This window comes from Vulpes vulpes, chromosome 2, assembly GCF_048418805.1.
Source record: "Vulpes vulpes isolate BD-2025 chromosome 2, VulVul3, whole genome shotgun sequence".
In the NCBI taxonomy this organism is placed as follows: Eukaryota; Metazoa; Chordata; class Mammalia; order Carnivora; family Canidae; genus Vulpes; species Vulpes vulpes.
Window position 1 is genome coordinate 163,324,735 of NC_132781.1, and position 70,166 is coordinate 163,394,900.

A 70,166-nucleotide genomic window follows, 5' to 3' on the forward strand; every position below is an offset into this window, starting at 1 on the left:
TCGGCCGTATTGTGTTCATTAGAATAGGTCACAGGCCTTGCCCCCAGTCAAAAAGTACCAAGGGCGGGGTAACTGGCAGGGAGATCATCTTCGAAATCCGTTCACCACACACAGAAAGCCATTGGAGCTGTCTAAGCAGGGAGGTGAGGTGATTTGACGTATATTTTCCAAGATCACTTTAGCTTTCTTGAGTATTGGGAGTGTGGGCAGGGGCTGGGAAGGCCAGTGGGGATTGCTGTACTAGACGATGCTGGTTTGGATTAAGGAGGTAACAGTGGGGAGCAGAGAAGGACAGCCGGGGATGCCTTGCCAATGGATAGGAGGGGGTGCACACAAGCCAAGAGGAACCGGGGATGACTCCTGAGCTTGCTACGACATCATGGAATGGGGCCCCTTTGACTCTTGGGACATGTGCCCCGCATTTTTCTCCTCCTGGGAAAGATAGAATGGCCCTACCCCAACCTCTGGCCCAACCCAAGGTCACACACTTGCTGGATGGCCAGCGGGTCGGGGCGCCGGCCGAGGCAGAGAACAGATGTCTCCTTGTGCTGGGATGAAGGACTGACCCCATGCCCTTCATCTTACTAGTCTGCCCACGCTCAGACCAATCCAGCCGGTGAACTGGGGTGTGGCTGGGGAGCCACTCACCTATAACGGTGCTCAGAAAGTCAGCCAGAGCTGGAGAGAGCTAAGGTATGTGCACACGTGTCTGTCTCTCAGATAGTCTAGAGTCGGAGTGGGGAGCGTGGCTCAGCAGAGGGAGACTTCTGACAGCTGACCCTGGAATTTTAGGGCATTCAGAACAAGGGACCTCCAGCCAGGCGAAGGCGCTCATACTGTACCTGAAAAACACCCGCCTCCGTGGGTGAACACATAGAGAGCTGGGGGATTAGGTGGCTGCCATTTGTTGGGACAGTCTCACTGCTAAGCACTTGCTCATTCGATCCTCATAACAACCCAGGAAAGTAGGCCCTAGGATGATCCCATTTCACAGACAGGAACCCTGAGGCTTCGAGAAGGTAAGCAACTTGCCCAAGGTGATGGGGACCATGAACGGGAGAGCCAAGATCTGACCCAGGTCTGAGTCCAAACCTATGTTCCCAACCCCTTCCGCCTCCCTGCCTCTCGTTTAGGCGGGTTGAGGGTTAGCTTCCCGGTTCCAGGGATGACCCCAGTGGCTGGAGCTCTTCCTCTCCGTGGGCCCGGGCTCACGGGCTCTCCTCACCCCAGACCTAGTGGTTGGAAGAGATGGAGCCGGTGCAGGCGGCCGGCGGTGCCCCCCGTGGGGCGGTGAGAAGGGGCAGCGGGCGGGACGCGGAGGCAGGTGAGGGAGGTGAAGGTGCAGCTGGCGGCTAACGAGGGAACAGAGCCACGGCCGCGTGCACGGAGCAGAGAGCGGGTTCCGGGGCCTCCGGCTGTCCCGGGCAAAGGCCCAGAGTGGGTCTCGGGTCCTGGGGCCCTTGGGGGTCCTCGTGCCTCCCACCCAGGTCAGCCGGGCGCTCGCCAGAGGCAATACGACCAGTAGCAGATGACATGGCCACGAATGCCAGCCTCTCGTCGCTCAGGCCCAGCACCTGCTCCCAGCTGCAGGCTCTGCACACACCATGCTGGCATCGCCGCGTTCATAGTGTCGGGCCGAGGATCTGGGCTGATTTAGAGGCCAGTCCGCCCACCCAAGGGAGAAAACCTCACGACTGAGGATTGTTTCTGTTTACAGGGCGCAGGCCCCACAGAGGGGATTCTTGGGGGCCACCGTCCACACAGATCCGGAGACCCGACCCCACAGGGCGACAGACGGCGGCCACTCATGAAACAGGACAGGAGGTGCTGCGTGGCTGTGGCTCGGGGACACCGGAGGAGAACTGTTGGGAAACGCGTGACGCGAGGTTTTGAAACCTTAGAATACCTTGGGTATTGGCACGCCAGGTTCTGAGCCTCTTGAACAGGCACCACAAAGGAGGAGCTGACCAAGTCTCTGAAGGTCGGTCCCTGTCACCTGCAACATTTTCCATCCGGCTGTGAGGGGCCCCCTTCCTGGGCTGGGGGGGTAGGGGTGGGAGAAGCAGGGTGAGTGGAGCAGCTGGGGAGTCAGGACGCCTGTGTTCTATTTCCAGCAGCTACCACTGACTCATGGCGTGACCTTGCCGAGGTCACAGCTATGTTTTCCTTGCCTGGGGAAAATCAGAGGTGGCAAAGTTTGCATTTTCCCAAGGGATAGGAGCTCTGGAACATCGGGGCCCCCTGCCTGCTCCCCATGAAGGCCAGCCGAGTCTTCTCCTGCTAATATTAATGAAAAACACTTAAATTTAGATTTGAGGGACTTCGGGGGACACTCATAGTAAGACTTACGGCCACCTCTATGGGCCGTGTTTCTCTAAATACTCTTCAGCTCACATCCCGTACCAGTGTTTCCCCTGTGGGCCTTACATAGTCTGTGGAACAGGAGAGAGAAGGTATTTTCTCCCGATTTTCAAGATGAGGAAATTCAGGCCAGGAGTGGTATTTCTCTACATTTTCATCAGCAGGAGCCCCTTATGCTATTTTACCACCAAGCATCCCCGTTTGGAAAGCCCTTGCCAAACAGTCCGCATTTCTTACGCAGAAACGCAGCTCTGTGTCCATTAGTCAAAGTCATCCGCGGGTGCCAGTGTCTGCTCCGCGCACAAGAACTAGGGCTGCCGTCAGGTCCGTCACCACGGACTGCAGCAGTACTCTGGGAGGCCTCCTTCCCAGTTTTCACCAGATTGTTCGTTTTTTTTTTAATTCTGAAAAGTGTTCATCATGAAGGGCCCACGGACCCCAGGCTGAGAAGTGCGTCCCCAGAGAGATCAAGTGGCCTGTGGAAGTTTCGGTGACTAGCAGTGGGACTCCCAGGCCAGGGCTGCAGCCAACCAGACTAGCTGGCAGGAAGGATACTGGAGACGCAGGCTCAGCGGTGCGCACGTGTGAGATGGGAGCCCAACCAGACCCAGATGTCCTGAGACAGTGACGCCGAGGGCTTCGACCACTGACAGGCGGGCTCTCTCAGCCCTGGAGTAAGCACCCAGAGCCCGGCCTCGGCCTCGACCCCGGAAAGGCGGAGGTTGTAAGGGATGGAGCAGGGCGCTCCCCCAGAGTCGCAATAGGGGGACCTTTTGAACCTGCACCTGCCTGTGCTTTGTGTGACACTGCAGCAGTGCATCATTTATGCACTCCCGGGTACTCACCCACTCTGGGAGGGTAGATTATGCCTCCCCCTCCCCCTTGCAGGTGCCTCTTCAAGGGGATGATGCCAGGGTGGGGCAGGGTGGGGGCTCCACCCTGCGCCTGGGGGCCATACAGGCAAGTGGGGGTTCCTGGGAAAGTAGGGACACAGGATTCCTGGGGTCTGGCAGGGTGGCCCGGAGGATAAGCAGAGAAAGAGCTGCAGGACCCCAAGAGCTGTTCCCTGGAACTCTGTACCCAACCCCCTTCCACCCCCGTCTTCTGCAAGCACTTGTCATCTGTTGAGCTGTTGGCTCCGTCCCAGAGGCTCAGGTTTTTGATCCATCGGAGGCATCGAGACTGCATGTACCTTTGGAAAAAGGCTGGGGCTTAGCTCTTATGGTTTAGAATCTGAGCCTCCACCAGTCTGTGTAGGGGCGGGGGACCGGGGCAGGGTCTCTGGGGGCCTGTTGCCCAACAGCTGTTGCCAAGGTTATTTTGGTTCAGTGGGAGCTTATCAATTCCAGGATATTTGGACCAAAATAGCCAGCAGCAGGACAATGTCTTGGCGGCTCTTCGGGGAATCTATCTACCATTTCTGAAATGGGTGGAGGGGTGGGGGATGGAGCTTGGCTTGGGGGTAGTTTCCCCCGGAGGGAAATCTCCCACCAGGATCATTCATATCCCCTTGTCCAACGCTACAGATGGGGCACTGGGGTCCAGAGAGGTGCAGGCCCTGGAGGGTCCAGAGAGGTGCAGGCCCTGGAACTCAGGCCGCATCACTGAGGAGCCAGGCCTCTGCCCCATATCCCTGGCCCCAGGCCTCTGCCCCAGGTCCCTGCCCCCAGCTCCTGCCCCAGGTCCCTGACCCCAGGCCTCTGGCCCAGACCCCTGCCCCAGCCCCTGCCCCTGCCCCCAGGTCTCTGCCCCAGGTCCCTGCCCCCAGCCCCTGCCCCTGACCCCAGGTCCCTGCCCCTGGGCCCTTGCCCCCAGCCCCTACCCCGTCCCTGTTCCAGCCCCTGCCCCCAGGCCCTGCCTCCAGCCCCTGCCCCCAGGCCCCTGCTCCAGCCCCTACCCCCACCCCTGCCCCAGCCCCTGCCCCCAGGTCTCTGCCCCAGGTCCCTGCCCCCAGCCCCTGCCCCAGCCCCCAGGTCCCTGCCCCCAGGGCTCTGCCCCAAGCCCCTGCCCCCAGGCCTCTGCCCCAGGTCCCTGCCCCTGGGCCCTTGCCCCCAGCCCCTACCCCGTCCCTGTTCCAGCCCCTGCCCCCAGGCCCTGCCTCCAGCCCCTGCCCCCAGGCCCCTGCTCCAGCCCCTACCCCAGCCCCTACCCCCACCCCTGCCCCCACCCCTGCCCCTCCCTGCCCCCTCCCTGGTAGACCAGCAGCCCGGGCTAGTCCTGCCAGGGGGGATTCCGGGGCCTGACAAGCTCCAGCCGGGTGGAAAGTGCTGACCGGCCCTGGCGGGGACCCAGGCGGCTCCGCCTCACTTGACCCCGCGCCTCCCTGGCCGGGTGGAGCGCGCGGGCCGGGCGAGCGCGGAGGGAGAGCGACCGCCCTGGAGCCCCGCCCGCCAGAGCCCGGGGGACGCAGGTGGCCTTCCCTGTGGCGGCGGCCGGCGCCGGGGAGCGCGCGTGGGCGGCGGGCGGGCGGGTGGGCGCCCCCGGCGCGGCCTCGGGGTCCCGGGGTGGGGGGCGCGCGTGGGGCGCAGGGCGCGCGCCAGGCCCCGTGGCCCCCGCCTCTCCCGGGGATGTTCCGGCGGCTCGATTTGCTGTCCCGGTAAGTCCTTCGCGGGCCCTCGGCCCTCCCTGCCCGACTGTCCCCGCCCGGCCCCGGCCCGTTCCGACTCCCCAGGTCCGCCGCCGCGCGCCCTGGGCGCACGCCCGCCCCGCGCCCTCCGCGCCCTCCGCGCCCTCCCCGCGCGCCCTCGCCCCGGTCCCGGCCATGCGCCCCCGCGCCCCCGCCGCGCCCCGCGCCCCCGCCGCCCCCGCCGGCGCCGCGCTCGGGCTCTGCAGCCTCCTCCTCCTCCTGCTGCTGCTGCCGCTCCGGCCCGGACTCGCGTGCCCCGCGGGCTGCGCCTGCACCGCCCCGCACACCGTGGACTGCCGCGACCGCGGGCTGCCCAGCGTGCCCGACCCCTTCCCCCTGGACGTGCGCAAGCTGCTGGTGGCCGGCAACCGCATCCAGCGCATCCCCGAGGACTTCTTCATCTTCTACGGCGACCTGGTGTACCTGGACTTCAGGAACAACTCGCTGCGCTCCCTGGAGGAGGGCACGTTCAGCGGCTCGGCCAAGCTGGCCTTCCTGGACCTCAGCTACAACAACCTGACCCAGCTGGGCGCCGGCGCCTTCCGCTCGGCCGGCAGGCTGGTCAAGCTGAGCCTGGCCAACAACAACCTGGCGGGCGTGCACGAGGCCGCCTTCGAGACCCTCGAGTCGCTGCAGGTGCTGGAGCTCAACGACAACAACCTGCGCAGCCTCAACGTGGCCACCCTGGCGGCGCTGCCCGCGCTGCGCACCCTGCGCCTGGACGGGAACCCCTGGCTGTGCGACTGCGACTTTGCCCACCTCTTCTCCTGGATCCAGGAGAACGCGTCCAAGCTGCCCAAAGGTGAGCTGCCGGCAGGCTGGGCTGCGGACTGGGCAGGGGGTGACAGGGAGGGAGCAGGGGGGTGACAGGGAGGGAGCGGGAGCGGCCGGGGCAGGGCCTTGGGTTCCCCCTGCACGCTCGGGCTTGGGTGCACCGAGCAGCTGCCCCGGGCGAGTGGCTCCCGGATAATAACCGTGGCAGGTTCCCAGCCCCGGAGTCTGCTGGGGAAAGTGGGTGGGGAGGGTCACATCTGGAGTCTCGGGGCTGATGCCATGCTTCTCCTCCACCTGTTTCTCCAGCAACTCACTTTCCGAAGTTAGGGACCTCCCATTTCTTTGCTACCCAAGTCTGAGATCAACTCACCCACCTTTGCGTCAGAGTACAGCAGGGTGCAGGTTACTGATGGGCCCCTTGTAAGTGGAAGACGCCCCCCCCCCCCCCCCCCCCCCCCCCCCCCCCCCGGCGCACTGTGTGGGAAAGAGCTGAGTGCCATGCATGCTACACTGAACACGGAAAGATCCAGCCACTTCTACGGGCTCCCGGGCAGCTTCCAGAGCCCGGGCAGGTCTGTTTCTCAGCTCCCAGGTTTGCTCTTCTGTCCAGGAGGGGAGAGAAATAGTCCTGGCGCGGTGTACTGGCAGCCCGCTAGCCAGGGATGCAGTAAAGACGTGCAGTTCTGTGCTCTTTCAGCCCAGATGTGAAAAGCTGAACACAAAAGCCTTAGCAGGCTGCTGCGCCCTTGCTTCACTGGTGCACTTTTCCAGGGGGGATGCGGATGTACAGGTCCCTTTGGCAGATGGGAACACAGAGGGCACAGAAGTTAAGGGGCCCTGCAAAGGCCAGTGGAGGGAGGCAGAGGCAGAGCTGGGAAGAGGGGACCCCAGCATCCATAGGGATGAGCCCCCAGGATGGGGAGCCCCAGGGACATCCTGGCAGGGATGTCCCTGCCCTCGGTGGGTTCCAGCCTTCCACCGGTGGGCATGTGAGCACCAGTCCCAGCAGTGACCTTGCGGAGCCAGAGGGTTCAGCAGAATAGGACCCAGAACTGGGAGGCACACGTTATAAAAGGTGACAGAGCCGTGGATTTAGCTTTGGTAGATCTTTTTTTCCATTTCCTGAGGTTTCAGGGATGTTGCTCCTTTATGCCCTGAATTCCTCTGATCTTCACCCCTCGCTCTGCGAAGCAGGAACCCCAGGCATCGGGGCAGTCACTGCCCAGACGCAAGGCCCTGAGCTGGTGTTTTCAGCCCCGGGAGCAAGTCCTAAAAAGATCTGGCCCGCCTGCGTTCGCCTGACCCTCCCCCGCCAGAAGACGGTCCTGGACACTGGGATGTCGGGCCAGAAACCTCGTTGTGGAACGGGGGAGGGGGGGCATGCCTCGGTTCCCCTGCTCCTGCCTCTGCCTTTTGGCGGCGTTGGCATCATTGGCCTCTGCAGTCATGGAGCCGATATCATTGGTTCCGTGTGTTACCACAGGAAGGCGAGGGGTTAGGGGCCTGGAGGCTGCAGCCTTCCGTCTGGGTTCTGTGGCCTTGAGCAGGCCTGGCCTTGTCCTGTCTGGGTCTCAGACTCCTCCTCTCTAAAGTGCTTTGACTGACCTCCGAGGTCCCCACACAGCCTCGGTTGTGGAGTCAGAGAACGTAGGTTTGAGTCCTGGCGGAGAACCTGGGTGAGTCTGGCCGGGTCCCTTGACTTTTTTGAGCCCTGTCTCCCTCCAGCGTGAAATTAGGACACGGTAATGCCGGGTGGTCCACCTGAGCGGGTGGTTGCCAGGATCCAAACCAGATAATGTGGGTCGTGGACGGAAAGAGCAGTGAGATTGTAAGATGCGATTTCTGCTCCGTCTGTGATAGAGGGAAGAAAAGGGCCACCAGGTGGGGGTGTGCGGCTGGGGAGAAGGGACAGACAGGCTCGGAGCAAGGAACAGCGTCCAGGCCGTCCAGGCCCCGGTTGAGGGTTGGTCTGCTTCCCTGGAGAGGTGGAGGCAGCGGGGAGAGAGCCTGAGGGCTTCGGCACCTCTTGGCAGCTGGGAGTGGGGTGTGGGGCTGGGGTTCTGATTTCCACTCTCGTTTCCCTCTGAGCCTCAGTTTCCCTGCCCCTGACTTCAGACTTCAGTAACGGCCTCCCACACCTTGTTTGCCCTGAGGTTTGAATGAGACCAGCTCTGTCAGGGGTCAGCGATGCTTAGCACAGCCTAGGTGCTTGCTGGATGCCAGCCCCCCCTGCTCCCCCCACCCCCGCCCCGGCCCCGCACTCCTTGTGTCTTCACAGAGGCGCCGTGCAAAGGTGCAAAGTAGCTGAGGACCCAGGCTTGGTTCCAATCCTGCCTCGACTTACTGCTCCGTGTGTGACCCCTCTGCACCCCCCGTTTCCTCATCTGTGAAATGGAGATGATATTAGTGCTCACCTCCGGGGGCTATTGGGAGGATTAAAAAGGTGTTATTTATGATGTTCTTAGAACAGCGCCTGACCCACAGCAATACCCTCTAAGTGTTAGTGCTGTTGGCACTGTCCCATTTGAACCAGAAGGCCCAGAGACGAATGGCCCAGAGCGTTAACGACAGCTGGGGGACACACGGGACCTCAGGGTGTCCAGCCCCCTGCCACGATGTGGCCGCCCACATCCTGCAGAGGAAAATCGGGCTCTAGGGGGCCCAAGCTCCAGGGTTTTGTAGGCAAGCACCCTGCCTCTCCCGGGGGAGGAGATTCAAAGGCGGGAGCAAAGGGATCCTGCCCTCCCTGCCTTGCGGTCGCCTCCCCCAGAGAAGCAGAATGGAGCAGAGCAAGTGACCTTGACTGGCTCTGACAGTTACAAAAATGTGCTCGTCTGCCAGGCGGCCACCCCACCGTGCCGATGGGAGCGCCCGGTCACAGAGCACACCACAGCGAGGAGGGAGGAAGCCGGAGGCCACAGATCCCCTCCATCCGGGATCCTTGGGGATTAGCAGGGCTGGGCCCGCAGGCTCAGGAGCAGCTGCCCCGCTGGCTGGTGCTGGGTCTGAAGGGAGCGGGCAGGGGATGCCTGCTGGGAGCTGGGATGACCATCAGCCAACGTAGCAACAAAACAAAGCAGACAAACCTAAAATGGGAAAACAAACAAGGAACCCGGCCCCCCCAGCCCCCCCAGGATGCCTTATCAACTCTGAATTTCAGATCTACGTATTTTAGTATGAGTATATCCCATGCAATAGTGTGGGATGTACTTACCCACGAAATTATTTGTTGTTTTCTGAGATTCACCATTAACACGTGCCACCCCGTATTTTCCCGGGCGGCCTCGCCTTGTGGTGTGGGTCACTCTGTAGCTTACAAGCGTGCCTGGAGGTCTGTCCCACACAGGTGCGCAGAAGCGCAGTGGTTTGCACAAGGTCGGCTTGTGCACGCCGTGTAGTTGGTGGCTGAGATGAGCTGGCCCTCAGCAGTGTCCGACCCTGCACCTCATTCTTCTTGATGGGCATAGATCAGGAGGGAGGGCGAGGCTGTCCCCAACACGGCCCGGCCCAGCCTCCGATTGCCCTGGGTCACAGCTGGCTGACCTCCTCGCCACCCCCGGCCCTGCGCCTAGAGGTCTGCTGGTTCTCCCGCAAGACAGTGGGTCCCAAGCAGTTTGGGACGGTGCGTTGCCATGGGGACAGTGACCATCCCTTTTTAAGTAGAAAGGACTCCGGACCTGGAAGTGGGTGGGAGTCCTTGGAAATCACTCAGGTGAGCTGTGGAGTGGAGAGGGAGAGGGCGATGAGTGTCTGGGGACATGGAGCACCAGGGTGACCCCCTCAGGCTTTGAGGGCCGAGGTGGGTCTCCTTCCGGCCGCCGAGGCAGATGGGCAATGAAGGCCCGTGGGAGCTTGGCTGAAATGCAGAAGCTTGCGCTCCCCACTCCCTCCGGGGCCTACTGAAGGGGTGCGGGGGAGGGGGGATGGGGCCCAGGGCCTGCATTCCTCACCCCCAGCCCAGGAGCTTGCAGTACACCCTGAAGCCTGAGAACTGCCCTGGAGGCCTTTTGCTGCATCTCCAGAAACCCGAGGTCCTGTCTGGGTCAGTAGCTCATTAGCTGTGACTCTGCAGGACTTGCCTGCTCTCTCTGCACCTCGGATTTTTCTTTCACAAGCAAAGGAGTGTGGGCAGGAAGATTTTAAGGCTCCTTCTAACTCTAAAATTCCACGGTTTCAAGGGAAGGGAATATTGTCCTCGTGTTAAGGATTGGAAGATCGAGGCCCCGGGGAGGCTTGGTCCCTCTAGAGACCCGTCCACTGGAATCTAGGGGGTCGTGTCTCTGCACAGCAGGGTGGGGAGCAGAGCACCCAGACCACTCGGGACTCTGGGCTCACAGGACACCTCACCTGTCCCCAGCATCCCTCCGGGAGCCACAGGGAGGAAAAGCTACTGGGTTTGAGAAACCACGGTGGCAGGCAGGCAGGGGGGTGTCTCTGGGCTCGGCTTCAGAGGTGCACGGACACCTGCCCCAGGGACGCGGCCCACACCGTGCGGAGGGTATGTCACAGGAAGGGCACATGCAGGTCCCAGAGTGGGAGGCACCTTCGTTCCCTTCCCTCTCTAACCACCGTGTATGTGGCCTGCAGGTCCCTGCCCTCAGCACCAGCGAAGAGATCCGAGCTCATCTTGCACCCCGAGACCTTGACATGCGTAGTTCTGGGGAGGGAAGGGCTGGGGGCATGGGGAGGGCGATTGGGGGCCACAGATCATGCTTTGTGTCGGTGACCCTGGCTCCCTGGGGGGGCTCAGGCCCTAGAGAAGGTCCACTATGGGGCCTGGAGCATGCAGGCATTTGGGGGCTCAGCCCCTGCAGGTTCCCGAGCCCCTCTCTAGGAAGGGGTGTCCTGGCAGCAAGGCCCCGGACGAGTTCCACCCTCCACCCTCCACCCAGGCCCGACTGACCGCTCCCTGGGGAGAGCTGCCCCCCACTTGCGGGAACCCCATTTCCTTTCCTCGTATCAGACGCGATGAGGGCCTGGCTTGTGCAGATGAATGGGAAGTCTCGTCAGGCCGACAAGGTGAACGGTGTCCCAGCCAAAGGGAGCCGGGTCCTTTCTCCCAGCTGACTCCAAGGTGACTCTTACTTCTTTCCCTTTAGAAATAAAAGCAGTTTTATTTCCCCAGCTGTAAAATAACAGGCTCCTTGGAAATGTGGGAAATGTAGATAAGTACCGTGAAGGAGGCAGAAACCACCCAGAATCCCGCCGCCGTCAAAGTTTTGCCGTATTTTATTTCTGTTCTGTGCCTATGCGCATTTACATTTTTAAACACGTTGCTGTGTTGCTGTGCGTTTATTACTGATTTGTTCTTTCTCCGATTAAGCCATGAGAATTCCCTGTCGTGACAGTTCCTTGAAGGCGTAACTTAAGGGCCATGTAGTACGTCATTTTATGGATCTATTCGTTGAAACCACTTCCTATTGTTAGAAATGTGGCTTGTTTCCCTTTAGTTTTTTGGTGCATAAACAATGCTGAACCAAACACCCCATATACGGAAAACGTGGGGGTGCCTCTTGGTATTTTATTTCCTTGGGGTGGATTCTTTGAAGTGGAAATGTGGAGCGAGAGCCTATGGTGATTTTTAAACCTCTGGAATTTTTTTTTTTTTGCCTAGTTGCACCCCGGGCAGCTGCCACCATTGGCAAATGGGGAACACCTGTCTTGCCGCATCTTTCCCACTTTGATGTATTATTATTTTTTAAAACGTGTCTTCTATTTGATAGGCAAAACCCTGCCATCTGGTTGCTTTAATCTGACCGGTGGAGGGGATGTTTGGGGTGTGTTTATACACCCCAGAGTCATGTTCCCGGCAGGCGGCCTCCCTCGTGTCTGCGACAGGTCCGTACAGGTCCTGTGTGCACCGGCTAATGCGTCTTTAACTGGTCCCTGCATCAGAGTGGTGTCGCGGGGTGTCCCCTCTCCCGTCATTACCTGTGTCCGGGGCCCAGCATCGGCCGTTAGAGCACCCGGGCCTGGAGTCCTGGCGGCGAGTGGAACCCAAGGCGAGCTCGCCCTGTCTTCTGGCTCCCGGGGAGCCCGGCCACGTCCCGCTCCGCTGTCCTACACACTGGATCTCTCTGAAGTGTCACATGGGTTGTGCCACTCTCTCGGTTAACTCAAACGGAGGGCAGTGCACCTGCGTCCCTGGTGCAGGGCGGCCCGGGGATGCCGTCGGGGCTCCGTCCTGGAGAGGCCCCTCATGTCGTGAAGCCACTGGCCGCCTCACAGCCGAGCGCCAGCTCTGGGCCAGTGGCCGCCCTCCGGGCCAGCAGCACCAGTGATGGCACCGCGGGAGCCCCGTGCATGCCCGTGCGTTGCCCTGAGGACCCGCGTCGGGCGCATTCGCAGCTTCCCGTGTCTGTCCTGGGTGCGGGACTGCAGGCCCGGAGCTGGCCTGGGCTCCTGCCCTCGGGCCTCTGCCCGGCCCCTCCCAGGCCCCGGATCCCGCCCACCCCACCCCCGCCTCTACTTCTCTGCCCCCCTGGTGCCCACGTAGCCTTCCAGCCTCCAGCCCTGTGGGCCCCCGATGCTGGCTGGGAGCTCTCCCGTAGGGCCTCCCCGGACGCTCCTACCTCTGCGACGCGGCTTGACATCAGCAGTTCCCGGTCTGGCCAGTTTGGAGGACGCGGGATGCGTCTTTTCCGTCCCGTCTTCCCCAGAGGCTGGAACAGTAAATGGCGCGTCTGGAAGCCTTCTGATGGGTCCACTGCATTCAGAACAAGCCAGCTCCCTCTCGTGGCCCACAAGCCTTCCCCCACCGCCTCGTCTATCCCAGCCCAGCCGCGCCGACCCCCCGTGTCCCTGGGACATGCCAGCTGCTAGGACGTTTCCTCCTCAAGGGGCTGTGTCTTCCTCAGCATCAGGTCCCCAGTCGGATGTCCCTACCTCCCGGAAGCCTTCCCTGACTGCCCTGCCTGGGCAGTCCCGCGCCGCCCCCCACCGAGGTCCATGTTACCTGGTCCACGAGACGAGACGTCCGCGTCCCTGTGGGAGCAGAGGCCCCCGGGCCCATGCACCGCATAGAAGGAGCTCCGTGGGGCCGCGGGCACGTGTAGCTGACAAACGCACAGCCCGAGGCCTTTGCTGCTCAGATCACCGGCCTTGGCTTTTGTCCCCAGCCGCAGTCAGCAAAGGCTAGGCACCCAGACACCCCTGAGCAGAGGCGGAGGTCCGGAAATTTGGGTGCGTCCTGGTCGAACCCCACAGGCCCCGAGCCTCCCCACCGTGGAGGGAGGGAGCCAGCTGTGCCCGCCCCTCTGCTGGGGCACCGCTGGCAAGATGCAGGGCCGGCCGTCGGGGGGTCCTGGGGTGGCCGGTGCCCTAGCGCCCTGTGCTCTGCGAGGTGCAGCATGAGCGGCTGGCGGACAGCGTTGGGGTCTCCATGACCGCAGAGCTCCGTGAACCCCGCTGGACGAGAACCAGCTTCCCCTGGCGTGAGCAAGCGGAAGGCTTCCGGGAAGGCTGTGGGGTGTCTCCAGGAGGCGCAGGTCCCAAGCCGGGCCGGGCAGTACCGCGGGTGAGCCCTGCTGGGCGCCCCCCTGGCTCGAGCCTCTCTCGCGCTCTCGCCTCTGCCGCTCGCCGTCTTTCCCCTCCTCTCCAAGCGCCGACGGCCGTTCTCCACCCTCTCACCCGGTGGCAGAGGCTGTGCTCTGTTGGTCCCAATTGCCAGGTCCCAGGAGGAGGCTCGGTTTGGGAGCGGCCCCTCTGGGTCCGGTCAGGGCAGGGGATGGCCGCGGTGACACCGTCCGCAGGGACCGCCAGGGCGCGGGGTGGAGTTTTGGGAGGGTCTGGGCAGGCCGCCGCTAGGCATCCGTGACCGTGACCGTGGCTGTGCTTCCGGTTGACTGTCTGATGGCAGATGCATCCCCTAACGTTCCTGGGCCCTGGGTGTCCTCAGATACAGGTGATGGCACCCGCCCTCTGACCTCAAGTGACGTCATGGGAAGAAACTCGAGGTGCAGTCTCCTCCGCTGCCACACACAGAAGCTGTTTTTTCTCTTTATGCGAATCACAGAAATGCCGATGAACAGCCCAGCTCCGCACACGACCTTGCAAATCCCACTGGATGTCACACTGGCGGCCAGTCCCAAGTGTCCGACGACCCACGTAGATGGGGACCGTGCTCTCACAGCACATCCTCCCGCTGGCTCGCAGCCCAGCCCTGTGCTTCCGAGGCTGCTGATCGGGGAGCCTCTGGTGTCCTGTGCCCCCCACCCATCCTCTGGGTGCGTTATGGGCCAAGGGCCGGGGCAAGGGTCAGGACCCGGAGGGAGCTGCGGGCCCCTCAGGATTAAAGGGAAGATTCTCGGAGCTGAATGCAAACCAAAGAGGCAGGAATCCGGGTCCGGGTCCCGGCTCCATCCAAAGCTAGCAGTGGGACCTGCGAGGCTCGTCCCTCCTTCGGTTGCCCTGAATCACCTCGGGTGCCCTTTGGGGCAACAGGTGGGAGTCCTCGGAGAGGGTAGGGCAGGAGCCGAAGCGAGCACACGTGCACGTGAAGAGCAGTTTCGAGCACCGTGCTGGCCGAGCTCCCAGAAACATGTTGGGGCCTCGTTCCTCCTCCTGGCTTCCGGTTTCAGGCCCTGTGCTAGCTGGCGGGGAAGACTCCCTCTAGCCCTGACTTTGGCTGGTCCTGCACCGTCCTGAGCCAGCCTCCTCCAGGTCATGGGATGGATGAGGGGCTCCGAAGCCGCCAGCTCCTACCACGAGTGTCTGGGGTGGGCTCCTTGGCACCGGTCCTGCCCCCCAGCAATCGCCTTTTAAATGAGGTGTGAGAGTATGTTCCCCTCTGCTGCCGCCTCATATCGAGAAGAGATCCCTCCAACAGTTACCAGAAGAGCCTTGCTTATTCACAAGACACCAGTGAGACGGTATCTGTCCTTGAACAGAACCATCATACGTGATTATGATTATCCGCATCAGAAAAGAAAGTTACCCACGGGGCTGCCTGGGTGGCTCAGTCGGTGAAGCATCTGCCTTGGGCTCAGGTCCTGGGATCGAGCCCCACGTCGGGTTCCTTGCTGGGTGGGGAGCCTGCTTCTCCCTCTCCCTCTGCCCCTTCTCCTCTGCTTGTGCTTTCTCTCAAATAAATGCAATTTTAAAAAAGAAAGAAGAAAAATAGAAAGGAGAAAGAAAGAAAGAAAGAGAGAAAGAAAGAGAAAGAAAGAAAGAAAGAAAGAAAAGAAAAGAAAAGAAAAGAAAAGAGAAAAGAAAGAAAAGAAAAGAAAAGAAAAGAAAAGAAAAGAAAAGAGAAAAGAAAAGAAAGAGAAAAGGAAGTTGCCCGTGGCCACATGGGAGCTTAGAGCCAAGGGTCAGGACATCCTGCCCCCGCTTCTTGACCTGGGCAAGTCACCAACTTTTCTGGGCTTTGGTTTTCTCGCCTGTCACCCCCCGGTGATCAAGGAAATGCTGACGTAAAGGAGCTTTGGAAGAAAATGGGGAGCGCTTGCAAGAGAAGCGCCATTGTCAACCCATAAAATTCCAGGATGGGGGTTTATAGGTCTTCAGTCCCCCCGGACAGTCATGTGGCCAGAACCTCAGAACAGCGACGGGCAGCCCTCGATGGGCCTCGGGAGGGAGGGTGGGCGTCCAGGTCACAGGAGTCGCTAAACGACGGGCACACCTGGGCTTTAGGGTGCACTGCTGGGGACCGGAGCGGGGAGCACGGGGCGGAGGTGCTGAGCAGGGGAAGGAAGCTCCCAGCCAGTGCAGGGGCAGCAAGGTTGGGGAAGCTTGCGGCGGGCCCCGTGCCCCCCGGGAGTCCAGGAGAAAGAACTGAGTCCCGTAGAAAAATGACTGGCAAGGGTAGGCAGCCAGGCGCCACTGGTGATTTTCTCTGGGTGAAAGAGTGGTTTTATTTTATTTTTTTTTTAAAAATTAATAAGGGATTCCCGGGTGGCTCAGTGGTTTAGCACCTGCCTTTGGCCCAGGGTGTGATCCTGGGATCGAGTCCCACATCAGGCTCCCTGCATGGAGCCTCTCTCTCTCTCTCTCTCTCATGAATAAATAAAATCTTTTTAAAAAATTAATTAATAGGCTATTTCTTAGGGGCGGTTTTAGGTTTCTGGAGAATTCAGCAGACCCTGCAGAGAGTTCCCATGTGCCCCCGCCCCCTCAGTTCCCCTCTTACTGACACCTCCTTGCGTTATCTGTTACAATTGAGGAACCATCGTGGAGAGTATTAACGTTATTAATTAGAGTCCACAGTGTACGCCAGGGTTTACGCTTTGTCGCGTGCATCCTTTGGGTTTGGGCAGACGGGTGACGTGTACCCACCGTCACGGTATCTTACGGGTGGTCTTGCCGTCCTAAAGGAGGCCTGTGCTCCACCTGTGTATTCCTCTCCTGAACCCCTCTCCAGGAAGCCTCAGCCCTTTTGCCATCCCTGTGGTCTGGCCTTTAGCAGCATGGCACAGAGCTTTTCACTTCTTCCTTTTCTTCGCACTTTTCCACGTTGGCACGGTGGATAGGTACCATGTCCCCCCACCTTACCTTTAGCCCGCGACAGCCAGGTGTGCACATCTGCCTTAGCCACAGCTGTCTCCCTCCTTCTCCAGACTCCCCTAGGCTCTCGGGGAAGGCCGCCCCTCCCCACTGCTGGACTCAGGGTACTGCACCGACCCCTCGCTGACTTCTGGAGGCCAGTCCACATCTTCATCAACAGCCCCTTTGTTGGACTCCCTTCAAATAACCCGGTTTGGGGGGGGCCGTGTTTGCCCGCTGGGACCCTGACTTGAGCTCTCACAGATCCTTGAGCAGGCAATGATTGGAGGCGGATGCTGTGGGTTAGACTCTGTTTCCCCAAATCATATGTGAAGTCCCAACCCCTAGTTCTTCAGTTGATGACCTTATTTGGGGATAGGACTATTTTAAATATGACTAGGATTTCTTTTTTTTTTTAAGATTCTATTTATTTGGGAGAGAGAGAGCAAACGGGGTGGGGAGGCTGGCAGAAGGCCAAGGGAGAAGCCGACTCTCCACTTAGCAGAGAGCCTGGGGCAGGGCTCGACCCCAGGGCCCAGGGATCATGACTGAGCCCAAGGCCCAGACGCCTCGCCGACTGAGCCACCTGGGCACCCCTGGCTGGGGTTTGTTTGAATCCGGTTGGTTAAGACGTGCAGACACAGAAAAGACTGTTCGAAGGAAGAAATTGAACACTCCTAGGTCCTAGAGACAAGAAGCGTGGATGCCCCGCAGGGCCGTGCAGGGAGGCACCAGGGATGCTCAGGGCGCAGAGGGAATGACGGGAAAGTGCAGACAAGAATCTTCACTGTGGTTTTTGCAGGAGGAAGGGGCAGCGTAGGCGGGCTGGGCAGGTTTGCGGTTGGCTAGTTTGAGTAATTCGGGCAGGCTAGGGGCTGGGGGGTGGGGTGTCCCCTGTTATCCAGGCCCTGGCGTCATTCAGGGCAAGAGACAGTGTTCCAGATTGCAAGAGTCCCACCAAAGAAGGTGGGTGGGGGTGTGGCCTGGGACTGCTCGGTTTGCCTAGCGAAGGTGGCCTTCAGGTTGTTTACCGTCCCTAGGAAGTGGCGAACCCGGGGGGCCGGGGGGGGGGCGTTCCCTCCCCAGGTGGCAAGGCCCCAAGATGCCGAAGCTAAATGAAACCCGGAAGGTCAAAGACGTGATGAATACCGGGTCACTGCGGATGTGATTAGTTAGCGTAAGGGCACCAGGGCAGGCCCACGCACCCCGGGAGCTGGGCTTCAGTAGCCTCCCAAAACCATTTTTGGGGTCCAGCCATCAGATTTTATGACGTCCAAGCAAGTTGCTCTGATTGATTAAGGGAAAATAAGCACTAAAGGTCCAAATCAGGCTCTTGCGTATTTGATCGAGGTTGTCCCTGCCACCTGCCGCCAGCAGGCTGCCCCGCGGCTCATTCATCCGGGGTCTTCCTGTGTTCCCGGCACTGAGCTCAGCACCCCAGGGCGGCCCCACCCAGTGAAAGAGCGAGCCGCAGAGGAACAGCTGAAACCCACGGTAATATTCCACTGAATCCAGCATATCCAGAATGTCAGTTCTTCCCCTTGTCGTCCAGAGGAAAGTCACCCGCGAGATCTTGGCTCCGTTGTCTTCTTCGTTCCAAGTCTTCGAGGTCCGGGGCGTATTTACAGCTGCGGCGCATCTCAGTGCGGACCGGACCTGTGGCAGCGGACGGCAGGGCCCGGGTCTGTCGTGTGGCCCGGAGGGGACGGTTCCAGCCAACCTGGGTGGGTGTGACCCCGGGAGACTGGCTCCAGGATCTTCGTCACTCGCCGCCGTACAGCTTCTCGCATCTCATACCGGAAACCCGGGTGCCTCAGCGGCAAGCCCAGGCCTCTCGGATCCGGAGCCTCTGCTTTGGGCTCAGAACCAAACCCCGTCAGCGGGCTTTCCGGATCCGGAGCTTGGCCTGAACCCAAGGATGCACCTGAACGTCTTAGCAGGAGCCAGAGTGGACGAAACACGCATGAAAACAGGTTCAGCATCAAGCGTGGAGGACATGGCAGCGACCTGGACCACAGCTCTGCTCTCTGGCAGGGAACATTCCAGAAAACTCAAGCTTAGCTTATAGGATTACCCAGTCTATCTTTCTTCATTTTACAGGTGGGAAACCACGGCTCGGAGAGCTCGGGTGACTTGTCCTAAACCACACGGTGAAGTAGTGAAAAGCCAAGGCCTAACCCCCCAACACCAGCAGCTGCTGGTCGGTCATGGTGCTCGTCGTCAGGCTCTGCACCTAGAGCCCCCGCCATTTGAACCCCGTTCCTCTACCTGCCAGCTTCGTGAGCCTGGGCAGATCCCTTAACCTCTCTGTGCTTCGGTAGTCACGTGTATGAAGCCTGGACGACAATATTCATAGCTCGGCACGGGGCCTGGCACACAGGAAGCCCGAAACGCGCGCCAGTGCTATTATTATCAGCTGTGAATCGGCGCCTGTGTTGCTTCCAGAGGCTCAGGGGCTGCGGGTGCTCAGGACTGAGGGTCCCCCCCGGGCGGGGCTCCGCCTCCGCCTCCCCGTGTGATCCCGGGCGCTCTCTTGGTTTCCTACGACAGATCATCGCACAATCAGGGCCTGGAGATCCCACAGATCTGGAATCTCACAGTTCCATAGGTCCGGGTTCCAAAACGGGTCTTGTGGGCTGAAACTGGGGTGTCTGTGTTCCTCGGGCCTTCCCGCGGCTCGCGGTCCCCGTCACTGAGGCCTCTCCGTGTCCAGCATTGGCATCTCCTCCCCAGGGTCGGCACTTCTCCTCTGGCTCAGGAGCCCGGGGACGACGTGGGGCCCACCTGGAGAGTCAGGAGCAGCAGCCGACTCAAGCCCCTACATCCCTCAGCTGCACAGTCCCTTTTGCGATGATCACAGACGCCGTGGGTTAGGACGTGAGCCTCCTGGGGGCATTATTGTCTTCCACAGGGAAGCAGCTGCGGCTCTCTGGGCCTGTTCCCCCACCTGTGGAAGTAGAGGCTCACGTAAAGGTGAAGGCCTCTCTGCCCGCACAGGTTGTTTCTAATAAGGGATCCCCCTCCCTGGGTGGCTCAGCGGTTTAGCACCTGCCTTTGGCCCAGGACGCGATCCTGGAGTCCGGGGATCGAGTCCAATGTCGGTTCCTGGCATGGAGCCTGCTTCTCCCTCCTCCTATGTCTCTGCCTCTCTCTCTCTCTCTCTCTCTCTCTGTGTCTATCATAAATAATAAATAAATAAATAAATAAATAAATAAATAAATAAATAAATAAATCTTTAAAAAAATAAGGGATCCCCCTCCTGAACCCCAGGGCCCTGGCCCTGTGACAGCAGTTGCCCCAGTGCTGGCATCTCCTGAATACCACATGGGGAGGCATCTGCTCCGGGGACCCCGGGCCTCCCCTTGGCCCCCCAGCTGCCGAAAGAACCATACATGTAACTAAAACCAACCTGATTGCTGACTTCCCAGGCAAGTCAGAACTGCTCTGCTGGTTTCAGAGCCATTTGAGGCACAGAGAGAACTTTCCAGGCTGAGCGGGACAGCCGGCACCTGGGGGCTGAGGTCCTGGGTGATAAGCAGCACAGGCTGGGAACACGAGCAGCCACCCGGGGACACCGGCGGGAGGCAGGCCTCACATGCTGAGGGGGAAGGACGGACGGGGTCCAGAGGGGACAGGGAGGCGGCACCACCGAGCACAGATGGGCACAGAGGCTGGATTCACAGCTGGGGTGAGGCTGTGCACGGGAGAGCGGCCGGTGAAGTGCCACAGATGACCGCAGTGGGAGCCGTGGTGTGGAGAGAGGATGGGCTCGGGTGACAGGCAGGGCTGCCTTTCGATCCACACCCTGGCAGACGAGCTGTGTGACTTTGGGCAAGTGACACAGCTTCTCTGAGCCCGGGTCTCTGCATCTAAAAAGTGCCTCACGGCCAAGTCCGTAGCAGTGTTATTCACGATTGCACCAAATACCCACGGTGAACGGACGCGCAAAATGTGGTCTCTCCAGACAGTGGGATATGAGTCAGCTTTAAAAGGAAGGACATTCGGGGGCGCCTCGGTGGCTCCGTCGGTTAAGCGTCCAACTCTTGATTTTGGCTCAGGTCATGATCTCCGGGCCGTGAGATCGACCCCACTTTGGGCTCCATGCTCAGTGGGGAGTCTGCTTGAGATTCTTTCCCTCTCTCCCACTGTCCCCGACCAAATAAATAAATAAATAAATAAATAAATAAATAAATAAATAAAATCTTTAAAGGGCCATTAAGAAAGAGGATCGAGTGAGTTGATAATGGTGGAGATGGAGGACATGGGACAGGTGGGGGACATCGTGGTGGAGATGGAGGACGTGGGACAGGTGGGGGACATCATGATGGAGATGGTGGAACCAGGACAGGTGGGGGACATCATGGTGGAGATGGAGGACATGGGACAGGTGGGGACATCATAGTGGAGATGGTGGAAGGAAGACAGGTGGGAGACATCGTGGTGGAGATGGTGGAACCAGGACAGGTGGGGGACATCATGGTGGGGGTGATGCATATGGGACAGGTGGTGGAAGTAATAAGGGTGGTGATGGTCAAGATAATGACAGTGGTGGTGATGCTGGGGTTGGCAGTGGAAATGCGTGTGCACCTCCCCAAGGAATAGGATTTTCAGCCCTCAGTGATCATCTCTGCTCATTTCCTCCCCGGAGGAGGGCAGGCTGGGAAAACTGCGGTGAGTGTCGATTTTCTATCTACGTGCGGCGACCGATGTGGGCGTCCTGAGGTCCCGGGCTGCAAGTCGGGCTGGAGTGTGGGCTAGCGGACTCGAGTCACAGCGCTGGCCTCTGCTGCCCATTCTGCACGACATGCTCTATGGAACCAGGACCAGCAGGAGCCCGAGGCCCGGCGCTGCGGGTGCACCTTCCTCCGTGGAAATCAGCTAATGACCTAATCAGACTAAGTGTCCGCGGCCGAGACACGGAGGACAACTGGGAATTTCCCTGATGCCGCAGCCCGCAGTTAATGAAACTTACGGTGGAGAACAAAAGCCAGCACTATAGGAAATTAGGGCCGGTGTTCCCAGCACCCCGCCCCCCAGGCCCTGCAGGGTGCCGCCCCTACACCAGGCCTCCTCTGTGACACCAGAGGCTGCAGCCGGGGCCATGGTACCCACACCTTCAGGTACGATAAGGGGGCGGCAGTCCCCGATGCCTTCAGGTCTAACCTCTATGCTGCTGTGAAATCAGGACGCCGGGGCCGGAAGTCTGGCTGTGTGCGCGAACGAACACAGTGCTGCTTCTGTGTCCTGGCCCTTCGGGTTTGGAGTTGTGGGAGGCCGGCAGGGAGGACGGCCACCTGGCACGGTTCCCCAGCCCACGCTGAGCCCTCTTCCTCCAGCGTGCAGGAGAGGAGAGCGATGAGAGGGGGAGCTCTGGTCAAGAGCAGTGGAACCAAAGCCCGGTGGTCGAAGCCCGTGCCCTGGGAGCTGCAGCTCCAGCAGTGGGTTGGCTGGAGAGCATCGGCCACACTCTCTCCCCAACCCTCCCTGACACCAGGCCCTTCTCACACTTTGAGAAGTCATGCGAAGCTTTTAGTCCGCGTCTTAGGCAGGCAGTTCACGGGAGAACCACTCCAAGTGGCCGATGAACCCTTGTTACAACATTCAGCTCTACCAGTCACCAGAAATGCAAATTCAATCAGCAGTTATGCCCTTTTGGGGCTGATGAGATTGGCAAAGATGAAAGAGTGACCACATCCATCGCTGGCGCAAGTCCATGGAGCCTTCAGCTTGTGGGGATGCATCGTGGGGAGATAATTAAGAACGTGTGTATAGATGCCCGTAGCGGCGTTGCTTCTAGTAAGAAAAAACCTGGAAGCCCCGTGGGATCTGCAGAAGTAAATCATGGCTCATCCACGCAACACTGTGCCCGCAGCCATTACAAATCATGTTTGGGGGACGCCTGCCCCCCAAACCGTTGGGCGTCTGACTCTTGGTCTCAGCTCAGGTCTCCATCTCAGGCTCGTGAGTTCAAGCCCCGCCTCGGACTCAGTGTTGGGCGTGGGGCCGACTTCAAAATAAATGAGGAAAGAAGCCAGTGACACTTGGTAATTGTGTTGGTCGGAGGGAAGGACGTTCCCAGCGTGGTTTTGCAGCCGAGCGGCAGGGCCTGGTCTACGTGGGCGAGCTCTGTGCATGTGCACACGAGAGACCCAGGGGAGGATAAGCCAGCGTGTTAGATACGCATTTATGGGCCCTTTGGTCCTCCTTTCTGTTTATTTCTGTTCTTTCAGTGTGCACACGGGCGTTGCCTAAGTGGGGTCGGGAAAAGAAAAATATATTTTTAATGACGAAAGTGCTTAAAGGAGCTTGGCGTTGATGGCTTGGGGGGGAGGGCCCCAGGGATCCTCTGGCTGCAGGCCTGTTTGTTGGCAAGGGGCACGAGATTAATCTCAATCTACCATCCGCTGTGTCACCGTCTATTTCGGGAGAGTGGCAGCTCTTCACCCTCTCCAGCTCAGGTGTCAGCTGCTGGGGAGAAGTCATCAGTCAAGGGGACAGAGCAGCAGCAGGCGGGGTGCCAAGCCGCCGTGCACGAGGAAGGAGGCATGTCTCCAGGGCCCTACTCCCGCGGGGCAGGGCCGCCGCTGGGCCAAGTGGGCTCCGGCCCCCTTCGCGGTCACTGAAGGCTCAGTTTACCAGGACAGAGAGGCTGTGGCCCAGTGTCGGTCACGTGCTGACCCCCGGCCAGGGAAGGACCATGCATTTTGTAAGACGGACCCGAGGGGTGAACGGCGATGGCCCAAAATGCAATGTGGGAGCAGCTTCCAGATAAGGAGACGGGGAGGATGAGAGGCCAAGGGCAGCAGCTAACGATCGCACATGAGACACCTGGAGCGGGTTGGACTGTGTCCCCCCGAGAGATCTGCTGAGCCCTGAAGCCTGGCACCCGTGAGTGCGACCTTCTTTGGATAAGGAGTCTTTGCCGATGTAATTAAGGGTCTCAAGCTGAGCTCATCCCGGATTTAGGATGGGCCCTAAATCCAACGGCGGGTGTTTTTATCAGAGGGAGATTTGACAGAGGCAGAGGGTGGAGCGATGCTGCCATAAGCCAAGGAGCTGCTGGAGCCTCCAGAGCCGGGGGCGCCCCGAAAGTATCCCCCCTCGAGTCTTCCGGGGGGAGCCCGGCCCTCCTGGCACTTTAATTGCAGACCCCCTGGCCACCCGGTTGTCGGTCACCGGTGAGGGCGGCCCTAGGAAACGAATGCAACGCCCAGACCCTTGAGCGTGACCTTGTGCGGTCCTTCCCCTGAGCCCCCTGCGCTTGGGCCGTCGCTGGAGGGAGCGCGGGTTCCAATTCGGGTTTGCACCTTGGCTGTGCAGCCTCCGCATAATTATATGCCCCCCGGGAGCTTAGAATGCCCTGCGGGGATTTGCACAAGCATTTTGAAGGCGACAGGGGAGTGTAACGGCCACACGCCCAGGCTCTGGAGTCACCCTGCCCGACGCAGAGCCCCTGCCTTCCCGTTTCTTCGCCGCATGACCTTGAGCACGTGACACAACAGTTCGGGTTCTTTACCTGCGAACCAGAGTCGACATAGTACTCGCCCCAGAGATGGTTTTGTGGATTAAGGCAGTGTAGACAGTGCAGAGTGCTTAGAGGGACACCTGGCAGGTGGTAGGACTCCGGGGGGTGGGGGTGGGGGCACAGGAGAAACACGTACAGCTTCTGTTTCTTCGCAGGGAGTAGAGAGTTCTCTGCGGATGAATTTGGGGAAAGCGACGTTTGTCCTGCCCGGGAGGGGCCTGCGCTTGTCCAGCACCAGGCGCCGTCGGGAGGGATGGTCCGTGTGTCCGAGCAGGCGGGTTAGGAAGCTCTGTGGCTGCACGGCCGCTCCCGTCCTATCCTGCATCCCTATGTTCATTCAACTGCCTGCGTAGGTAACAGGGCAGGTGGGGGGATGGGGAAGGATCGGGGAGGCGGGGACAGCATCTCTGGAGGGGGCCTGAGAAAGCAAGTGAAGGAGTGAGGCAGGTGGTGGGAGCAGGTGCAAGGGCCCTGCGCCGGCCTGTGCTTGGGGTGTGGGAGGAATGGGAGCAAGGTGGAGTGGGAGGCTGGGAGGGAGGCGGGAAGGGGGGTGGGTGGTGAGATGAGAGAGAGGAGGAGGCTGGGGGGTGGGGGGTGAGCCGGAGGGCGGTAACAGCCTGGCCGTGGGGCGGAGGGCCTGGGGCTGCCCACAGAGCAGGAGCAGGGGCGAGTGTCCAGCCGTCAGGAGGTGACTTTCCGGTCTCCTCCTGGCGATTTCAGGTCTCCTGTCCCCTTGGTTCTGGATTCGGGGGGGTTGGGGTCTGCTGGACCCGCGGCTGCAGCGACCAAAGGGGTGCACGTCCGGGGTGCGCTTGGCTGATGGGGCCAGCGTTCCTGCCCCGAGAACCTGCCGGGGGTGCCGTCCCCCATCGCGCACAGGGGAGTGGCCTCCTGACCTACCCCCTCGGGTAGCCCCCTCGGCCCGCCCGGCAGCCTCCCCACCCGGACACCTCTGCGTGCCAGGCTCCCAGCTGGGGGCCGGTGGTGTAGACATGGTAGGCACAGCCCCTCACCCTGTGGAGGATGCACAGGGGCTCCGGGGAGAGGTGGCAATCAGGGCGGGCTTCCCGTAGGAGGTGTGTCCTGACTTCTGAACAGGAGACGGCCCACCTCCTTCAGAGGGCGAACCTTTTAGGCCTCATGAGACATCTGGCCTCTTGGAACTACTCAAGCCTGCGGTTACAGTGCGGGAGCTGCCGAGAGGAGGGGGAGGCCCGCGGGCCTGGCTGTTCCAGGGTGATGTGACCTGCACGGGGTGGTGGGGGGACGTGGCTGTGGGGCCGTAGGCTGGGGCATCTGCTCTCAGAGAAAGTCCCCGGGTGCTCGCTGCAGGGGGACGGGAAGGATGGAGACAGCAGGTGCTTCCCCGCGGCGGCCTGGATCTGGGGTCGTTTTCCCAGGTGACCACAGGCCCCTTGCACAAGGAGAATAGGGAGCGCCGAGTCGTTCCTAAGGCCCCGCATGTGCATCGCTTTCCTCTTGTCCTACCCTAACTTCAGCGGCGCCCGGGAGTTCCTCTTACAAAAGGTTGACGGTGACGGTGTATGTTTCCCGTGTCCTTAGGGGGCAACATTATAAGCTGTGGCCCTATAGCAGGCTGTTTCCCTCCTCCTCTTCCCCCTTTTCCCTCTCCTCCTCCTCCTCTTCTACTTCCTCTCCTCCTCCTCTTCTCCTCCTCTTCCTCCTCCCCCTCCTTCTCCTCTTCCTCCTCCCTCTCTCTCTTCTACTTCTCCATCTTCCTCTTCCTCTTCCTCCTCCCCCTCTTCCTTCTCCTTCTTGTTCTTTTTCCCCTTCTTCTTCTTCCTCTTCCTCCTCCTCTTTCTTCTTCTTTTCCTTCTTCCTCTTCCTCCTCCTCCTCTTTCTTCTTTTCCTCCTCCTTCTTCTTCCTCTTACTCCTCCTCCTTCTCTCTCTTCCTCCTCCTCTTTCTTCTTCCTCCTTCTCCTTCCTCTTCCTCTTTATCCTCCTCCTTCTCTTTTTCCTTCTCCTTCTCCTCCTCCTCCTTTTCCTTCTTCTCCTTTTTCCTCTTCCTCCTCCTTCCCTTCTTCTTCTTCCTCCTCCCCCTCCTCCTCCCCCTCCTCTTCCTCTTCCTCTCCTTCTCCTCCTCCTCCTTCCTCTTCCTCTTCGTTCTCCTCCTCCTCCTTCTTCTTCCTCCTCTTCCTCTCCTTCTCCCCCTCCTCCTTCCTCTTCCTCTTCATCCTCCTTCTCTTTCTCCTTCTCCTTCTCCTCCTCCTCCTTCTTCTTTTTTTTTTTTTTTTTTTTTTTTTTTTTTTTTTTACCAGTTTTGTAAAATCCCAAAGCCTGAGGACCACAGCTCTAGACTGTAGGCTCTCAAGAGATCTTTGTCGTGGGCAGACAGTCTTCTCCTCAACCTCTGGCCATGCCCTTCACCCCCAGGCTGCGTCTGGGACACAGACTGGCTGAAGCCGCTGCCCCGGGGGCTGCACACTCAGGCTCGCACAGGGACCAGGCAGGGATGACGAGTGAAGAGGCTCGCGGCATGTGTCCTGTCTCATTAGGGCAGCGTGACGGGTGCGTCCGCGTGACGGTGCTGCCTTATTGCCTGACTTCCACGGGCTTTTTTCAGACTCTTGAAAGACTACCACCATCACACTGACAAAAAGCAAATTTTTTTAAATGTCTTAATCCAAATTCTCAATTCCTGGCTGTGACTGTCTGGTGACTCCACACTCAGCCCACCGGAAACCCAGCAGGGACCATCCTCTGGGAAGATGCCGTGTCTAGGGGGCCCCATCCTGTCTTGGAGGCACATCCAACACCCACCCACGCTTTCAGATTTCACCTGTGCCTCTTGCCTGCGAGGCCTTTCTCATTCCACCCAAATAATCCTTCACGCTCAAACGTACTCACTTATTCCATAAATATCCATGAGAACATACTAGACCTTCTAGGCACCCTGCCTCTTCATTCTCTAAATCTGTGAAGCCCTGCAGATCCCCAGCCGTGTATTATCTTCCTTTCCAGTAGCTTCGTGTATTTTAGGTGCGGTTCCTGTGTTGGATTATAAACGTCCTGGGGCCGGGGACAACATAGGCAGATGGAAGAAACAGGGGCTTTGGAGTAAAACAGACCAAGCTGAGTGTAGCTTGAATTCTGGCTCCACCAGTTAATCGTGTACAAATTGCCAAAGATATCGGAGGCCCATTTCCTCAGCTACGAGTTGAGCATAGCGCTGCTCACCTCCCAGAGGAAGGAAGTGATAAATGACATGTGCTAAGGGGCGTGCACTGCATCAGAGCACTGCAGGTGTCAGCACCCGGTACCCACACGACCACGCACCCCCTTCCCGGTCTAGGGCGTGCGTCAGGCCTCAGGACGTTGTAGGTGAATTATACTGAAGTGGGAGACGTGCATATTCTTTCTTCTCAGAAATCTGCCCAGTGTGTCTCCCCTGGGCCCTGTCCCAGCCCTGCTCTTCTCCCCGTGTTGATTCACTGGGGACTAGCTCTTTGCAACGTGGCTGCTAATCCTTGATGATGTATCACGTGCCCGGCTTTTTAGGGGCCCATGTTCTTCATTTAAAAAGAGAATGTAGGCCAATGAGCACGTGAAAAGATGCTCAACGTCACTAGTATTAGAGAAATGCAAATCAAAATCACATCCACAAAAAATGAGATACTACTTTACACCCATTAGGATGAGCATTATTATTATTATTATTATTATTATTTAATGTGACATAAGTCTGGGTAAGGATGTGGAGAAATGGGAGCCCTCGTGCGCCGCTGGCAGGGACGTGAAGTGGAGCAGCCACAGTGGAACCTCAGTTGGTTGAGGAGCTGACTCTGGGTTTCGGCTCCAGTCGTGATCGCAGGGTCCAGAGATCCAGCCCCCGCATCGGGCTCCTCGCTCGGTGGCGAGTCTGCTTGAGGACTCTCTCTCTCCGTCTCCCTCTGCCCCTCCCTCAACACACTCTCTCTCTCTCTCAAATAAATAAAATTGGAAAAATATAGAGAGGAAGAAGGAGAAGGAGCGGAGGAGGAGATTGGAGGGTAGATGGAGGAGAAGCCACACTCCCTCTGTGGTCAGAGAATGACTCTCGCCGCGCAGATGGGCCATTTTCCGCGCCGCTAAATCCTTGCTTTCGCTCCGAGCTCCTCCCGCCTCCCGTCAGGTGTTCCAGGCAGGTGGAGGAAAGGAGACAGTTTCATTCGACTTTTCGCCTCCGATCAATATAATGAAAAAAACACCCCTCTTGCTACCGCAGAAAAACACGAAGAGCGCTGTGGTGGTGGCTTCTGGATGCTCCGGCAGACGTTATTCCAGGGGTGCCTACGAGGGCGCCTTTGGGTGACATGAACTTCCAATCAGCAGACTGGGTGAAGCAGAGTGCCCTCCGCCGGGCTGGTGGGCCTCACCCAATCAGTTGATTAGAACAAAACAAAACGGATCCTCCTGTGAGTAGGTTTGGGGGGGGGGTGGGGAGGATGCCTCCTGCCTGACGACCTCGAGCTAGGACATCACTTCCCTCTCGCCTTCTGACTTGGGCTGAGACGCTGGCTCCTCCCGGGTGCTGAGCCTGCCAGTATTCAGACGGGAACTCCACCATCAGCTCTCGGGGTCGCCGGCCTTACCAGCCTCTCGAGAGCCCGGACTCATGAGGACTCACCCTCCTCAGGTGTCTCGAGTCAGGTGTAGGCACAATTTGAAACCTTGAGAAACTGAATAAAACAAACGCTGTTTTTCCAAGCACGAATGGTGGCCAGGCGCCATGGCGAGAACTTTCCAGATGGGCCTTATTTCATGCTCAGGCCGCTGTCAGCAGGCCAGCTGGGGCGCTGCTCCAGCTCACCGGGGGTGTCCCTTGGCGTCCACATTCGGAGCCCTGCTCCTGACAAGGGCGGCCTCTCTGGTCCCTCCTCGGTTAGGGTCTGGGGGCAGGAGGGTTGCTGGAGTGTTCTAGGGCATCTCTTTAAAAGCCAGTCTGCCTGAAAGGAGCTTGTTCTGAGGGGCTGGGCGGGTCTGGGCAGCCCCGGGGGAGCGCGTGGGACAGGGTGGCCATCAGCGTGGGGCCTGGGGTCAGTCCCAGCTCCGTTGTTCCCTGGCTGCGAGGCCTTGGGCAAGTCACCTGATGCTCTGTGCCTCGGTTTGACCATCTGTAAAAGGGGGATAGTCATGGGGCCCCTTGCTGGGTTGGCGTGAGGATCAAATAAGCTAAAGTGCGTGAAGCCCTGAGAGCAGTGCCCAGAGCACCCCAAGTGCTGCATTGGCATTGGCTTTGGTTTGCTGTTCTACACTCAGACAGCGGAAGACATGGGGGTCCGGAAGGTAGAGAGAACATTCCAGATCAAGTAGGGACATCCCAGGGCCCCCTGTCCCCGCGAGTGCCCTCCCCTGCCCCACCTTTCCCCTGGCCCTGCCCTGCTGCCCACCCTGTTGGACCTGGGGTCCTGAGGCCAGGACTGGGTCTTTCTCTTCTTCCTTGCATCCTGCGTCCTCCGTCTTCTCCCTCCTTGCACCCTTCACGGCCTGCAGCGTGAAACCTCCCTCGCCTAACGCCTGAAGCAAAGCAGCCCACTTGGTAACGCAGCTCAGGGTGCTGACGTAGCCCTGCCGTCGGAGGGAGCTCACTTAGCCGGGCTCACCCCCCTCCAAGGTTCTTGACCAGGAGGACCCGAGGCCCCCTCCGAGGGGCCCTGTGGCACTGCTGGGGCGCATTTGCGATGGTCATGCTGGGGGGCGCGGCTCTGGCATTGAGCAGCCAACAAACCCCCGCACCACGCAGGCTCGCCTCCCGCGACACTTCCCACCCGAGACGCCTACAGGCCCAGGGGGAGGAGTCTGGGCTAGAGTAAGACCCCGCAGGGGAGGAGGGGGCCCCAAAGTGCCCGACTCCTGAGTCCTGCAGCCAGCGGACGCCCGGTGCCCCCCGTGGACCTCGTCTGCGCGGCTGTGGCTTCGTGGACCTCGCTCCCGGCCCCACCTTTGTGAGCCGCGAGGACCGTTAGGACAGTCAGGACAGCGACAGCGACAGCATATCCTACCTGTGAGCTGCATCAGGCGCTGCTCCAGAGTCTCCCACCCCCCGGGGTGTGTGCAGGACGTTTTGCAAACAAACCTGTTTCTTCCAGCCACAGAGAAATGTGAGAGGACGTTTCCGAAAAGCGTCGCTTTGTCGCTTTGTCAAAATGCCAAGCGTAACCCCAAGGCGCGGAGACGCTCGTGGAAGCTGGCATCGACTCAAGGAGTCTTGGCAAGCACACGTTGGGTTTAAGTGGCAGGCTCCGTGGCCTCTGTTGTTCCGTCGTGGTTGTTTTCCAGTCAGTGCTGCTTCTCGAAGGCAAGAACTGCTGGAAAGTTCTTCTAAAGGCCATAGTGACCTGGTACGGGTTTGAAGATCGCAGATGTTATCTTGGAAATAGAGACCTCCCGTGCTTCGTAGGCGTCCGCCTTGCTTATGTCCACACAATCAGGGCTGGGGTGGGGGTGGTTAGAGGAGGCAGGTCACTCGATCGGTCCACTTTCCATTGAAGAAAACGGGGACTCCAAGGGAACCCCGATAAATGCCTTCAAGGGATATAGGAGACAACCGTCTCCTCTTGGGTTCAAATGCATTTAAAATGCTTCTAAGTAGTAAATGAAAGTTTGGCTTCTTCAAGAAAAAGAAAGTCAAAAAACCAGTTCAAACCTAAGCTGGAGAAACATGCCGAGCTGTCTCGTCCAGCTCACTCCTTGGGTGCATAAGGTGGGTGCGGATAGGGAGCCGAGGGGCTGTGAGTCTGGTTGCCAGGCAGCGGTTCCCATGGGGACGGGAGCATCGGCGGGTTGGCTGTAGGCCACGTAAAAGACGGGCCAGGACCGAAGGAAGGAGGAGGCCTCTGCTTCCGAGCTGGAGAAGGAGAGATACACAAACAAAGACCCGAAGGGTGGTTGCGGGGTTGCTGAGCGATGAGCGGGGGGCTGCTCTTTGCAGGACAGGAGCCAGCTCGTTAGGGAGGTGCGAAGACGTCATTCGGAGATGGGTTGAGGACCAGCTTCTTGAAACCTGGAAGCGCAGAAAAAGAGAGCAACAGCCGATTTTCCTGAAAGCTGAAAGGAAGCCAGCGGAACGCAGAGACTGCAGGCGGTTGAGCTTAATGTCAAAATGTGTCCTCGCTTCTGGGGAAGCTGAGTCACTGAACGAGCTATGTGAGCTCTCAAGGCTTCGCATTCTCATCCATAGGGTGGGCATAATAACACCACCCGCCCCATAAAGTTGCGGAGAGAATTAAGAGCACGTTTGTCTGCACATAGTAAGTGCAAAAATGTGAGTGTAGTTTCGACTGCTTTATTGTAAACAGTTCGTGACCATAACTTGACTGTGCATCAGGCAGCGCGTGGGGATTATCCTTGGTAACAAACAGTCTTTGCTGGCTGACCCCTCACACCGGTCTATGTTTCGTTCATGTCCAGGGAGGGTTTGTATCAGCTTCCTAGGGCTGCTGTAACAAAACATCACAGGTGGGGGGTGGACGGGCGGGGGGGCGTCTAGATAAAAGACATTGGTTTTCTCACAGTTCTGGAGGCCGATGTCCCAGACTGAGGTGCCAGCAGGATCGGTTTCTGGTGAGGTCTCTCTTCCTGGCTTGTGGACGGCCACCTGCTCCCAGAGTCGTCCCATGGCCTTACCTCTGTGCACACGCAGAGAGAGGGAGGGAGAGAGAGATCTCTGGGTTATTTCTCCCTCTTCTTATGAGGACACCACTCCTTTGAGATTACAGCCCCACCTTTCTGACCTCATTTAACCTTAATTATCCCCCTAGTATTATCTCTAATTAACAGTCACACTGGGGGTTAGGTCAACAACCTGTGAATGTGGGGGTGGGCACATAATTCAGGCCATAACCGGGCTGGTGGTGGAGGCGGGACCTCTGTTTGTGATGTTCGCTTGCAGACCCTGGCGAGTCGGGGGCTTCATCTCCACCCACGTCCACGTCTCCCTCCTCAGCTCCTACTGAACGCCCCTGTGCCCACGCTGCTGCCCCTGGCTACACGGTGCTCCCCGAACACTGAGCTCCTTGCCAGGTTCCTGTCTCTTCTGCCTATGGTCTTCTTCCATGACTGGTTCCATCTGGTTCTTTAGGTCTTTGCTGAAACAGTAGCTCCTGAACACCCCATCTGAGGACAGTCCTCTTCCCCAGACACCATTTTACCCTAGTGTGTCATCTTCACGTTTATTTCTTTTTCACACATGCATGCACACACAAAAGCATTTATTTATGGGGATCCCTGGTGGCTCAGCGGTTTAGCACCTGCCTTTGGTCCAGGGCATGATCCTGGAGTCCTGGGATCGAGTCCCACATCAGGCTTCCTGCATGGAGCCTGCTTCTCCCTCTGCTTGTGTCTCTGCCTCTCTCTGTGTCTCTCATAAATAAATAAATAAAATATTTTTAAAAATTAAAAAAAAAGATTTATTTATTTGAGAGAGCGAGCAAGCATGCGGTCGCCGGTAGTGGTAGAGAGCGAGGGAGAGAAACAGATTCCCCACTGAGCAGGGAGCCGACGTGAGGCTCAACCTCATGACCCTAAGATCACGACCGGAGCTGAAATCAACAGACACTCAACCGACCGAGCCACCCAGGGGCCCCTACGTGTGTGCATTTCCTGATCTACTCCTTAATTGTCTACACCTAAGCTGCATTAAGGCAAGAATTTTGTTGTTTTACTGCTGTACCCCCAGGGCCTAGCATATAGTAGATACTTAATAAACACAGGCTGAGGGCATGAATGTGTGTCTATCTTCCAGAGTTTAGACTCTCTGGGAATAGGGACCTTTTTTTTAAATCACCAATCCCTTGGCACAGGATAAAGTGCTCAGTAAATGTGTGTTGAATGAATAAACGAGTGTCTGGAAAGCCATCCTCATGGTGCTCAGATCTTCATGCCCCAGGCAAGTTTTCCTTCAGGCTCACCAGGTCGCTGGAAGGTGTGACCCAGCTGCAGTTCTCCTAGCTGTCCCCCTGCCTCACTTGACGACACGAGGAGGATGAAAGGCATTGCTGTATGTGAAGTGCTTAGAGCAGCGTCTGCCCCTGGCCGGTCCAAGTTAGCATTTATTGTCACTGTTGCCTTAAAGCAGTTTCTCACACGTACTCATGTCAGATTTTTCTGGACTAGAGGGGGTAAAACTTCTTTTTTAAATCAGCCAGACACTCTCCAACTGAAGTCTTAGAGGAAACCTCCATGTATAAAACAGGGGTTAGGGACACGCCTGGGGGGCTCAGTGGTTGAGCGTCTGCCTTGGGCTCAGGGTGTGAACCCGGGGTCCCGGGATCGAGTCCCACATCAGGCTCCCTGCATGGAGCTTGCTTCTCCCTCTGCCTGTGTCTCTGCCTCTCTCTGTGTCTCTCATGAATAAATAAATATTTTTTAAATAAAATAAAGAAATAAAACAGAGATTGCCAGGGTTCCTCTGGGCATTGTCAGAGCGGGTGTCCCAGAAGCTCTCCAACTCCCCGGGGAACCTGCCCTTGAAAACTCTCTCCAGGTGATTCTGAAACACACGGAAGCTTCGTAGAAGCTTCGGTGCCTGCCGTTTGGAGGCCACCTTCAGATGCAGCCTATTTTGCCCGCTCCCGTGGAGGGAAAGCCTTCCTAGAGTAGCGGAGTTGCTCCAGCGCTGTGCTAACCCTCTGTTCCCTTTCGCCCTGAGGACCACGACAAGGTCCAGCTCAGGAAGCAGCCCGCAGTCTGGAGCCCACCACGCCCCTGGCACTGCCCCGGCCCCCTGCATCGGCCCCTCCTCCGCCCCGAGGCCTGGTACCCAGGTCTGCAGAGGCCCTGGCCCCAAGTCTCCTCTGGCCTCACCACCTGAGGGGCTGGAGACCCGGAGTCCCACACCTTAGAGCAGGGCGAGGGGGACCAAGGCATTCTGATTTTCCCAGGGGGGATTACTCAGGGGCTTTTAAAAAAGCTTCCAGGCCATTATCACCACCCCCAGCCCAGCCCTCCCACTCGCTCTGGGGGACCCCCTGCTCCCCACTTGGCAAGCCCTCGCCTGCCCACCTCCGGGCCATTCTCCGACCTCTCTCACCGCCTGCCTTTTCCACAGGCCGTGAGCAAATCCAGTGCTCCCTGCCCCTGGGGAACAGGAGGATATTCCTGCACGAGCTGTCCGAGGCCAGCTTCAGCGAGTGCAGGTTCAGCCTGTCGCTCACGGACCTGTTCATCATCATCTTCTCGGGCGTGGCCGTGTCCATCGCCGCCATCATCTCCAGCTTCTTCCTGGCCACCGTGGTGCAGTGCTTCCAGAGGTGTGCCCCCAACAAGGACACCGAGGACGAGGACGAGGACGAGGACGACTGAGCTGCCCCCCCTCCCCAGCTTGCCGGAGCCTCCCGAAGAGAGGGGTGCGGGGAGGTGGGAAGGAGCCGACCTGCAGCGCCCAGAGCGGCACCTGCCCCTGACTGCGCACCTGGGCGCCCACAGAGTCTAGAACCTGCAGGGTAGAGGAACCCAGGAGGGATTCTGGGGGGACCTGTCTCCCCGCTGGAAGTGCGAGAAGCGGGGAGGGGATGGCCCAGCCAGGCGTCCCCATCGCGCTGAAGCCAGGGGGTGCGGACCCTTGTAGGTCCCTCCGCCGAACTGGTTTGTGCATCGTCCTCTGGCCTGGACTGGGAGACCAAGCAGCAGCCTCCTCCTCCTCCGCCCCCTCCCACACCGACCCAGGATGCAGCAGCTCAGACGAGCCTCGAATCCGGGGCCCTGTCCCCAGAGCGGGACCTGTCCTGCCTTAACGGGCTCGAGCGGGGAGGTGCGTGTGGCTGCCGTGCACCGAGGGAAGAGCCAAGGCCCGGCCAAAGGGTGTCTGTCGCTGAGCTTTGGTGAGCAGGTGAGGAAGGCTTTTGCCGGCGGAACTCACACCCTCAGCCTCAGCAGCTCAGCAGAGGAAGGACGGGGGTTGATGTGTAGTCACGATGGCCTCTGTGCCCCGTCACTCCTCCCCCTGCGATGCAACCAGTTGTCTTCCTTCCCCAGCCCCCCTTGGCCCCCTAGCTCGAGTGTCTCCTCGACCAACTAACGCCTGACCCATCTCTGTGCTGACACCGGCCCGGACTTGTCATCCCCAGAATCTGCGGTAAACTGTCCCCGAGGCCAGGATTCCAAAAATCAGGTTGCATTGGATCAACAAAATGTTAAAAGAGAAAAAGGGAAAAAAACCCTAAACCTGAGACTCGGCCCCTGAGAAACCTCCATCCGCGGCCTTAGGGCATGTGTGACATTTGTTTGCAGCACAGGTTGTGACAGGAGGTGTTTTCCTGGATGTGCAAGATGTGGCGCTTTGGGGCAGAGAGAATATGCAGCCGTGTCACACGCCCAGCAGGCTGATACAAGGTGACGGTGTCAGAGCATCAGACCCTGCTGGGGACCGAGACATAGACGGGGCCCGAGAGAAGCCCCTGGGTGTTTCGGGGTGGGTGGATAGATGGGTGGATGGATCCTTTGTTTCTTACAATATATTCCTCACGTGTCCTTCTTCCATTGCTTCCTTCCATCTCTGCCTCCGCAAATCCCAACTGAGCGCTTGCGAAGGGCCAGGCCCTGGTCCGGACAGCGTGGGTGTGGGTGTGGGTTGAGTAAGAAGACAGGGCCCCTGCTCACTTGGCCTCTGTTCTTAGCGGAGAACACAAAACAAACAAGTAGATAGAACTGTAATGGCAGGTAGAAGCCCCATGAAAGAGGTGAGTGAGATCCTGTGAAAGAGTCACGGGTGAAAGCTACTCAATGGATAGTCGGTGTGTTAGCCCGGGCTCTCCAGAGCAACCACACGGAGACATGTATGCTGTATGTCTGTGACTGTCCATCCACCCAGCCATCCACCCACTCACCTAACCATCCACCACCCACCCATCCATTCACCCACCCATCCACCCACCCACCCATCCATCCATCCACCCACCCACTCACCTAACCATCCACCCATCCATCCACCCACCCATCCATCCATCCATCCATCCACCCACTCAACTAACCATCCACCACCCCCCCATCCACCCATCCATCCATCCATCCACCCACCTACCTAACCATCCACCACCCACCCATCCACCCATCCATCCATCCACCCATCCACCCATCCACCCATCCATCCATCCATCCATCCACCCATCCACCCACCTAACCATCCACCCATCCATCCATCCATCCGCCCATCCATCCATCTAGGTTATAAGGAATAGGCTCCCATGAGTATGGAAGCTGAGAAGTCCCACTATTTGCAGTTGGCCAGCTGGAGACCCAAGGAGAACCAGTGGTGTAGCTCCAGTCTGAGTCCAAAGGCCTGAGAACCAAGAGGGCCGGTAGGCTGAGTTCCAGTCTGAGGGCAGGGGAAGACTCCGCCCAAGCGGCCAGGCCGACAGGGAAAGGTGTGGGGAATAATTCTCCCTTCCTTCCCCTTTTCGTTCTCTTCAGCCCCCGACAGATTAGACCCGGCCCACCCACACTGGGGACGACACGCTCCTCAGTCTACAGCTCGTAACGCTGTTGTCATCCAGAGATTCGCCTACGGCCACACCCGGGAATAACGTTTAACCACATATCCGGGCACCCTGGAGCCCGGCAAGCTGATGCACAGAACGAACCCTCGCGTCCGGGCAGGCCTCAGCGAGTGGCTTCAAGCTGAGTCTCGCCTCCTGTCCTTCCTTCTTTTCCTCTCCTACCCTCTCTACTCCTCTTCCCCCTCCACCCCCGAGGAGACCCAGTCCCCCCTTCTGGCCTCCAGCCTCGTTGGCTCCCGGGGAGGAGACCCTTAGTTCAGGGAGCTGTCTTGTCACTGTCACGGGGCAGGTGGGGAGGTGGGCATCTTCGCCACGTTCCGTGGCACCTCAGCACCGGAGGGAGCCACCTCTGTGGGCCCCCCCCCCCCCGGGCAGGTAGCACTTCCCTTGAGAAATAGAGTGAGCTGCCTGGTGGTGGCCACCTGTGAAAGTGGCCTGAGGTTCCAGCCACCATGGGTACCTTCCTGTGAAGGAGGCTCCCGGAGAAGGTTTTCCACCCAGTGAGCCCCCAGAGGGGAAAAGGAGACCAGGAAAAGACCTGGTCGGGCCGGGGGATCGGGGGAGGCGAGGGCTCAGAGGCTGAGAGTTTGAGACACAAGACACACTCGCGTCAGCACCTCCCCAGCCTGGCTGCAAGCGCACTGAGGTTTGGGGTCCGAAGCACTGCCCATTGTCGCGGGGTCGGATCCCCACCCCAGGAGCACCCCACGAGGGACACCACTAAAGGCCCTGCATCCAGTCGAGCCCCTAGGGAACGGTGCCCCCAGCTGTGCAATTAGGACCACAGCCTCGTTCTAAGAGGTCGCAGGGGGTGGATTCCCACCTGATGAGTCCACTTCATGCCTTAGAGAGAGTGGACTCAGCCGTTTCCTTAGAAACAAGCCCTGCACAGCATGGGGTCATTCACTGAGTGAACGAGGGAGTGGGTGGGAGCAGCCCAGGGCTCCATGGGCGCCAGTCAACCCCCATTTCTGCCGGCTGCACCCCTGAGCTTTGGAAGGAGCATGACTCTGGGGAAGAAGAGCTTTAAAATATGGCCAGTTGAGACAGTCACTGTCTGGACATAAAGCCCTTGAAACCCTCAGGATGCTGGGGACAGGAGGGACATCCAAGCCCAGGAGCTGGGGTCCGCTGGGGAAATGCCACAGCAGGCGGTGGTTTAGTGCTTCCTGGGCTGCTGTGGGGTCTCAGTAACCAACAACAAGGACGACACTACCTACCGCCTGATGGCCTCCTCGGCACCGGGAATGCCCCTCTACGTCTCCACACGTGTCACTGAGTCTCAGATGTTACCTCCTCAGAGTGTCCTCATTAGCACGTGATGTGAGATTATCCCGCCCTTTGGGTTATGTGCTTCTGGTCTTCCTCTCTGGCCTGGAGCATGAGCTCCCCGCGCACCAGGACCGGGCCACGTGGGTGCCATCGTGACACGACCCAGATGCCTATTGGTTAAAAGAGCAAACCAGTGAATTCCACGCACCATACCAGAAACTCCATGAACACGAGCTCTCTTTAAGCATCCTCGTAAGTCCAGGTGACAGCTGCTCTTACCCCAGCCTTATAGATAAGGTCACTGAGGCCCAGGGTGGGGGACAGGACACGCAGAGCGAGAGCCCATGCCCCAGGTTACGATAGCAGTTCATGCGCATGGAGGACCCTCTCCGTGCTAGATGCTGGGCCACACTGGCTACGCGACTTCCGCTCTAGGGAGGTGTACTCGTCCGGGTCCCCCCGAGAAATAGAGCCGACAGGATGTGATGGACGTATTCTAAGGAACTGGTTCATGAGATTGTGGGGGCTTGTGAGTCCAAGAGCTTCAGGGCGGGCGGGCTGGAGACCCAGGGAAGAGTCCTCCTGCAGTTCGGGTCTGGGGGCTGCGCCCTCAAGCATTCCCTCTTGCTTGGAGGACGTCAGGCTTTGGTTCCATTAAGGCCTTCGGCTGATTCCATGAGGCTACGTTACGACTGGGCGACCTGCTTTACCCAGACTGCACCGATCTAAACGATCTGATCTAAAAACACCCTGAGGACGATCCAGCATCATGCTCCACCGCATGTCTGGGCCCCGTGGCCCAGCCAACTTGCCCCATGAAGCAAACTGTCACAGACAGGCCCCACAGTCACCTCCTTTTTATAGATCCATCGTCTCCATGTGTCCGTGGAGAGAACTGGCTCGGTCCTGGGCGTAACGCGCTTGGTGGGACACAGCCAGGAAGGGAGTGGGATTTGGCCACAGGCGCTCCTTCCACCGCAGCTGCATCCCTTGCTCAGGCCAGCAAGAGAGGCGTGGCACGGGCGGCACGGGCGGCACCTGGGCGGCACCTGGAGCTGGGCTCCCTAAGAAACAGCCTGCACTTGCTGGGTGCACCCAGGATGAAGTTATTTTGAGACTCAAATCCAATGTCTCTGACCCCTCCAGGAGAGTCCAACCACCTGTCCCCTTGCCTTGCTCTGCTTCATGTCTGCTGAGCAGAGGCAGCATCACAGATGGATTCACCCTATCAGGACGACCGTGGGTACCACCAGTGCAGCCTTGACCCGAGGCAAGGGGCCTGTTTGGGGCCCTATCGCAGCCTTCCTCTAGCTGTGCATGCTCTGCCCCCTGGGATGAAGAGCCTATAGGGCCCAGGGTACATACCCACTCAGAACCGCTGCCCTCTTCTAGAACATTCTCGGGGTACTGAGGACCCCAGAATGCCCTACACAAAGGACATCAAATGAGGCGTATGTCCACCATCCCTCCTCCAGGACGGACAGAGTGGCCGGGCAGTAGAGGTTGGCGGGGGTTTCGCTAGAGGTTGGGTATGCGGGAACGTCCTACATACGCGTGCACGGGAGCCCTGGCGGCTCAGGAAGGAGCCAGAGCGGGGAAGAGAAGGGAGGAGGTGTTAGATGTCACATCTGGTGCAGATTTCCAGGGACGCGAGACTCCGTGGAGGGTGGGCTTCCATTAGGAAGGTATTTCTGTCAGGGCAGCTGGGGGGACAGGTCCTTCCGCAGATCGTCTCCACCTAGGACTTCGGATGGTGTGGGTGTGCCAAGGGTATTCTGCCCTTGTCCTGGCTTCGTGGATTGTCAGGTGGGCCTGGGTACGACAGCAGGGACGAGGGGCGGCCACGAGCCCCGGCTCTCGCCCTAGGGCCCAACGCTGCTTCTGCTCTGCGGGGCTCATCCGTACGGGCCTTTATACAGAAAACGTGAAAAATGCGGGCACCCCGGTTGCTTTCACCGGCGTCAGAGGAGCCTTTGCACGGAACATCCACGCTTCAGGCTCCCCCTCCGCTTTCCCTCACCCCTGCAGTGTCCCCACAGGCTCAGGTGGCCGAAGGTACAGGCGCGAACTCTAGATTCCGACAGTGGCTGGGGCGCCGGTGTTTCTTCCGAGCCGTTAAATGGAACCGGACCCTGGAGCGCATCAAGTCTCCACGCGGCCTTAATGTCCCGCCGCCACCAGCCGAGTCAGCCTCCAGCCCTAAACTCCTTTTTAGCGGCCCCCAGTAGCCTTGAGGGGTAAGCAATTAATTATTTGCAAAAGTGCTCTATTGAAGCCCGTGGGGTAAAACCACCCCCAAGCAGACCCCTGGGGGTCTCCTTCCCGCCAACAACGTGGCTTTGTTCTCTAAGACCCCGGGCTAATAAACACGCATCCAGACTTGCAATTGTTTGTCTGGGGAAAGGTTTTTTAAAAAAATGAAGAAGAACACTCTCCTCCTTTCTGCGAAGGCGATCCACTTCTGGAAAACACACCTTTCCGAGGTGTGGGCTGTTGTATTCTGGCCCTGGGAAAAACACAGTGTGCTTTTTGGTGAAACCTCCTACCGGCGTTCAGGACCCTTGGCCAAGAGCTCGTTCGCTGCCTGGAGTTGGGTTGGTGCATCCGAGCGGGGAGGCGGTTACCCAGAATCACTGCTCCGAGGCGTGCGGCTCAGGAGGATCCCACTGTCTCCATCCAGGCCTTTCATGGAATAATGAGAGGGAAGCCCCCATGTGTCCTCCGGTCTCCAAAGGAGCCCTCGGGGTGGGGGGAGGGGTAGCCCTCCCACGGAGCGTCTGTCCTCTTGGCCCTTGTAGCCAATGCCCTTGGCCAATGCCCTTGGCCGCGCCGTGGACCCTCTGGAGCCACCCGCCCTCCGCGAGCAGAGTAACGCCTCTTGGCAGAGCTGATGAGAAACAATGAGATCGTGGCCCCGCACACAGGGTCCCTTCCCCCTTCCTAGAATCCCAGGGGCGCCTCCCTGAGCTCTCACGGGTGCACAGGACAGGGAGGCGGGGCCATCCCAAGAGAACTACAGAGTCAGGGCCAGATCCCAGCCCTGGGTCCCGGGAGCCAAGGGCCCGCAGTCTGCAGACCGCTGGCGCCTTACCAGGGAGCCCCGCTGTCCTCGTCACCCGTTTGTAACCAGCCGCCAGCCCCCCTGCTCGCGAGTCCGCGTGAATGTCAGGGGCCACTTCTCCGTGTACGAGCTGCGCGTCCCCGGGCGTCCGCTGGAGACTGGACCGCATGAAGGTTCCCTCAAACCTGCTGTCCCGCTGGAGCCCGCCTGCCTGTCTGCAAATCAGTGAAGGCGTCCCCTGCCCCCCCCCAGCCCCCCAGCCCACAGACACCGTCTCTGAGGATGGAGAGTCTCTCTCAGGCTCCAGGCCCACAGTGAACTGGCACCCGCTGGGCGTCCTGCCTGCCTGCTGGGGGCTCACCCCCGGCCCCAGCCGTGCGGCCTCCGCCCGCCTCCCCCGCGATCGGTGCCCTGCCCGGGGGCTCACTCCCGCTCCTGTCCCTGCAGGTCCTCATGGGCCACCTTCCCCACAGCCCTCGGCCAGCCCACAGAGCCACGGTGTGTTTCTCCTGGACACGGGACGGTGCCCCGCCACGGGGTCAGACCAGTCCCTAGACCAGGCTTAGAGACCCATCCCCCAAGAGCCTCCCAACTTCCCCATCTCTTGGGCTTCCTCCTTGAACTCTGGGCCCTCCCTTTCATCAGGCCTCCTTCCCCTCTGGTTTATCCGGTTTATCAACAGGAGCAGGGTCACCGCCACCGCTGCCACCATAGCCGTAGCCGTGGCAACGAGCCACCTCCCGGAGCAGATGAGGCTCCGGTGGGACAGGCAGGGACGTTCAGCGCCTCCGCTCCTCCCTGATTGCTGGGGGGCTGCGGGATCTGCCGAGGCGGGGAGCCACGCGCTCTCTACACTCCACACCCTTGCAAGCCACCCGGGAAGGCAAGAGATGCAGGGCAAGAGGTGCCCGCCCCGGGCTGCACGCTGGCACCGTGGACGCGTCCCCTTGCCCCACGGAACCCTCTGCCCCCGGAGAGGCCCCGGACACTGTCAGCTGCAGGTCAGACCCAGCTGCTCCCCATCACTAAACACCCACCCCTGAGCAGGCCCAGCAGACAGGGACCCGCACATGTCGCCGGAACAGGGAACACGCCCTCTCTCCCTGGTCCAGGCCGGGGGCCCAGCCAGCCCGTTGCACCTGACCGCGGCCACTGACGTGGTTCTAACAGGAGACTTGGGCCGGTATTGCTGGAGCACCGAGCGCGTAGGGAAGTGTCCGGGTATGTGAATCGCATCCACGGTCTCCCTGAGTGTTGGGAAGGCGACCGGGTGGGGCCTCTGCTCCCGTGGCTGGCCCCGGCCTGGGTGACCTGCCGTGAGGGGTCCTGGCCTTCGCCCTTCGGCTCCTGCCCCCTCCCCTCGGCACGCGGGCCTCGCTTGCTGCAGACTCAGAGCCCTTGCAGCCAGCTGTCCCCTCCACTTGACACGCTCTTCCTCCAGACCTTTGCTCCCCCTTGTCATTCTGATCTCAGCCCAAAGGTCACCTCTTCAAGGAGGCCTGCCCTGCCCATCCCAGCTACAGAACCCTCCCCTGTCCGCCTCTAATGCCTGTCACCCTGTTTTGTTCTCTTTAGAGTACTCATTGCTGTGTGGGTTTCTGGGGTTTTGTTTGCTTGTCTGTTTGCTCTGTTTGCTCGTCTCGGACCTGCAAAACGAGGTCCATGCTTGTCTTGTTTATGCCCAGAACCTAAACCTGTTGTGGGCTTGGCAGGAGCCTGATAAATATTTGTGAAGTGGATGGATAGGTGGGTGGACGGGTAGGCAGGTGGATGGATGAGTGAGTAGGCGAGTGGGTAGATGGATGGATGGGTGGCTGGATGGATAGATGGATGGATGGGTGGGTGGATGGATGGGTGGGTGGATGGATGGGTGGGTGGATGGGTGGGTGGATAGACGGATGGATGGATGGGTAGATGGATGAGTGGATGGGTGGATGGAGGAGTGGATGGATGGATGGGTGGATAGATGGATGGATGGATGAGTGGTTGGATGGACGGATGGATGGATGGATGGATGGATGGATGGATGGGTGGATGGATGGGTGGATGGATGGATGAGTGGTTGGATGGACGGATGGACGGATGGATGGATGGATGGATGGGTGGATGGATGGATGGATGGATGGACAGGTGGATAAACATTTTTCTACCCTTTCCAAGGACTTGAAAGCCACGCATAATGTGTGAGGGATATAAGCAAGAGAGGATTTACAAGATATACAGAGCGTCTTAAAGGGAAATGCCTCTTCACCTTGAAGGGGGCAGCGTTCCAAGCCCAGGGCTGCAGCCATGTCAGGGACCACTCGTCGTGTTTCCTTCCTTAGCAGCTGCCCATCTGGTAGCTCAGGAGCCTTCCCCTGTGTCCCAGGGCGGCTGCTGATTACAGATGCAACCCCCAGACGTGGCTCCTTGCCTTTTGTCTGGGAGCCCCTGGAAAACAAGCCCTGGTCGGACTGTCAGATTGCCGTGTCCTGTGAGGCACTGGCGGCCGCCTCCTCTTCCCTCCTCCCCGCTGAGTCCCCCGCCCCCTTGCTCTCCTCTCCTTGGCCCTGCCAGCCTTGGCATCAGCGGCTGGATACGGAGCGATCTCCATCCGTGACCATCTGACCCCTAATTACTTCCGTTAATTACTTGGACAGGCTTTCCCTGCAAGAAGGGCTTAAAACCCAGCGATGGCGAGAGGGGGATGCTCTTCACCTGTCCTTGACCGCCACCTGCCTCTAGAGGGAGGAGACTGTGCACCAGTCAGGTTATTGGATTTTCCAAAGATTTGCTGTCCGTGGAGGTCAGTCTGTCCCTTTGTTGAGCTTCCTTTAAGAGCTTATTCTCCTTCTAACCCGGAATCTTCTAATGTGCCTGCGTGCTTGTGGGGGAGAGCTCTCCTTATGGGTGCCGCGTGCGATTAAGTGCCTGGATGACTTCTGGCCTCCGCTCTGACTCCCTCCCCTGGAGCCCCCAGGGCCCAGCACAGAAGCCCGAGGGGGATGTAGACACCCCTCGAACCAGTTCCAGGGAGGTTGTGTGTGCCTGCAACTTCTCCTCATTTCCCCCCACCCTGCGTAAACCCTCCTTGTCCTGGATGCTTCTCACTTGGGACTCAGGTGCCCATTCACCTGCTCACGCGGGCAGGTCCATGCACGCAGCCTCTATTTGAGTCCTTACCCCGGCCCGGGCGCCGTCACACAGCGGCCAATGCACACCCAGCCTCTGACTTCAGGCACCTCACTGGCAGAGAAACAACGATCACAGCGAAGGCAAAGAGCCGGCCGAGAAGTGGGGGTCCCTGGGGGGCCCGGAGCGGAGGCCGGCTCAGGGTGAGGGGATCCAGAGAAGGGTCCCCGGCTAGACCCCGGGGCCAACCCGAGCCCCTGCCCAAGGGGAGGAGCAGCCTGCACAGGGCTCCCGGCAGGTGGGGCCGGTCCCCGGGATGCAGCGCCTGCTTGCAAGCTGGCCACGCGGGCCGACACCGACGGGGCGTCCTGCCTCCCCTCTTAGAGCCCTTGCTGAGGGGGCTTCCGAGGACCAAGCTTCCCTGTCGTTCTGGGACAGCCGCACGTGTCCCCCGACTCGGGGGCTCCTCTCCAGGCCCTGAGAGCCCCCCTTCTGACATGTCACCGTCGGGCCGGTGGGCCGGTGTCCCGGTCCCTGGGGGAGGACTCCTGGCTCCTGCTGGTGCCAAGCCAGCCAGGGCAGCGGCCCAGCGCACGTGGCCGCGCTCCCTCTTCAGGGCTCAGTAATAATCCGCCACACGGCTGCGCCGCACTGTGTTCTGTGGCTCCTCACAGGACAGACGCTTGGAGGCTTCCACTCTTTGGCTGCCGCGAACACTCATGTACACACGTGGGTTGTTTTTTTTTTTTTTTTTTTGAACAAATGTTTGCGATCCTTTCGGGTGTATCCGTGGTGGGTGCAATGGCTGGGTCATAGGGGACTCTGCTTAGCTTCTGGAGGAAATGCCTTTTTCCGAAGCGACCACACGGTTTTCCATTCCACCAGCAACGTGCACGTGTCCCATTTTCCCCACAAGCTCAACGACACTCGTGTTGCCTGTCTGAGGATGGCCGTCCCCGTGGGTGTGAGGCGGCACGTGGCTTCTCTTCTCCCCATCCCACGCACGCCCTTCTCCACGGTCCTGCAAGAGGCTCCGCCATCTGCCAAGCGCCCCCGCGGGGTCTGGGTGGCCTCCCGCCCCCCGGCCTCCCGCCAGCAGCAGCCTGCACCCCTGGGAACAGTCCACCTTCACCCCGGGTGGGTCGGGGCTTTGCACGGAGGGGGCACCAGGGGGCTGGTGAGAACACTTCAAACGTGGAGGTTCTGACTTTTCTGCTTTTTTTACTTATTTTTTATTTTTTTTAAGATTTATTTATTTATTTATTTATTTATTTATTTATTTATTCATGATAGACATATAGAGAGAGAGGCAGAGACCCAGGAGGAGGGAGAAGCAGGCTCCATACTGGGAGCCCGATGTGGGACTTGATCCTGGGACTCCAGGATCACACCCTGGGCTGAAGGCAGGCACTAAACTGCTAAGCTACCCAGGGATCCCCTGTTTTTTTTTAATTAAATTTTGTTTTTAAAGACTTTTTAAAGAATGTATTTGAGAGAGAGAGCGAGAGAGCACGAGCAGGGGGGCAGGGGCAGAGGGAGAGGGAGGAGAGCCTGGAGCAGACTCCCCACTGACTGAGGAGCCCGGCGCGGGGCTCGATCCCAGGACCCCTAGGTCCTGACCTGAGCCGAAGGCAGACGCTTACCCGACTGAGCCACCCAGGCGCCCCCTTTTCCTGCTCTTCCTCTGCTCTTTCCTGCATTACACGGAGAATCCCCTTTGCCAGGCAGGTGGCTGAGCGCAGTCCCGGGCCCAGCTGAAGAAGGCTGCAGCCACAGGGTCCCTGTCCTCATCATCACAGCCTGTCGCCGAGCCCAGCCACACTCGGAGGTGGGTCCGTGCACAGGGGAAAGGAGGAAAGCTCTCGGGATACCTGCCCCGACCCGCCCGGGGTGAAGGTGGACTGTTCCCAGGGGTGCAGGCTGCTGCTGGCGGGAGGCTGGGGGGCGGGAGGCCACCCAGACCCCGCGGGGGCGCTCGGCAGATGGCGGAGCCTCTTGCAGGACCGTGGCTCGGGCTGCAGGCGTCAGGCCGGCATCGGCTCCAATCCACAAGCCCTGTTTCGGAAAGGCATGCGCTTGCCTCCCCAAAAGGCAGCCGAGCTACTTGGCAGGAGGAGGCCAGCCTCCCTGCAATGGCCAGGACGGGGACGTGTGTCGCGCCGCCGCTGGGGCCCGAGCAGCTGGGATGCGTCTCCAGTTAGGCCTGCCCATCCCGCCAGGCCCGCGGGGGCTTCACCCAACAACATCTTCCGGAACCTTCTCTGGCACTTGCCTTGGGTGGTTCTTAAAGCCCCTGCCTGGGAATCACACCCTCCCCGCAGTGGAGTGCTGGAATAGAGGTTCGAGGGAAAAAGTCCCTGAGGGTCGCATTTGCCGATTCCTGGGGGTAAACAGGACCCCCTTTGGCCAACATGAAGTCGCTGAGCTCGGAGCTGGAGGGAGATGCGTGCAGTTGGCCTCGGGCTGAGGCCAGAGATGGTGGGCGGCGGTGGCAGGGGCATGAAAGCCCCTCGCCCTATCCCAAGATGGGACAGGCCCGGGCCCCACCGAGCTCTGGGGCCCCCACAGAACCAGCTAAAGCCGCACCTCTGCCACCAGCACTATGTGGCCCGGCTCCCCCTTCCGCAGCCCTCCTGCGTCCTCCCGGCAGGCACCCAGCGCACCACGGGCCGCTCTGCCACACGGTGCCGGCAGGCTCTGTCCCCAGGGGTATGGGGGTCCTGGTAGTGGCGGGAGGGAGGGGGCGTGACTGTCCCCCCCGACTTCAGTGGCGTCAGGATAGCCTATCCCAGGAAGCAGGACATTGGCCCCAAGGCCTCCGCTGACCAGGGACAAGGCCCTTCCACACGGTCTAGCCGAGGTCCAACAGGAGAAGCATGAATGTGCCCCCCATCAACCCTGGAAGCTTGGAAGTCCTTGGGCAGGCCCCATTCCTGGGAATTCGGATTCATTATGCCCAGGTTGGGACGCTTCTTTTTTACAAATGCCTCGTGAGGGTGGCTCACGGGTGGAGCGTCTGCCTTCGGCCCAGGACGTGACCCCGGGGTCCCGAGATCAAATCCCGCATCGGGCTCCCTGCAGGGAGCCTGCTTCTCCCTCTGCCTGTGTCTCTGCCTCTCCCTGTGTGTGTCTCTCATGAATAAATAAACAAAATCTTTTAAAATAATAATAATAAATAAATAAATAAATATGCCTCAGGAGGGTCTGCTGATGAGGTGAGCATGGAAATCGTGGTTCTGGGGCAGGTTTCTCAGCGTCTGCACCATTGACATTGGGCCCAATTATTCTTCATCGGGGGTCAGTCCTGAGCAGCAGCGCCAGCCTCTACCGGGGGGACGCCGACATCCCGCGCCCAAACTGGGACAACCCAAAACATCTCCAGGCTCTACCAACGCCTGCTGGTGGGCAAGTCACCCCGTCCCCACTCCCTGCTGCAGGATCTATGCCCACGAGCCTTGAAATGTCACGACCCCACATCCAACTGTGGTAAGGAGAGCACACGCATCGGCCTCCCCACAAACCTTCTACTTAAAAAAAAAACCTGTCTATGTTTCCTTTTCCAATTACATTGTGTGGAGCACAAATACCCTCGCATTTTTTTTAAATTTTTTATTTATTTACGATAGTCACACAGAGAGAGAGAGAGAGGCAGAGACATAGCAGAGGGAGAAGCAGGCTCCATGCACCGGGAGCCTGACGTGGGATTCAATCCCGGGTCTCCAGGATCGCGCCCTGGGCCAAAGGCAGGCGCCAAACCGCTGCGCCACCCAGGGATCCCCCCCTTTTTTTTCCTCCCATTTTTTGAGCTCACCGTTAGCGAACCGTCTTTCTGATTTTCAGCGAGAGGAAGGAGAATCCCTTCCAGCTCTCTCTGTGCAGACACACGGACTTTGCCACGCTCCCCCTCGGAACGGACTTTGCCACGCTCCCCGCTCCACCACTTCCTTTACGTGGAGGTCCCGCTGTCCTCAGGCTGTCAGAACAAGGTCCGGCAAGATCTAGGGAGCGCCTGGGACCCGGGATGGCCTGAGGGGCTTGGGAGACAAGCAGAAAGTAGCAGGAATGTGTGTTGGAGGTGGGGTGGGGGGAAGGAAGCCACCGCCCCTGCAAGAGGGGCTCATAACCACACCGAGCCAGGGGCACGGCGCTTGCACAGCTCCCAGCCGAGTGGGGGGGCCCAGAGTGTCCCTCTAGGTGGGCGGTGCGTGGAACCACAGACGTGGGCATATTCAGATGGGCCGTTGTAAGCAGTCCCTCTACATCCCCAAGGAATCCTTGACAGCCAGACACAGGAGCTTGGGCTCACCGTGGCGTGCCCTAGGGAGCCACCAAAGGTTCCTGACCAAGGACCTGCTGGCTCCAGGCCACATTCCACAGAGCAGAAAGGATCCCGACGTTTGCCGAACCTCCAGGCTTTCTGACGTGTCTCCAGCTCACAGTATCGTGGGGCGGGAGGGGGGTGGAGGAGGTCACGGGAAGAGGAAGGGGTCCCGGGCTGCCCAGCACTGAGGCAGAAGTCATTGAGGCGCCAACTCACATTTGTATTGTAAAGTCCTTCCCTGTCCTGGCAGGTGGAGTTTAGGGGAGCAGGGTGCCCTTGGCCACGGGGGTGTCGGGGGGCAGGTGGCTTGTTACGGGCACAGGCGCTGACGGGCGACCGGGGCCAGTGGCTGTGTGGACCATGGCGGGTCGGCCTGTGCCCGCCGTGAGCCGCAGCGGCTCCGTACCCCAGCTCGGACATCCCGGCCAGCACCTTCCAAGCGCCCTGAGATGGGGGCCCGGGGATGTTCTCTCGTGTAAGGGGAGGATTTTCCTAGATTAACTGAAACGAGACAAGCGTATGTAGAGCTCTGGACGGGGCTTTCGGGAGGACATCTCGGCCTTTCCCTGGGCACATTCTCAATTTTGCTGAATCCTCATGAGTGACGGGGATGCTTCTTCCAACCGTCTTGGGATAAAAGACTGAACAAAGAATGTGGCTCATAACCCCTTTTCTTTCCTCATAACCGGAGTGTCTAAATCCGTATAAATACAGCCACGGATGTATACGGTCCTCCCAGGAGGGGTTTGCACAAGTCCACAGGCCTAGGCTGGCGGGTTTCTTCTTTTAAAATCAGTGACTCAAAGGGGTAGTGGAAGCTGGGGGTATGGGTGGTTTTCAACCTGTGATGCGGCATCCACGTGGAGGGGGTGAGACGGACCCTGCCTTCCCCATCGCTGGAGGCTGGACTCGCATCCCTTGGACTGGGCTGGCTTCCCGCCCTCTCTGGCCCCGAGCAGCAGCCCAAGGATGCCAACAGAGGCAATGGCAATGTGCGGGGACTTGGTGGACGTGATGGCTGTGCCGCACCGCGAATGTACTCAACGCCACTGGATCACACACTTTTGTTCTAAAGGGGGAGAGAGAGACGGTGGGGAGGGGCAGAGGGGGAGGGAGTCTCCCGCAGGCTCCGTGCCCAGCACATTGCTCCACGAGGAGGGAGTCTCCTGCAGGCTCCGTGCCCAGCACGTTGCTCCACGAGGGGCTCAATCTCACAACCCTGAGACCATGACCTGAGCCGGAATGAAGACCTGGACGTTTAACCGGCTGAGCCACCCAGGGGCCCGCCCCTAAATGCCACTGGATGATGCGCTTTCAAGGATTCACTTGGCGTTGTGTGAATTTTAACGACCTTGAAGACAGGGCGGGGCAAGATGCATCTTATCTTGGTCAGCAGCACCTAGCTCCCCCGCCCGACCACTTTTACTCTCCACCTCTGACCCCAAACCAAGCCCCTCGATCTTATTTCCCTGACTCCAAACCTTAGGCTCCCTATTTTAAAACCCCAGCCACACCCCGGCTTCCTCTGACGTGTATAGTCTCTGTTCCCCAGGAAGATGAACATGTTGTCCGGTGCTGCTCCAGCGCTGACCTGCTTCCTGTCGGGAGGCGGGTTCCGAGGGCCACTCCAAGCCGGCCGAGGGGACTGGGGTCCCCAGATGATGAGGGTGTCCTTTAATACAATAGCTCATTGGGACGCTGAGTCAAGAGGGAGTAAAAAGCACGCAGGGGTGGGGACAGAGCTGAGGGCAGGCCGGGGCCAGATGGTGACTCCAAGCCACTTTGCCCAGCCCTCCGGAGCGCGGCCGCATGTCTTCTTCACGGGCTTCCCGCGCATCGCTGGACGGGGGAATCGCGGGTGGGCAGGGCTGTCAGACGGGCCCTGGATTCCCATCCCGCGGTGTGCAGACCCCACGCCCCCTCCTTTGAGTGCAGACGGAAATGAAAAAAATGTGGGATTCGCCAGTGTGATGAGGTCACATCTTAGGACTGGAGGTGGCAGGATCTTGCAGCTCTTGACTCTACAGGGGTCCATTCCAAGGGGGCCTGTCCCGGGCGGGGGTAGGGGGGTGGGGGTGGGGCTCTAAACGAGGATCTTGAGAGAGACCCTCCTGCTGGCCTGGAGGAAGCACAAGAATTATGCCACAGGAGCTGGGACCAGGACCCCGAGCCTCAGATGAGACCCCAGGCCCAACTGACATCTCGACGGCAGCCTCGTGGGACCCTCCCCACCCGCAGAAGCCCGCAGAGGGTCAGTGGGTGTTGGTCTCGTTGTTTTAGGCCATGAAGTGCATTGATATGCAGTGACTTGGGAAGAGAAAGACATCGTGGCCAGAACCCCCCCCCCCCCCTTATCAAGCGATTGGAGTCAAATCTTAGCTCTGCTTCCTGAACGTGACTTGTCGGGACTGGATGTAGATCCTGGGAGAGTTTTTTGTAAACAGCTTTGTTGAAGTATGATCGACGTGTAATCAATCGCACGCTTAAAGAACATGATTTGGTGAGTTTTTATCTACCCGTCCATCCCCACGCAGTCATCAGGAACATGGCCTTCGTCCCTGGTGCTTCCCCTCCCCATCCCCAGACAACCGGGATCCGCTTGGTCACTATAGACTAATTTGCACTTTCTGAAGTTTCAACAAGTGGAAGGGTTTCCAATCCACCTAGCGCAGCCACTAGCTCAGCAAACAAACGGGTCACCCAGGTGCCCTGCTCCACCCTGGGGACTCCCAAAGGGGCTGGACGAGTGGAGCGCGGAGCTGTCGGCTGGCTCTGCCCACGCTGCTGCGGAACAAACTCCGATGAACTCATTGCAAGAGAAACCATTAACTCAAGAAAAGACCATCGAAGGGAGACATTTATTTCAGGCACTGGCAGCGGGGGACGGGGACTTAACAGTCGACCTCTCTGCCCACGGGGTAGTCATCTAGACTTCCCTAGGGAGAGGGTCAGCGGGGCACGTGGGAGGGATCAGGTGCAGAGTGCGTGACAGCGGGGTGGGGCGGTTGGTATGTGTTGAGCAGGGAAGGCGGCACATGAGGTGTGGGCTTCTAGGTGTTCGGCTGCTATCGGGGCTTTTCTGGCCTGGCGATTGGAATATCCTGGTCATTGCAAAACATCGTTGGTGCCTCGACAAGGTGTGATAAGAAATAAGAACAACGGGTTTTATTTAGCACGTGACTAAAGCGGTCTTGACTATTCTTGGGGTCTATAGGTGAGCAAGAGAGCTCGCGGGCGGAAGGAACCAGAGACCAGGAACTCTTGGGGCTTCCCCTGTGCTCCACACAACTGTTTGCAGGTTGGTCCATGTTGTTGCCTTTTGGTTGCCGAGTTGCCCCAAACGCCCTCTGATCTTAAGCAGGACACTCAGAGCCTCTGGGCCTCAGTTTCTTTAATGGGTAAGCAGCCACACCTCTTGGAGTACCTTCTTGCCGGTGCCCTAGACGCCTGGGGTTTTCCCAAGGGTAGCAACTGTCTCTAAGTCTGAAATATCTGTCTACACGTCTCTCTTAGTTCTTCACTTACAGAAAGAGAAGGCTTTGAGACTCCAGTATTCTCGGGACCCTCTGCGACACCCAGTGACCTTGCAGACAGCAGAGCCTCACGGACGGGCCCACGTGCTCATGCCCTTGAAAGGGGATTGCGCTTCCCTGTTGCAGACACAGAAAGGATCAATCGACTTCTCAGCGTCAGTCTGTTGCCAGCCTGCCCTCCTTTCTGCTAAGATTCTGGGTGAGGAATATAAATAGTGCAGTGGGTAATCAGAGAGGCAGCAGGGTACAGCCCCTGCCCTAGAAAACAAGCGGCATGTATTTAAAGAGAGAGAGAGAAAACAAACAAAAACAGGAATCCTTTTGTATCTCCTTGGCAGAGCTAACCTCAAATCCTATTTCTGATGGTTCCAGGGTCCTTTGAGGAAATAAAACAGCAAGCAGCTCACCTCTCCGAAAAGTGTTTGCCAAGTCTTGGATGAACATTGTCTTTAAAAAATTAAAGCTGAGGGGCGCCTGGGGGGCTCAGTCAGTTAAGCATCTGCCTTCAGCTCAGGTCACGATCTTGGGGTCCTGGGATCGAGCCCCATGTCGGGCTCCCTGCTTGGTGGGGAATCTGCTTCTCACTCCCCCTCCCCATGTGTGCTATGCACATGCTCTCTCTCTCTCTCTCTCTCTGTCTCTTTCGCTCTGTATCTCAAATAAATAAAAACTTTTTTTTTAAAGTTAAAGCTGAAGATTCTTTTTTAGGGATCCCTGGGTGGTGCAGCGGTTTGGCGCCTGCCTTTGGCCCAGGGCACGATCCTGGAGACCCGGGATCGAATCCCACATCAGGCTCCCAGTGCATAGAGCCTGCTTCTCCCTCCGCCTGTGTCTCTACCTCTCTCTCTCTCTCTCTGTGACTATCATAAATAAATAAAAATTTAAAAAAAAAAAGATTCTTTTTTAGAGTGAAAGAGAGCGTGTGTGTGTGTGTGTGTGTGTGTGTGTGTAAGCAGGTGGCGGTTTGGGGGAAGGCTGAGCTCTGGGCCCGATCCCACAACCCTGAGATCAAGACCTGAGCCAAAATTAAGAGTTGGATGCTCAATCCACACAGCTCCAAACCCCCCACCCCCACCCCCGGCGCCCCGGAGCTCAGACTCTTCAAACAGAGAGGACGTCTCTCTGTGAGTAAGGCAGCTCTTGGGTCTAGGCTCACCTGAGCAAAGAGGCCCTGACTTTGGCCTGGAATTCCGTCTTTAGGGGTGTCACCTAGCTCTCCCTGCTGGGGATCCCCCCCCTTGCCGCTGGGAGTAGGGCGTTGGCTGGGCAATCCTCAGGGTCTGCTTCTTGGGTGCCCAGATCGCATCTTCTGCACACCTCCCCCCGTCCACCTGGGGCCCCTAGGGTTGATTCACCTGAGCCCCTGCTTCCACCACCTACTGTGTCTGACCCCACGTTCCTGAGGCTGGGCAAGAATAGTGGGCTCCCCTTTGGCCGTGACGAGGCTGCCACCCTCCTAATTGATCGGAAGGCCTTCCCAGGGACTTTCCCCCCAGAGCGGGCACCCCCTCCTGGAACAGGGTCCTCTGCTCACTTGTTTATCAAACACGGGGTTAGCATCTTCCCCGTTGCTGATTGGCCCTGGGCGGCATCGCCGGGGTGTCTCCGTGACAGCCCATCACGCTTCCACCGCCCTGAGGAAGATTACCCTGGGAATGCACATAGTCAGACTGATTAGAATCAGAGAACTTTAGAACGAGAACGTTACCTGGTTTCTGCAAATGTCGCCTCTGCCACTCTGTGTGGAAACCGAGGCGCAAATAGGCGAGGTGACCACAGTATAGTGACAGGGCTGGTCAGCCTGAAGTGGGATGAGAACCTCCCCGTGTCACTTAGGATTAGGTTTGGGACGAGGGGGATCCCTGGGTGGCGCAGCGGTTTGGCGCCTGCCTTTGGCCCAGGGCGCGATCCTGGAGACCCGGGATCGAATCCCACGTCGGGCTCCCGGTGCATGGAGCCTGCTTCTCCCTCTGCCTGTGTCTCTGCCTCTCTCTCTCTCTCTGTGACTATCATAAATAAAAAAAAAAAAAAAAAATGGAGGTTTGGGACGAGGTTTGGCTCTACATGACAGCAGCCAAGCAAACATCATCAACAACAACGAGCAGGTAACAGCAGCCCGAGCAGGGGAGCGGCTTATTTCTCTCTCAGACCGAGTGGCGGTCGGTGGAGGACCGTCTGCCGTCCCACAGCTCCAGGAATCCAAGCGCCTTCTCCCTATGGCTCTGCCATCCACAGCGCCTGGCTTCCGCCTCACGGCCCAAGGTGTCTGCTGCGGCTCCTGCCATCACCTCAGCATCCTAGCCAACGAGAAGGAGGAACGGAGGGGAAGGATATGCCACCGCCTCCTATGGGGACCTCTTCCGGCAGGTCCACACAAACATTTCTGCTTATTTCTTATTGGTTGGAACGTGGTCACCAGGCGGACCCTGACGGTTTTAAGAGAGGCTGGGGGACGAAAGGGGAGGGGGCCACGGGACCTGCTAAGGTGTTGTTTATATTATATAATAGATATGGGGGGCAAGCAGGAAGCTCCCTGCGCCCCACCCGCTTCCTCCTTGGCGTCGCCCGGGACTGGGGCTCGGAGCGGGGAAGGCTGGGTCCAGTCCGGCCGTATTTTCACGTTCTCTGCTTTGCTGAAAGTAATCCGGAAGCCCCAGATCAGTACCTCCAGCGCTCTCGTAGTCATGCACAGGATGCCACGGGCGTGCAGGTCCCCACCGACATGGCCAGGGTGACGCCTGTCCCGTGGCCTCACACTCTCACACCGCAACCTCCCCATGGTCCACTTAGTGCTACTTTTTTTTTTTTTTTTTTTTTTTTGCATTTTTGTGCCTTTTTTTCGCTTTTTCTTTTTGGTGATTTTGCCGTCTAAAACAGTGCCCAAGGTGATCCCAGATCTTGGGATCGAGTCCCACATTGAGCTCCCTACATGGAGCCTGCTTCTCCCTCTACCTGTGTCTCTGCCTCTCTGTGTCTCTTCATGAATAAATAAAATCTATTTTTTTTAAAGGGATTTAAAACAGTGTGCAGTGTGGCATCGACGTGGGTCTGGTGTTCCCAAATGCGAGGGTTCGGGGTGACCCTCAGAGCAAATACACGCGCTGGACAAGTCCGGTTCTGGCCCAGGCTACAGCTTGGCGGGTCATGCGGCCGAGGTTCTGAGTCCGCGGTGAGCATCCGATAAGGTGTCTTGAGACAGAAGCACGCGTGAAACAAGGTTAGGCACCGATAAGGTGACAAAAATGCTGCAAGCAGAAGTCTCGGGGGACCTAATGGCACGATCCCCCTAGAGGCGGTGACCCGTCTTCACCCGCTCAGCATTTTGTGGACTTCATGGAATGTGACTCCCAGAAATAACGAGAATTGACTGCGCGCACACACACACACACACGCACGATCTCATTTACTCCTCGGGGACGGTTAAGCTGGACAGACGAGAGGCCGCCCAGAGGGGCTGAGTGCCTCTCCCTACGTCGCACAGCTAGAAAGTGGACTTGACCTCGCTTGGGTCCGAGCTGAAGAGGAGACAGAACCAGGATGAAGCTGCAAGGTCCCGCCCGGGACCGTCCCGTCAGCTCTGCTGGCCACAGGGGCCCAGGGCTCCCTCTCGCACCCCGTCCGGGCCCGGCCCCCCGCTGCGGGCCTGCTCGGGGTGGGGGTGCTGAGCGGGGCGGCCGGCACTCACATGGACCGAGCGCCGGCCGCGGCCACCCGCCCTCCCCGTCCTCCCTCTGCGCGAGGCCGGTGCCAAGCCCGGGAGGCGGCCGCGGGTCCCCTCACCGCAGGCCCCGAGGAAAGAACAGGGCATCTGCCTTTGGAAAAATGGAAAAGCGCAGGTGGAGCATGTGTCGTTGGTGGGGCAAAGGCGACTCCGAGGAAATATTGAAATGGAAGTGAACGTGGAATGGCCGTGGGCGGCGCAGGGCCGGCCATCAAGGCCGGTGTCCCTAAATGATCCTAAGTAGCTCTGCTCATTGGGATCTTCCCTCCCAGGGCATGGGCCGCCCTGCCCACCGTGTTCCCACGGGGCTCGGCCTCGGATGAGCGGGGACGTGGCGGGGCCCCTGCTGGAGCACCCTGAGCACCGTCTTGCACGGCGACCTGTTCCCCTTGGGCCCCATTCTAACTGTGTTGGAGGTCACTCTGGCGGGGGGCAGCGGGTGTCACGCACCGGAGCTCACATAGCTCAGGTCTCTTCCATTCCTGAAACCCTCCAAGTAAAATACCTACAAAGATACGTCCTGGGGTGACATGGTGAGGATTAATAATTAGCTTTGGGGGATGCCCGGGGGGCTCAGTGGTTGAGCATCTGCCTCCAGCTCAGGACATGACCCTGGGGTCCCGGGATCGAGTCCTGCATCGGGCTCCCCGCAGGGAGCCTGCTTCTCCCTCTGCCTGTGTCTCTGCCTCCCTCTGTGTCTCTCATGAATAAATAAATAAATAAAACCTTTAAAAAAAATTACCTTTTTAGCTCATACCGCATGCCAGGTACTTTCTCTACGTTTTCCAAACCGCCGTGCCACGCAGGTACGTGATCTCTGTTTTTCCCTCAGAGACACTGACTGGAAGCCACGTGCGCAGCGAGACCCCAGGCAGTGGCCCGACCTTTCCCCTTATTCCCCTCCCCCGTCAGCACCCAGAACCACCTGGAAGCCAACAGCCCCAGGGGACGGGCAGGAAGATACTTCCCCCATTCCGGTGAGTTCTTTGTCAGAAACTGTGGCTCGGGCTTCCCGGGATGAAAGAGGACCGTGTCCTCTCCACCAACGATCTGCAACTGGGTCTATTTTTAGGAAAAAATCTTCGAGGAGAGCCAGATGCCAAAGTCCTGATGCAGGCGGGGCAAGAAGAGGCCCAGGGGCCTGGGCGCCTCCCGTGCTTGGCCACCTGGCACGTCCCGTCTCCGGGTTGTCATCCTCCAGCCCCTGCGGCCCAAGAAGCCAAAGCATCGCCGCGGAGGAGCGAAGTCCCGGGTGCTGGGGGCGCTCGCTCGTTCCCCCCCCCCCCCAGCCGGCTCTCCCGCACACCTGGCTGACCCGGGCAGCCTCCTGCCTGGCCCCCTGGGCTCTCCTCCGTGTCCAGGCTACCCGTCGCCCGTCCCAGGTCCCTCCTGTCAAGCTCAGCAAGGCACCCAAGAACTTCCCAAGACTCTGTAAAGGGTCAGACGGTTAGTCTTTTAGGCTTTGCAGACCACCCATTGCCTCCGTTGGGCCCTTTTTCTTTTTTGTTCAATTTGCTTTTGCAGCTCTTTAGGAACGTGAGAACCCCCCTGAGCGCACAGGCTGCGTGTGGCCCGCGGCCTAGAGAACAAAGCGCAGTTGCAGCCTGGCGTTCAAGGCCTCCCGTGATCTTCCCACAAGCCCTTTTGTGAGCCGTGTCCTGTACTACCCACTCCCCTGACTACGCTCCCGCCAAATCAGAGCCCTCCCAAACCCGGACCACCCAGTACTCCCCCCTCGGAGACCCCCTTACACCTGGAATGCCACCTACCAGCCCCTTCCACCCGCTGAGACCCCGCGTCTCAAATGCCCCTTCCCCCTTGGAGCTTCTGGATTCTCCTCCACGGGGCATGTTGCGTGCAATTATGAACGTCATTCCCCGGAGTTATGCAGTGCGCAACCTGCACAACCAAATGCAGTAGCCTGTCCTGCCTCTAGATACAAGTGATGTCTCCCTCCTCTGAACTGGGAAAAAAAAAAACCGTTTCATGAAGCATCACTACCTAGATTCAGTTTTCCACACGTGCACGTTCAAATCTCTTAACTCTTCTTTCCTCCGCTGCACTTTCTTATCAAGTCTAACACCTAAAAACGCACCCTGGATTTGTCCACTTCTCCCTTCTATTTTTTATATGTAGCAGATGGGGGTTTCCAGGAATGGCTACAGTGGTGCCTCCCACCGCACATACCCTGCTGCTCCGTGACTTTGCCGTGTCCCCGTCAAGAGAGGGGGTCAGGAGTGTGTGTTGGGGACCCGAGGGCACTCAGAGGAATAGAATATGGGGCAGGGATGCTGGGCCAAATTGGGGGCCCGGCAGGCTCTGCTTCACGCACCTTGGAAGCAACTGGCACATTGGAAGTTCAACTCCCCTGAGACCGCCGAGCTGCGGGAGGGTGGCCCTGGGGGTAACAGGGGCAAAGGCACCTCCTCGGAGAGGTCATCCCTCCTCTCCCGATCCCAAGGACCCCACCCCAACCTGTCCACCCCCCGGGTCCTCTGCCTCCATTCCCAGCCTCCCCTCCCCTGAGCTCTTTCTCGGGGCACAAGCTGCTCTGAATGTTATCTGCTGGCCAGGCCGCCGCCCTCGCTGGACCACGAACGCTGAGCACAGGCACGTTTGTCTTGACCACCTTGTAGCCTCGGCTTCCGCACAGTGCTGGGCAAAGGGCAGATGCTTCGTTTGTGGAATGAATGAATGAATGAATGAATGAAGCTCCTCAGGCCAGGCTTGGACCTAATAACTCCCTGAAATCCCACGGCGCTTAACCGGGGACCCGACTGCCAGCAGACACTCGCCGGACAAAGGCGGCGATGCCCTGTGTAGCCTCCATGTGTGTCCCTACGGTGGGAGCAGGTGGGGTTTGGGGGGTCAAGGACCACCCCTGGGGGTACCCTGAGAGGGCACCTCACCCTCTCCCCAGGGTTCGGGTAAGGGAGCTGGAAACTGAAAGTCATGCTGCCTGCACCCCCACGAAACCAGGGGGAGTGACTAAATGGATGAATGTACGATCGGCCTGGTTCACTCCTAGAACCCGGCGTGATGCATAAGGCTGACGGGAGACGCCGGCCCCAGGGAGACCCTCGGAGACTCTCTGGCCTGAAAGTCCGTGAACCATCATGTGTCTGGCGCCCCCTCCCAGAGAACCCAGGGTGGGGGTCACCTACTGCCCACTCCTCAGGTTTCTTTTTTTTTTAATTTTTAAAGATTTTACTTATTTATTCAGACACACAAAGAGAGAGGCAGAGACACAGGCAGAGGGAGAAGCAGGCTCCATGCAGGGAGCCCGATGTGGGACTCGATCCTGGGTCTCCAGGATCACACCCCAGGCTGCAGGCTGCGCCAAACCGCTGCACCACCGGGGCTGCCCCACTCCTCAGGTTTCTTGGAGGACACCGGCCCTCCCCTTTCTCCCGCCCTCCATCCGTTGTCTCCTTCTTCCTCCTTCACCTCCACCCCATCCTCAAAGCCTGCAGCCTGGCCCAGGGGCCAGTTCAAGCAGGGCCAAGCATGGACACTATGAAGCCACTGTCTCCGGTCCTGGTGTTATGGGCGCCACACTGATATTTGGACCTGCACACGCCTACCTCCTGCATCTTCTCACCTGGGCATGAGCATGGAGGCAGAGGGGGAGAGAAGACCGCTGTTACTCCTCCAGACTCAGCAACAGCATCAATAATATGTATTTAAAGTAAAGAACTTATCAAACTCAACACCCAAGAAACAAACAATCCAATCATGAAAGGGGCAGAAGACATGAACAGGCATTTCTCCAAAGAAGACCTACACGTGGTCAACAAGCGCGTGAGGACATGCTCCGCATCACTGGCCATCAGGGAAATACACATCAAAACCACAATGAGATCCCACCTCAGCCCCGTGAGAATGCGGAAAATTAGCAAGACAGGAAACCACAGATGTTGGCGAGGATGTGGGGAAGGGGGAACCCTCTTGCATTGTTGGTGGGAATGTGAACTGGAAAACTGTGTGGAGGTTCCTCAAAGAGTTAAAAATAGAGCTGCCCTACGACCCAGCAATTGCACTGCTGGGGATTTACCTCAAAGATACAGATGCGGGGGACACCAGGACACCTGCCCCCCAGTGTTCCCAGCAGCAGTGTCCACAACAGCCAGACTGGGAGGAGCCTCGGGGTCCTTGACAGATGATGGATGAGAAGCCGTGGCCTGTGTACAGGGGGTGTCCCTCAGCCGCCAGAAACGACGACCACCCACCATTTGCTTCGACGTGGCTGGAGCTGGAGGGTGTGATGCTGCGTGGAGTCAGTCAGTCGGAGAAGGACAATGAGCATATGGTCTCGCTCACATGGGGAATATGACATAGTGGAAAGGATCGTAGGGGAGGGAGGGGAGCTGAGGGGGAAACATCAGAGGGGGAGACAAACCACGGGAGACTCCTGACTCTGGGGAGCGACCAAGGGGAAGTGGAAGGGGAGGCGGGTGGGGGTTGGGGTGCCTGGGTGACGGGGACTGAGGGGAGCACGTGATGGGATGGGCACTGGGCGTGATGCTATATGTTGTCAAGTTGAATTTAAATTTAAAAAATTAAATTTAAAAATAAATCCAATTGATCATTTAAGATTTTTTTTAAAAAACCAATACGTATTGAGCACCTACATGGAACAGACATGGGGTCACTGTGGTGTCAACACAGATAATTGAGACAGGTGGGTCTTATGCCCTCCTGGAGCTGGTCATCTAGAAGGATCTAGAATGCAGAGCATCATTAGGGATTGTGCTAAGGCTTCTTCTGTGAAGGAAGCACTAAGAGTTGTGGGGAAGAGCAGAGGGGGTCAGGGAGGGCTTCTCTGAGGAGGTGGCTGTGCAGCTGAGACCTGGAGCAGAAGAAGAATCCGTCCTAGTGAAAGGGGCGTAGGGCCGGGTAGGAGAGGAGAAGCCCCCGCCCGTCTCCCCCCACCCCACCCCCCTTCAGAGCCAAGATCATGCAGCCAGTTAGGTCTCCCTGGACCGACCCACATCCCAGCCTCCGGCCGTGGGAGCTTTTACCTGAGAGGGAAGAGTCACCTCTGTATTGTTTGGAGGCGAGTTAATGTCCCCGCAGTGTGCTGGGACGGAGGCCACAGCTCCCTGGCTTGTGTCCGGCTGCCAGGCCCCCAGCTGTGACTGGCGGCAGCAGGTGGCCCGGGCCCCAGGCTCCGTGCAGACAAGCCGGCCCGCGGCATTCTGGCTACGCAGGGTGGCACCACTCGGACGAGGCACAAACCACTTGGTAGCAAACAGAACTGTTGAGGCACTGGAAGGCTTTGGCCAAATCCGCAGGCGGAGGGTCTGGGGGTGGAGGCCCAACCGCTGACCTGATTACCTTCTTTATCACACTGACCAGATCCTGCTGGAGACCGCCTCCATCGGTAACAATGGGGACAATCAATTTGGAGCAACTCGGTGGGGGGAAAAAAACCACCCCCACTATTCACTACTCTTCTGTAGTATTTCTTGGTTATACCAGAATATGGTCATGAACTACCAGCACTTCAGAGGACGGGCTAAAGGAAGTTTAAAAAAAAAAGACCGGTTATAAAAGCATCAAACTAAAATTCCAATTGTTTACAATTTTTATTTTTTTTCTGGAAGTGCTATTTGTTTCTTCAAAGCTAACTTTTCCCCTTTACTTCCTGGCAGATAAAGCCCCCTAACACCTTCTCTGCCCCTCCTTTGTCTCTCGCGGCATCCTGGACTTGATTCTTGCTGCTAAACACAGACGATCACACCCAGACACAAGTCAAGGATTCAGACTGGCCAAGGTGAATACGCGGGCTTGCTCCGAGCTAACCAAATAATTAGAAACAGCTCACGTCTGCCTTCCTTAAGGAAAGAACAAAGGGCGAAAGGTAGGAAATCTTCAAAACATCCTATGCTCTTGTTGTCATTTCTTTTCCCTGAGGAATAAAGAGTCTTAGGAGGCTGAAGATTTTTCAGAGAAATGCGGAGGGCAGGAGCCATTCCTTAAAGGGAGCTGGAGTCGCTTCTCTAACTTTCCCCCTCCGCAAAAGGGACCAAAGAGGGATGCGAATTTTCAAGGAGGTTGAGCGCTCCGTCTGTAACCACATCAAAGTGGGTCACGGATCTGCTCTAACAGATTTTACTGTCAAATAGGAAGCTGGCGCCAGGCCCAGCCCATGATGGAAAGTTAATAGAATATTTCTCATCCCGGAGCCTTTGGATCGCATGGAGATGTGGAGTCATGAGGCAGGCCGTGGTGTTAAGTGGAAGAAAAATGCCACATTTTGACAGCAAGTTAACTTTCAGACAACCTCTCCCAATGCCCGCTCATGAATATGTATATGTTTGAAGAGCGATTTGAGTGAGAAGAGATTAACTCCAGCACATTGCTCATTTTTCTTAAAGTGTCTTCTCAAAATTCTATCTCCTTTTTGCACTTTGCGGCTCTCTCCACTGGGCTCAGTGCCCAGGATCTAAATTCCTGGAGCAACGTTGACTATTGGCACCAATGCCATCGTCTTTCGTCCAGCAACCCTGGTGTCCACTTCGTCCCTCGGCAGTGTCCGCGCAACTGTCTCCTCAGGTGGTTTGACTAGTTGTAACGAACCATCAGGGTCCCATCCAGACCCCTGTACCAGGCACACCCATCTCCAACTGCTGTGAGTGTGGGTTGCTAACAGCTCCTAACTCTTGCTTCTTCTAGAGAACCACTACTTCCAGAGCCTTAACTCACTGACAAAGGACAACAAAAGGCAGCCCCCCGCCCCCCGCACCCCGCCACCCCCAGCCTCCAGGTTGGGACTCATGCTGTGGCACAGTCCACATTCCAGAGCCCTCCTGTGGTCGGTGGAAGCCGGCTCCAGCTGGGACCATGTCCTTGCCTGGCTCCTTCCGCTGCCCTGTCCCTTGTCCTTCACACTCTTCTCCCGAGAGCCCCCACTCAGTCAACCCTGTGCACCTGCAAGCCTGTGTCAGTCAGGCTCTACTTTTAGGGAACCTGGACTAAAATACATTGGTATGTTGGGGTGGAAAAAATTTTACTCTGTCCTTCAAGATTCTTCTGGCTGATATAAGGATTAAATCAACGTGAGACAGGTTATCTGGAGAAAATCGAATTTAATTTTGAACATACCAACATACACAAGAGGCTCAAAGGCAGAAAGGTAAAATGAAGAATATATTCCATCTTAATTAAAGTAAGGAGTATGAGTCTGATACTTTGAAGGGAAGGAAATAATTCACAGGAAGATAAAAAAATAAATGTTTAGTAAACAAATGTTTGCCAGTCCACACAGAAGCAATGGGACACGGAGAGATTTTAACAGTTAGACTTTGCTAAATGCCTCCCTGTTTACTATCCCTAGTTCATTTTACAACGTGTGATCTATGGTGACAGCTCTCTTCCTGGAGCAGGTTCTCTACCTAAATTCTTTTAGGCAGTTGGGGGAAGATCAAAGTTTCTTCCTAAATCTTTTGAGCTTCCCTACAAGCTTGATTGATTTCAGCTCAAAATAATCTTCTTGCCCAAGTGGCACATCTGTTCTGAACCCCTACAGATTTACAGGTACCCAAGAAAGAGTCACACAGATAAAATTCATCTCTGTTATCAGGGCATTTTCTCATCACATTGGGGTGGGAGGGTTGCAAAAAACAGCTCCAATGCTATTCACATGGGGAATAGATGAACTTTCTCATAAGGAAGTTCTTCTACCAGCAACAGCCCCTTGTTATTATGAAATTGAGTGGGCCAGGATTGGACATCTCTCGAGGACAGTAATAAGGGCAACCGAGAGCCTGGACATGTGAAAAAAAGACAGCCCCAGCAGTGCTTGCACCCTTTGGGGAAGTAGATTCAACTGGTCTAAGACCCTCAGAATACACTCAGTCCCTGATGTCTCTGTGGGAATCTCCATACTGTCATTTCGTTACATTTCTATGTTACGTATGTTATACCTAAAGTAGAATTTCTGGTTTACAATAGCATTAGGGAAATTATTTAACATCATTAGAGATATTTAGTAAATGTTAAACATTACAACTTCAGAGAATTTCTGTTAATAAAGGGCATGTTCCAGCATGCCCTTTGGCTACAGCAAATATCATAATTAATAGTGAATCAACAGCAGCATTCTAGGCTGTGTGTTATATCTGCTAACTTTGCTATTATTCAATATTTGCATTAGGGGTTCTTTTTTTTAAGATTTTATTTATTTATTCATGAGAGATACAGAGAGAGAGGCAGAGACACAGACAGAGGGAGAAGCAGGCTCTTTGAAGGGAGCCCGATGCAGGACCCGATCTCCAGACCCTGGATCAGGCTCTAAGCCAAAGGCAGATGGTCAACCGCTGAGTCACCGAGGCATCCCTGCACTAGGCGGTCTAAGCCAATTTTATAAGAAAAGGAAGAAGAATAATAGACATAAATAATTAAAATTAATTATTTAGATGATATGATTGTCTATACAGAAAACCCAAGAGAATCCACCAATAAAGTTATTTGAATTAATACGCCAGTCAGGGGATCCCTGGGTGGCGCAGCGGTTTAGCGCCTGCCTTTGGCCCAGGGCGCGATCCTGGAGACCCGGGATCGAATCCCACGTCGGGCTCCCGGTGCATGGAGCCTGCTTCTCCCTCTGCCTATGTCTCTGCCTCTCTCTCTCTCTCTCTCTCTCTCTCTCTCTCTTTATGACTACATAAATAAATAATTAAAAAAATTTAAAAAAAAAATATTAGGGCAGCCCCAGTGGCTCAGCGCCACCTTCAGTCCAGGTCGTGATCCTGGAGACCCGGGATCGAATCCCACGTCGGGCTCCCGGTGCATGGAGCCTGCTTCTCCCTCTGCCTATGTCTCTGCCTCTCTCTCTCTCTCTGTGTGTGACTATCATAAATAAATTTAAAAAAATTAATATGCCAGTCAGCAAAATGAGCAGGGCCAGGATTAATGTACAAAAATCAGGACCTCTCAGACTTCCAATTCTTACGCAGATCTCTAACAACAAATTTAGGGATCCTGGAAAACTATAATACACACCGCTATTTTTATTTAATGCATAGCTGAGCCCATGAGCAAGGAAAGGGAACATTCATATGTTGGAACAAAACAGAGCTTGAAACTAGTGGTAAGAATGTGAGCCAGCATAATGGCTGCCAGAGGCAAAGGAGGATGTGGTGCAGGAGCCATTAGCGGCCCCATAACCTAGCAGTCTGGGTTTTAAGACTCACATGAGGGATGAGTAGGAAACTAGCCTGCAAAGCACAGGGACCTGGAATCAATGACACATCATAAAGCTGGGCCATCAAGATTTACCTTCGGTGAAAGGACGGAGTCTAAAAGTCCACCTGCCATTGCAGGGATGGTTTTGGATAGGGAAAATAAAATTGCCTCTCCTCATAAATTCAGTCCTCTAGCCTATTCCTTGGATAGGTTTGAGATCTATTTTGTATTCATTGTGTGGCCTACGAAACTCCAAGATGAGAAATAACAAAATTATAATTTGTGCCTTTCTGCTGAAGTCATTCAGACACTTGCAAAAGCAAAGCAACAAACTGACCTTGGGGAATGATCCAATAACACAGGCTGGAAGGCATTCCCACAAATGAAGCCCTGGTGAAGATGAGTCCACAAACCAAAATTATAACCCTTATTCTAAAATATTCCACCGAAAAAATAAAAAAATAAAAAAATAAAATATTCCACCGAGAGCTAGGGTCAGCAAACCATAATAATCAGGAAGATTAGAATGCTGGACACTTCAGGTAATAGAACAGTCCAAAAATGGCTCTAAAATAAGATGTCAGAAATGAGCAAAAACATAAAGGAATCAAACACTTAAGAAAAGATGTTAGTAAAAAAAGAAAAAGACAAATGTTTCAAAAAAATAGAAGCAAACAGAACTCTTTGAAACTCTATCCAAGAGATAAAGACTATGATTTTCCTAGAATTGGTGAAAGACACCAGTCCTCAGATTCAGGAAGGCAAATAAATCACAAGCAGAATCTTTATTTAGTTTTTAGATAATTATTATTGAGAGAGACAGAGACAGAGACAGAGATACAGAGAGAGAGAGAGCACAAACAGGGAGGAGCTTGGGAGGGAGAGAATCCCAAGCAAGCTCCATGCTCAGCATGGAGCGTGATGCGGGCCTTGATCTCAAGACCCTGAGATCATGATCTGAGCTGAAATCTAGAGTCAGATGCTTAACTGACTAAATTATCCAGGTGCCCCAATAAATCCCAAGCAGAGTAAAGGGAAAGAAATCCAGAACATCAGAGACAAAAAGCTTATCTCAAGCATACCCAAGAGACAAAACAAGTAACTATGTGGGAAGGACAATTGCCCTTACAGCTGGTTTCTCAGCGCCGCCAATGGAAACCAAATGACCTTCAGATAGGAAAAGTATCTTAAAATCACTAAGAATGTAATTGTCATCTTAGAATTCTAAATTCAGGAAAACTTTTCAGGAAGGAGGTAGAACAAAAGACTTTTAAGATAAGGATTGAGAGAGTTTCCCACCTCTGTTGAATGAAAAAGTAAATCATGTCTATAAAATGTCTGAGATGCAAAAAAAAGATGGTAAGTAAAACCATCTAAAAACACACTATTAACCTAAACCAACCTCAACTGTGTGAAATGGAAATAATGACAAATTTGGAGTACAGAACAAGGGGTCATTAAAGTCCAACTCGGAGCGCCTGGGTGGCTCAGCAGTTGAGCGTCTCCCTTCGGCTCAGGGCGTGACCCTAGGGTCCTGGGATGGAGTCCTGCATCGGGCTCCCTGCAGGGAGCCTGCTTCTCCCTCTGCCTGTGTCTCTGCCTCTCTCTGTGTCTCTCGTGAATAAATAAAATCTTTAGAGAATAATAAAATAAAAATTAAATAAAATGCAACTCGATGTAATATAATGTAAGATGGGAGGGGGTAATTGGCATTATGGTTTCTCTATTGTTTGGCAGGATAGAGGCATAATTTTGTATTTGACTTCTTTTCTTCTCTTTCTCTGCTTTCTCTTTTATTTGCATTTTCCCTCCTCCGTTTTTCTTCCCAACTCAAGAGCAGAACTGAACTATTCTAGAGTCTTCGTTCGTAGCTCATTGTTGTAACTGGCCCATGAGAGGCCCCTCTCTTGGAAACATATAATTATACATCTACATCTATTCCATATTATTCCCTTTTACTTCCACTCCCCTCTCCACCATAGATAAGCACCCTACTATTTGACCTAACCTTGAATTTGCATGTGTCCTTATAAAACATGTTATGCCCTTTTATGCGTATATTTTTTAAAACTCACATAAATAGTATAGTATATTGTGTTACCGACTGATCCTACAATTAGTTGCCTAATCCAGGACACTTGGAGTGTAAATGGAAGTGCTGTTATTAATACTTCCAGAACAGGGATACCCTTTTGGACTTATAATCACCTTAACCACAGCTCTTGGTCTCTTATTTATTTTTTTCACTTGGTAACATGTTCTTAAGATATAATAATAACAATAGCAGTATTACTTGCTAGATGGCAAACACAGTTGCAGCTCCGCCAGGTGGATATTGTGATTATTCCCATTCTGCGGATGAGAGAACTGAGGCACAGAGAAATTAAACAAGTTGTACAAGGTCACACAGCCCCTCAGGACTGAGCTGATTTTGAACCTGAATTAGTCAATCTGGCTCTGGAGTCTCTGCTACTACCCAGAACATCAAAACTGCCTCCGAATCTGAATGTTTTGAGGGTCTTTGGTGGCATTGGTCATAAAATGGTGAGCACAGCTGCTTTCCGAAGGTTTTGAGTCCTATCTTGGGGTACCCTGGTGGCTCGTAGTGGAGCGTCTGCCTTCAGCTCAGGGCGTGACTCCGGGATCCTGGGATCAAGTCCCACATTGGGCTCCCCGTAGGGACCCTGCTTCTCCCTCTCTCTGTGTCTCTGCCTCTCTGTCTGTGTCTCTCCTGAATAAATAAATAAATAATCTTTAAGAAAAAAGAGTCTTATCTTATTTCATGGGAAGTGGGAAGGCAGCTAAAGTTTGTCCATGGCATCTGAGGTTTAATATGACTTTCTGGTATATGCCATCTTATTTTCCAAGAATTTTATTTCGTTGTTTTATTTTTTATTTTATTTTTTTAAAATAAGCTCAACTCCCAACGCTCAGCTTGAACTCACAACCCTGAGATTAAGAGTCACATGATCTTTTAACTGAGTCAACCAGGCTCCCCTAGTTTCCAAGAATTTTAAAACCATAAATAAGAATTGATTTCTATAAAATTATTTTCTGAATTTTTGAGAGAACTGTACTTTTCCTTCATCTGTCTCTCAATGTGGTGAATTATACTGGTAGATTTTTCAGAGGTTGTCTTAAAATCCTGGAGTAAACCTCACCTGATCATGGTGATTTACCTTTTAATATTCTGTTGGGTTCAGTTAGCTGAATTGAGAACTTTTGCCAAATGGGCCTATAATTTTCTTTCCATCTAATGTCTTTATTCAGTTTTGAAATACGGGCTATAGCTTGCTTCATAAAATGAATTGCTCAGCTTTCTGTGTTAGTCTATTTTCTGAAACATCTTATTTAAGACAGGAATTACCTGAAAGGAAAATCACATGGAAAGTATCTGAGCCCAGAACTTTAGGGGAGGGCTGGAAGGCTCTCTGGTTACCATTTCAGTTTCTTTGATTTGTCTATTCTAGTTTCTGTTTCTTCTTTTACCAGTTTTGCCATTTCATAGTTTTGCAGAAATTTACCCTTTGGCTTTAGTTTTCAAATTTATTAGCATATGATTATTGGTATTTTTATTATGAAATATACACTCAAAAGGCTATATTAATATATACACACAATATAGTATGCATACAATAATAATACAGATTGTAAAAAAAATAATAGTAAAATGAAGACCCACGCCCACTTACCACTTACCTTAAATGGGTTAGTGGGTATCCCATCCCATCCCCTGCCTCTGTCAATTCCATCCCCTAAATTTCTTTCAATGATTTAATGACCAAGAGAGTTGTATTCCAGGAATGCAAGATTTTAACATTTTAAAATCACTCGATATTATTAACCATATCAATGGAATAAAAGCTAAAAAAATCCCATATGATTATCTCAATAAGTGCAAGAAAATAATTTGCAAAATTCAATATCCATTCATGATTTTTTAAATGCTCACTAAAATAGTAATAAAAGATAATTCTTCAATAAGTTAAAGGCTACTCTAAAAAAAAAAACTATAGCCAAATTCATTTTGTTTTAAGCCAAATCACTCTTAATCATAAAGAACTGAACACTTTCTCCTTAGGTCAGGCACAATAAGCAAGGATGTGTACACTCACATTTTTTATTCAGCATTGTTCTGGTGGTCATAGCCACTGCAGCAAGGCAATGGAATGAAATGAAAGAAAAACCATACAAAGTAAAAAGGAAGAAGTAATGGTCTTTACTTGCAAACAACATGAGCATTTATATAGAAAAGCTTATGGAATCCATCGCAAAACCTCTGGAACTAAGTAAATTTAGCAAAGTCATAGGATACAAGGTCAATATATAAAAATCAAGTGTATCTTTATGCCAGCTACTAGCAACAAACAATTGGAAACTGAAATAAAAATTCCACTTGCAGCCCCCTGGGTGGCTCAGTTGGTTAAGGGATCAGGTCATGATCCCAGGGTCCTGGGATAGAGCCCTGCGTCGGGCACCTTGCACAACAAGGAGTGTGCTTCTCCCTCGACCCTCCCCCCGCCCCACATTTGTGATTTCTCTCTCTCAATGTTCTCTCTCTCTCAAATAAATAAATAATGAAATCTTTTCCTCTCTCTCTCTCTTGCTCTCTGCCCCTCCCTCCCCCTGCTTTCTCTCTCTCCCTCCAAAAAATTTTTTTTCAGAAATTCCACTTGCAAGAACATCCAAAATCATGAAAGACTTAAAGACAAATTCAATAAAATATATTTGAGATTTGTGCACTGAAAACTATAATACAGTGCTGAAAGAAATAATATCTAAATAAATGGAGAGACACACAATATTCGTGCATTAAAAGACTCAACACTGTTTAGATGTCTATTCTCCCCAAATCTGTAGATTCAAGGGATCCTAATCAAAATTCCATTAGGCTTTTTGGTAGAAGTTGATAGGCTTATTCTAAAATGCATATAGACATGCAAACGACCTTGCATAGCCAAAGCAATTTTATAAAAGAACATTTTGGAAGATTCAGTGTATCCGATTTCAAGACTTAATAATAAAGCTACAGTAATCATGCCAGCATGTAGATTAATGGAACATCACAGAGATTCGTAAGTTGACCCTATTTATACGGTCAGTTTGATAGGGTGCCAATGTGGCTCAATGGGGACAGAAAAGTCCTTTCAAAAAGAGGTCCTAGGGACACCTGGGTGGCTCAGTGGTTGAGTGTCTGCCTTCAGCCCAGGGCGTGATCCCGGGGTCCTGGGATCAAGTTCCGCATCAGGCTCCTTGCAGGGAGTCTGCTTCTCCCTCTGCCTATGTCTCTGCCTTTCTGTGTCTCTCATGAATAAGCAAATAAAGTCTTTTTTTAAAAAAAAAGTGGTCCTAGCACTACTGAATATTCAAATGGGGACAAAAAATATCCCACACCATACATAAAAATTAACCTGAAATGGATTATAGATCTACCTGTAAAAGCTAAATCTATAAAACTTCTAGAAGAAAACTTAGCATAAAATCTTTGCAACCTTGACATGAACAAGATTTTTCTAATAGGCCACAAAGCACAAATGATAAAAGAGAATATAGAAAACTTCGACTTTATTAAAATTAAAAATGTTTGATATTCTAAAGATACCGCTGAAAAATAAAGACAAGGTACAGACTGGAAGAAAATATTCACAGTGCATATATCTAACAAGGACTTGTGTTGGGAATACATTAAAAATTA

The 70,166-nt window shown here is 56.3% G+C and overlaps 1 protein-coding gene across 1 annotated transcript; it reads left to right on the plus strand.

Annotated features, from left to right (window-relative positions):
• The first annotated feature begins 4,793 nt into the window (after positions 1-4,793).
• LRRC38 (leucine rich repeat containing 38) lies at positions 4,794-35,244 on the plus strand. The gene is made up of 2 exons (XM_026011947.2): positions 4,794-5,789; positions 33,818-35,244. Exons 1-2 carry the CDS (start codon positions 5,123-5,125, stop codon positions 34,069-34,071), a joined length of 921 nt encoding a protein of 306 aa, XP_025867732.2. The 5' UTR covers positions 4,794-5,122; the 3' UTR covers positions 34,072-35,244.
• Positions 35,245-70,166: the final 34,922 nt, after the last annotated feature.

Excerpts from the sequence above, each read along its gene's own strand:
- LRRC38 (XM_026011947.2), top strand. The coding sequence starts at position 5,123 with ATGCGCCCCCGCGCCCCCGCCGCGCCCCGCGCCCCCGCCGCCCCCGCC. Across the intron at positions 5,790-33,817 it reads CGCGTCCAAGCTGCCCAAAG|GCCGTGAGCAAATCCAGTGC; the intron begins GTGAGCTGCCGG and ends CCTTTTCCACAG.